At 31.0% G+C, this 72089-nt stretch overlaps 1 protein-coding gene across 1 annotated transcript; it reads left to right on the top strand.

Moving 5' to 3' along the window:
- The first annotated feature begins 38186 nt into the window (after positions 1-38186).
- LOC113558184 lies at positions 38187-69795 on the top strand. Its single transcript, XM_026963687.1, has 36 exons — positions 38187-38767; positions 41802-41957; positions 42212-42502; positions 42892-43072; positions 43158-43396; positions 43480-43657; positions 43726-43921; positions 44017-44294; positions 44502-44689; positions 44795-44962; positions 45156-45384; positions 46183-46541; positions 50278-50820; positions 50900-51055; positions 54131-54433; positions 54496-54676; positions 54765-55003; positions 55137-55314; positions 55513-55711; positions 55776-56053; positions 56174-56361; positions 56434-56604; positions 56847-57066; positions 57571-57945; positions 61316-61845; positions 62475-62630; positions 64859-65158; positions 65278-65458; positions 65537-65775; positions 65866-66043; positions 66121-66310; positions 66377-66654; positions 67697-67884; positions 67992-68162; positions 68496-68727; positions 69059-69795. The coding sequence occupies exons 1-36, from the start codon at positions 38202-38204 to the stop codon at positions 69647-69649; spliced, it is 9294 nt and encodes a 3097-aa protein (XP_026819488.1). The 5' UTR covers positions 38187-38201; the 3' UTR covers positions 69650-69795.
- The last annotated feature ends 2294 nt before the right edge of the window (positions 69796-72089 follow it).

The raw sequence follows: 72089 nt of genomic DNA, 5'->3' as shown, positions 1-72089 counted from the left end.
AATCGACGGACGTATGATTTTGTATCGAATTATTGCACGCACGACTCGTCTATAAATATTTAATATACACTGTCGCGACTATTAATTAAAGTATATAATATGACTATAATATAAAATATACGCGCGTATTAGGTAGTTATTATTATTTTTGTATATGATAACATATTATACGACCAAACGTGAGATTAACGAACCGAGTAAAATTAAATAAACTCGATTTTAAAAATTACCATTTTGTAGCTAATATTATATACCTATACATTTAAGTATTATTATATTATATTGTTTTTTATCACCTAGTCGTCAATATAATACGTATAAGCAATAGCCGTAGGAATAATGGCCTGGCTTTAAGCATTTTTCATTTTTACGAGAAATTATGTTTATACAAACCGTGGGGTGCAATAATGCATGTAGGTAGACATATTACGCATTTACACGGCCGCCGCCATTCAATTTCGGTTCGAATCGAAACGAAATTGTAATAAAATTTAAGAATTACAACGGCCATGTGATTTGTGTGAACGTGTGTGATAATTACGCACACATTCTCTGTGTACAGTTATCTATATAATATAATATAATATTATTATTATGTTTACACGTTTGTAGGTAATTTACAGAAACATATTTGGTAGAACTCGGGAAGGTCAATAGTATTGTACAACTAATGTTCACACATGTGTATAGTGTGATATTGTAATCTCTCGAATGAAAATACGAAACTCGAGTTTTTGTTTTACACAATGTTAAATATGATTAGGTACAGCGCGCGGAGGACGAAAAATCGTTTATAAAGAATTGTGTACACACTCGTATAATAATAATCGGCAACACAGAATCGTCAGTATATACAGGTATACGGTCAAATCGCATAAGGCTGCGTAAAATACACGTGCACCTATATATGTATATATGCGATGGTGGTAATGTGAAAATCCGTTTGCACGCGCGAGGAACGTCCGATAAAAAATACATTGGATAAGGAGCACTTAATGTGATTTTGATAAAACGATAAAACGATTTAATATGATCGTCTTCCGCTGCTGTGCTGAAAAAACGCCGATTTTGTGTAAGACGCGGTAACACTCTATACATTATGTTATATTATATATACGTCGTAGGCGAGCGAATGCGCGCGCGTACCATATTATTATGTACACAATACGATATTGCCATGACGTTAAAGTGTATGATTGTGTGTTATGCAACGCGCGGATCCGGCCGGACACGAAAAGCTCTCAGAAAACAATATCCCCGAAACGACCGCAACAGGGGATGGCGTATTACTGCTATTATTGTTGCGTTGTAGTGTATTTTTTCGCGGTATTGAAATATATCGTATACTGATCGATAAAATGCAATATATTATGTGTGTGTGTGTGTGGAGATATTAACGAGCGACCAGCGGAAATCGCAATCCGTGTATTATATACTATAATAATAATAATAATAATATATAACATGACGACGTCCCGTTGCGTTCGTCAATTCGCGACTTTCTCAACAGCGCCGCCGATAAATCGCTGTGATATTATATTATACGTCTATATAGTTAAAAACCGTAGTCAGCGTCGCGTTACAATTCTGTTCGGTAAATCGTATTCATTTAATTTTTTTTTTTTTTTATATTATTTTCACGATCTTCTTCCGCTTTTTAACATCATCTATTTATTTTAATAATATATTAGTCTACGGCGAACGCGTATATGGAGAAGGAGAATCGCACGATCGAGAAAAAAAATCTACAAAATCGTTTTCTAGAAATCTCGAACTGTTATAATGTAATAATTATATAAATAATATTTAATAATATACGCTATCGCGTCCATTACGCCCGAAGCGTTCGGTGTTCACGATCGCCACTTATCACGCGTTGTAATAATACGTCTAGAAGTGCACTCGCTATCCAGAGTTCACGGTGTATAGTCATTAATATTTCATTATAATATTAAAAACGGAAAAATATTACGGCGACGACACAAATGAGATGGCTGAGCACTCGCGACTTTAAAAAAAAATTTATTTAGGTATTCTAGTCTATTGTTAAAAGAGTAATAGAATATATTTATATTTTGTCAAATTAAAATATGAAATTTTGTAATAGATACATTTTAAACATAATTATAGGTACAGTACCTATGAGCAAACATACATTTCCATAATAAATTACTTATTAATATGTACGTTTTAATGAATTTACATTTTTGTGTGTACCCAAGACCCAACACGATTTTATGACATCAAAGGTTTTTAAGATTAGACATTTTTGATGTTTCGTAACAATTATTATTGTATCTCTAGAGTTTTTACTGTTGTAAAAAGTGTTATCGTATTTAGTTTAGAAAAGAAAAAAACTATTCAATCTATACAAAAATTATTTACAATAAGTATAATATTATGTTTTTGAACAAACAAATAATGTTAAAACAAAAATAGTAATACGGAGATTACAGTACATTGATCAAACTACAGGTATATTATATCCAATAATGATAATCACATTTTGAATTCGTTTTTGTATAATATAAATTATATTATTATAATTTAAAAAATAAAAAAAATTGTTATTATAAATATTATTATTACTATACGTATTGTATTATCATATTGTATAATATATTTGTCCACTGCAAACTATGACATCTGAACCGCACTCGTTCGTATGTGGTGTTCGGTTCACGATTTTAAAAAGGCTGCACGTCACACGTGTGTGTATCCTTCGTCACTTCTTTATATAATTGTCAAACAGTTGTCATACATCGATACATTTACATACAACGTAATTATAATTATATTTATAGTATGTTTTATATATTTTTATATTATTGTAAACTTATTATTTTGTTATAAATTATAATAATAATAGTGTCAACGTTATACCTACTTGACGTTGGTATTTTCAATTTTCTCGGCGGTAAACGCAGTGTTGTAGGAAAAGGAAAAATCGATGATTGAGTCACCTCGGACTTGTTACGTATGTTCCAATAATATTAGTTTTTGATTTTTCAGGTATTTATTACTAACTAAGTTGTTTAAAACAACTTGTTTTGGGCTTTGTTTCACAGCGAGCGTATATAAGCACGTAGTTGGCCATGGAAGAACCGAAAACGATATCGTACACATAAAATGTACGAATTTTACACAAATAAAGTGTATTCAATAATATTCAATTTGTATTTTGTATTATATATTTATTATACTTCGACAGAATTTGAATTGAAACACCATAATAATATTAAAATACCTATTAACGTACACAATATAATACGTGTATAATAATAGTGTATCATAATGCTCATCAACGAAATCCGGAAACAAAGAAATTACGAAATTCTAAGTATAAATTTACTAATTTAGTGTATTACAAATTACAATACACGATTACATGAATATCTAACCTATTGTATTATATTATAAGAGCAATCATTAATACAACACGTGTTTGTGAAAAGTATTTCGTCGATTGTACAAGTATACGTCAAGTATTCGTAATATACATATATATATACAAGGTAATCCTATTAAGTGTCTATAATTATTATTTCAAAAAGTTTTAATTTATTTCAAAATATATTTGATTAATTTATTGTCATTGCAAAAACATATTTTTTACTATTATAATTGTTATCGTTATAATTTTATAAGTTTTTATCTTTTTAAAAGATAATCAATTACTTCAATACATAAAAATCGAATCTCGATTTTTTATTAGTACGTATGTTTTAAATATTCTAATCATTTTATTTTTAAGATGTAACTATTAATTAAAGTTTATGCAAATAATAGTTAACGAATAAAAATGCTTATCTATATTTTAAATACTAATGATTACTTATTTTACTATTAGTTATAACTAATTATATTAATTACACGTTTGAAATTAAATTTTTATGTATTAAAAAGTACTCAAAAAATATTGAAAATGTAAGATATCTTTTAAAAAAGTAAAACTCGAGCAATTATTACAATAAAATAATGTAAAATGCGTATGCCTATATATTTTTTTTAAATGTTGTTTTGCAATGACAGTAAAATATGTAAAAAAACATTATTTCGAAAAAATTAAAATTTGTATTTACATTTAAATGGATCACCTTGTATATAATATCATTATAACTTAAAAGTAAATTTAATAATATCGCGAGTTTGTTCTACTATCAAATATCACATTATTATGTGGCCGGAAGTGCGAAATCATCATATTATTATGTGTTATATAATTTAAGTACTGGCAGTACGTCCTCTTTTAATTAAATTACTTACTAAAAATGTATACGGTTAATTGATATTTTATTATTACACACAAGACTGATTTTACAATAAGAACAATGAACATTCTTCGTGCAATTTGCATAAAAGTTTTATATTAATTGTATCCGGATTTTTTTTATCATATTGAAATAAATTTAAACATTATTTGATATTATGTATATTGTACCTATATTGTATTGATGATGATAATTTATCTATATAATTATTTGACTCTTTTTGTCTCTTTGCTTGTAAGCAGTCCATATTGTCATTCATATTAATCACAATACTTAACGTCATATTTTATAATAAAAAATATTTTATCATAGTTACGCCTAACCTAGTACAGCTATGATGAGTAGCATGCCTATTAAGCATTATAGATTACATTATTATAATTATTTTAATCATTAATCACTTTATTAGTTCAATTTTACTGAAAATTGTAATAAGTACTTATACTATTTAATTTAAGGTAATTATCTGAAATGACTAACGTTGGTAATGAAATTTTAAAATAAATAGTAGTACGATTAACGTAATTTAAATATTTTTTGTTTAAATTAATTTATTTAAGAGAGTAATATTTTTGGTGTCTACTATGAAATAGTATGTAATTACTATGTAATTTATTTTATACACTCTACATATGAACAAAGAACATATGTATTCATGTAATAGTAACTCTAAATAATGTTTTGAACATTTAAAAAAAGTTCAATATTATAATAAAGTTTTATAACTTGGTTAACTGCAGTATTTTAGTAAGATAGTTTTGATAAAACTATTTTTTTCCATAAAAATGTCCATTCTCATTTTGTATAGCTATCATATATAAAATGTGTTGTATAATTTGCGTGTGTGTGTGTGTGTGTGTGTGTGTACTGTGTATGTGAAACGACCATATGATGAAACACATTGTATTATACTTATATATCATACATATTTTTATAAATTTAACACTAAGTATTTTTTTTCCAACATTATAATATGATTCACACCATTTGATATTAGAAATGTGGAAAATAACAAATTGCGTCATAGAATTTACGATGCTTTTTAATAGTCAGTGTAAATATTATATCGTTTACATAAATTTAATTAATGAGTAACGACACATTGATAAATATAAAATTGGACGAACGTATGGATTAATTATGTCCAATGTGTAATAATTAAACAGAGATATTTTTACCTTCGCATAGTAGATTAATAAAGCAATATTATATTTTTAAAATCAGAATTTTCCCTACGTCACGCATCTATACAATTGTTGAATACGGATTAAGTTTTAAAGACATCGTGTAGCTATAAATTGTAATTCAAATATTATCAAATAAAATATTATAATTTTTTTTTTATTGAATAGTTTTCGGATTTTCAATTTTAAAATAATTTTTTTTTATTATATGGACATTGTGGATGGCCTTAGAACCGGAAGTTTTAGTTGTGTATACAGGAATTATAAACAAACAGTATTGCGCAATAATTAAACTGTAATAATATACACTATGCTCTTAAAATTGGTTATAAGTTATTATTTTCTTTCTCTCTTCTTGATTGAATATAAATTAATAAAATAGGTATATAATATTATTCCTAACTGTTTCAAGTTCAAAAGTCTAATTGAATATTTTAGTCTGGACTCTGTTTAAAATTAATATATCTATTATGACTTAGGTATAAAGGTAAGACGTTTATTTGGTCTTTATTTCTTTTTATTTGCGATTTCCGTGAGGTTTCGGAAGAAAACAATTTTGTATTACAAGTCAGAATCAAACACATCAAAATAAAAATGCTCAAGTTATGAAAAACGAACGTGACAGCTTTTTATCCCGATAATGATGGAGCGATAAGTATGTAATATTATATTATAAGACTATTGTATAACAGGATGTCCAATAATGTAATTTCTGTTTGTTTTCTCACATATGTACATTTTGTGAAATAAACCGGTCGTTGCGATCCTCTTCTACAGACTTTTTGGGACAACCATTACGGCAAGAAATCACGGACCTATTATTGCTATAAACATACATATACGTAATGTATATTATAATATATTACGACAATAATGATGATGACGTTAATACTGTGTGTGTACACTGTGGCGGAGGAGGAAAGCTGCGGTGGATATAAATTGAGATCGTCACAACGCTCCGCGGGTAAGTCCGCGCGGCTCACGGTGTAAAATGTATGTAATACGTACTATACCTATGATATTATACACACACACACACACACACACACACGATGGCGAATTATTATAATGGGTTCGGTAGTAATAATGTGGCGCATTCCCACGGAATCCACGGTGCCCAGTAAGTCATTGACGGACAGGTTCGATTCCCGACGACGCGCGATCAATGGGTTTTTGAGTGGAATGGGTTCGAGTGCTCGGGACATTCCGTTTTTTTTTTTTTTTTTAATGCGCCGTTACTGCACACACTCGCATAATAATAATAATAATAATAATAATAATAATATAATAAAATATAACGTATATCCGTCTCGTTTTAAATGTTTGCGTTTCTCTGTCTCTGGTACATGCATATATATATATATATATATACGTATACGAAACCTCTTGAACCGACACGATTTACTAGTGGAGCGTGGAGAGAATAAAATTATCCCACCGAAATAAAAACAATAAAATGGTAAATCCAATGAGCAATATATATATATATATACATATATACTGTTGTAGCGACCGTAAGAGGCGCATCGAACATATAATAATATAATATACGGCCGCCAGTAGTTGTATATACCTACCTACGTGTATCTATATAACATACTACAATATATAGTCTATAGTACGCGTCGTACTCAACTTGAGACTGTATAGAGACTTTAGAATAAATATATTTTTATTATTATATACTTACTTTAGTAACATAAATGTATTTTTGAACATTAAATAATTAATAAATTGGTAATAAATTTGTCCTTACACGCCCCTAGCGTACACAGGCTACGACACTAGCTTGTACAATAACTAATATGTGGATAAATATTATTTGTCCAATTACGAAAATCCATATTGTTTAGTATGCATAAAATCATATTTAGTGTATGTGTAGTGTTTTGAAAGTATATGTTTTGATTATTTTTGGATTATAAAACATTCGTTTGACAGATGTGTATAATAAATCAATGACAATATTTAAATGTTTTTGTTATTGAATTAACAAAATTACGACATATTGTGATAAATAAAAAATATCACATAAAAAAAAAATATGATAATTTAGCTTGCCATATAATTTTTTGAGATTTTTCCTAAATTAAACGTCATTTTTTTAATAATGTATATTTTAATTTTCTACTGAGTTTTGATGGTTTTCTCGATGACTATATTGAGAAATTTTTCCCCGTAGTAAAAAAAAAAAACGATTAGGCACATTTTCCGGTGATTTTATTTGGTAGTAAAATAAAATCACCAAAAATTGACAAAGAATTAACCATCACATATCACTATCGCAATCGAACTAAACCGCAGTTCATTCACCTATAACAAGTACATAATATTTCATAAAAGGTCACTAGTGAGACGGAGGGACACCGTATAATATTATTGTCACCACTCCTTTAATTATTGCGTAGTATAACGACATTCATCGGTTTTACACTGATAGGTACTAAGACAAAAATGCCGCGTTCCCAATACGTCGGCTGTAATGCTGATTAATTGTTATAATATTACTATTATATAGGTGTATACAACGATATATTTTGATTTATGTGCAACTTTGGTCGTCACCGTACATAACATATTTTTTTCGTCATTTATTATTTAACTATTTTTTTTTTTTAAGTCGTACCTACCAACCTATGTAATAAATAATAATAGTGTGAACGAGAGTGTTGTGAACGAATCGAATGTTTTTATTTCTTTTTTTTTTTTAAACAATCGCAATGATATTCACGATATTTCCTGCAAACCCAAAAGTCTAAACCGAAATCATAATATTATGGTTGTTTTGTTAAACGTTTTATAGACGAGTATTTTTTAGTAAATTCAATCGCACATAATATAATATATTTGTATAAAATAAGCGTATACCTCACGAGATGTGAGATTTGGAAAAAAATTTCAACCATAAGTTAGCGGGTTTTAGTCATGTCTTTATTAGTTTTACACTAATAATTATATTTTATTGTACATTTTTTACCTATCATATCATTATTATCGATTTTTATAAAAATACATGAAAAAATTGTAGGCCAAAGAACTTTCGATAATCACTTGAGAGTATATTGTCTGCAACCTCATGATTATCGGACGAGTTGGCAATATGTTAAATGAAAGAAAAAACTGTATACTTGCATCGGTAAAGCAAATCAATGTCAGTCACGTAATCCCGCTGAAAAGACGCACACGTGTGTCTTTTTTTTCTTCAAAAATACCCGTCACATATTATGCAGTAATAATATTATTGACGCGACCATTCGTTCTAATTATAACAGCTTAACATTTTATGAGAATAAAATATAAAATAATATATTATGTTGTCGTGCAATACGCGAGTCGGTTATCGTTTTACCGAGTTGCTCTAGCGTATGAGAACGACAAGTAGACCGTAAATGATGTTATATAATATGATATTATAATATTATAACGAAAATAGTATGAAATTTGCTACAGTATCATTATTGTATTCGGAATAAATGTATAGGTAGTATCCACACGGTAAAATAATATATGCATAAAGGCCCAACTTATACAGATTTGGTGAATAATGAGGATTGGTAGAAGGGATGGTTCAGAAGAGTTATACCACTCCGAAAATAAAAATACACGGTATTGTTTAACTATTCTTATTCGTTTGTCTTTGATATTCTTCAAAACTTTGATTTCATATTTTTGAGATGTAATAATATTGATTAAAAAGGTTATAGGTTTAAAATATTTTTGAAGTAGAAATAATATTTATAAATACTTTTGTATTTTAATCTAAGTAAAAATCAAAGAAAAAATATAAAATATAACATAATCAAGTAAATTATATCATTTGTTAATATTATATTATTTTTTTTAGTTATTTAACTAGTTTTAAATAGTACGGTAGAAGTCTGTAAGCTTTTACTTCTATAATCGCATATTTTAATATACATAATGTACATGGTAATTATTGTATTGCGTTCGATAATTAAAACTATTGATTGATTAAATGTTTTAATATGTCACAGATTATATTTAAATTACAAATATTGCATACAATTTTCAATTTTATATATATATATAACTATACATTGTTCAAAAGTCGAATTTATTATGATATATATTTTAATTTGTTTATTTTTTTGGAATTTTAATTTTAGTCGATATAACGTAGAATTTATCTTTTTCTCGTAATTCTTTTTAATGAAATGCCATACATTATAATCTAATCTAATTACAATAAAATGAAAACGTTGTACAAGAACACAATAATTACAATCATTACTAACTAAATTCTAAGAAATATTTTTATTTTTTTTTAAATGTAAAAATCGCTATAACTGTCGAGAATAATTAAATATTAATAGGCACTACTATATTATAGTTATGATAATTCGTATATTTGTAAATATTTTTTATAATCATAATGTGATTAAAAGAAAATTTTTTTAATAATTTGATCATGCTGTCTTTGCATTTTATTATGAAAACAATGTTGGTAAGAATGTTTAATAATTATAGATATATACTTATTATTTACCAATTCTTGAGTACTGATGTTTGGCGTTATACTTTACAATTTATACGCATCCACTTACGATAAAACACGACGTGTACGGACCCAAATTAATTAAAGAAAATGGCTGTATAATAACTGATTCTGAAATCAAAAACATTTGAATGAATTAAACATATGAATATACACACCAATGATATGATGTTGTTTCACGTGTTTGGTTCATCATATTTTAATATTCAATTTTTTATTAGTTTATTAGTTGATCGTTGCAGCTTATAATATTTAGAAATATTTATATAACTATAATACTCCATGTATACGTTTATTATAACACATAGATAGACAAATTCTATATAATGTTATATTCTATGATCTGTTTTTATATACTTTGTAGGAATCTGTAATTTTTTTTTATCGATTTTAAATGTGTTTTCTAAATTGGATTTTCGCTCTTTTCATTTAAAGATCATAGTTTATTGCTTCGAACCAGACGTTTAAAGCTTCATCTAAGGAAATGAGATTCAATAACATTCATTTGCTATTATAGTCTGTAAATATTTATTTTACACTTAAAACGTTCAATTATGTTTCCGCCATACGTATGCTTTATAGAGATGGTTATATTTTATCGCTAGCTCTCAAGTGCCAATTTTTGCACACATCGAAGCCAAATATACATTTTTGTCGAACTTATTGCCATTTTCGTGAACAACGAAACAAACAGCTGATACATTTAATGTATGTTTTATATTATACATATATTATAATGACATATCATTCACATCACATTCCACACGTGTGCGAATGACGCGTTTCTTTTCTCTCACATATTATAATAATATATAATTATACACAATTATTATATATTGTACATTATATAATATAATACAATTTGTTTACGATTTGATTTTCCCGTCAAACGAATTTCGTAATAACCAATATTATGATTATCAACGACGACGTTACTCACACATTTTCAAACTCGAATTTCAACTGCAACGCCGACTGTCACTGCGGCGGTGGTATATTATTATAGCCACAGTAGATATATATGCGCACATACAGCGTGAAGTAATTGATTTTTACGGTTTTGGGCGTATGCTTTTTGTACTTCTGCAGGTTTTTGTCCTGACGGATATCGGACATGTGCACTGTGTTTAATGGGCATTCTTCCATGTTTCGAATAGTCGTGTGTAATTGTTCTTTCTTTATCATATCCCGAAAAACTCATTCTGAAATACCAATCGTTTGATTGTGTACATTTAATAATAATTCGTTGGTGAAAATGTTAAAAAAAAAATTGCAAGTTATATTATTCAAAGATAATGTTTGAAAATGTCGAGTCCAGACATGGTTAAAACACAAAAAAAAAAATATAATAATAATAAACGTAAGAATTTTAGTTCATTGCAGGACGTATGTATATACATGTATAGCGTCAAAACAGTAACGAGTTTTTTTTCGGATATTTTCGTGTAGAGGCAAAATTTTTGTCGGTTTACCGACATCCGAGACGCGAACTGTCTGCGAGGGGGAAAAAAACCGCACAAACTGCGTAAGAAAACCTCCGAACGAGACAAAAGACAAGAAATATTTTTTGGGAATCGAAAACCGAGAAGAAAAAAAAACTCGAAACTGGTCTGATATTTTTTGGGTCTTTTTTGTATGTCTGCATCTAACTTTTCGGGTGTATATTTATTGTCCGAAAAACCGGATTATTACGTACGACGCGCGCTGCATATAATATATACCTATATATGAATGAATTGCAGTCACTACACGTCAAATATTATCGCGGGACTCGCCAGGACTCGTATAGGTACACGTGTTTTTTTCCCTTTAAAAATCGGTTTTTGACTGGAACAAACCTGTATAATATATACATAGTGGTGAGTTGTGGCATCTGATGCGTGGGTTGACTTTTTCGTTAATAATATTAACATTTATATATTATATATTAATACATAACCGCTGAATTACCCGTTTACTATAGGTAATCAACTACAGTCCAGAAATTAAATAATACACTAGGAATTAATAACTTACAATTTAATAATTTGTACATTTTGACGACTGCGTTAAGTGTAGAAAAATTTCGCTCAAATAGTTTAAAATAAAATAAAATAATTTTATTATAACAATATTTTATAAGGTTTTTTACTCGTTCCCAAGTTAATTATATTATCTAGGTAAACCTATTGTAGTTTCTTTTTCTATCATAACTTAGGTATTACAATTTATAAGAGTTTATAACAATGTTTAGTAAAAGTTCACCGAAACTTTGTATGTATCATATATTGACTATAAATAAATCGGAAAAAAAATGTTTTAATTTATTGCCATATTACTAAAATTTAACGTAGGTGGTAGGTAGGTACTAAATTAACCAATTTATATAATTTATTAGGTAGTATGTATTATAATTAATAACCAGTAAATTACGACTGGTTTGGTAACGGAAAATAATTAAAACAGTTCTCTGATAAAATGATATGTTTTATAAGTAGTCGAGAATTACTACTTTTAGAGTACATAAGCCATCGATACGTACATAATTGTTCTGTTGCTTACCTAAGCTTATTTTCGATCTTGAATAACACATTTTTAATTCCAAGTCTATCAGCTAACACATTTCTATAGCAGGTTAAATGTAAAATTAAAATCGCCAAAATCAACATGTGTCGGAAATATTATGATGCCATCATTATATTGTATTATACTACATTATACACATGAGACTACGACGCCGTGAGATTGAATAATAATTATTATTAGGTATTAATTTTTTGCACATTTTGTTAAAAATAAACTTAAAAAGCAATTACAATTTTATGTGTACTTACCTAAATATATAAATTATACAACGGCAGCCTATATATATACATGTTTCTAGCATATATCCAAAAACGTCCTGTCTTTGTTTGCCGCCGCCGGGGCAAAATTTACGACGATCGTTAATCGGTTTGAATTATTATACGCACACGCCGCGAGACTGCTCCTGTAGCAGTCGAATTCCTCTATAAAAACGAATTCCCGCGGTAGACGTTCAAGGCCTTTGGGACGGCATTGCCGAAAACCACCGAAATTTTCGTACACTCTCGACACGATAATAGTAATAATATTAATATTAATATATTATATTTAGCAGATAAACAAAGACTGCAGACTCCTGTACCATCGCCGCCCTTGCCGAAATAATGTTTTGTTACAGCTTGTTTAATTATTGTTTAGGATTCTGAATTGGTGGGAGAGTTGGCGACGTCTTAAGTCCCGGAATGGTATTTTCGGTAATGTTTTGTTTAGATTTACCGGACCACAATATTAACATATTTGGAAAAGTATATCGTGTCGATTATCAAAAATATTTGATATTGTCATACAACTATAATACACGTGCAACGATAGAGGTACAAACGAATGACACAAATAAACATTTACTACGGTTATAATATTTTATGTACAGTCATAATAGTATTATATAATATTTTATATACTCGGGACATATGATAATACTATGTCGAGTTCAAAATGTCATCGTATAACAGCGTATCATACTATAATATATTGTCGGTTTTCAAACGCGTTTTACGTTGAGTTCCAGTTCAGTTTTGTGCAGATAAAGGCTCGACGAAAATGTTAAACGCAACGATAATATAGTTATTACTTTATCATTAGTCATTCGTTATCATATAATATTATTACGTTTTATAACGCTGGAAAATAAAATAAAACGAAATTCCAAAATCGTTTATTTAATAATGATAATATAGTTTTAGAATGGAAAAAAATGAACGCCAACCGATGGTCTACAATCAAAGAACAGTCGTTAAATAATTGTGATATTTTTATAATCTTTTCCAATAATATACGGACTTCGAGTAGACAAATTATTCAGAAGAGACCGCTCTTCTTCATCTTTATTTTTTTTTATTGTCCACATCAAACACTTGTTATCGGAACACATGGTTCTCGAAAAATTATAATTTTGGTTATAAATCATTAATAGTCCTTCAAATCGTTCTAATGGTTTTTTTATATATATAAGCCTATAAACCAGTTTTTATAGTTTTTTACCAGAAAATATAATATCCAAGAATTTTAATATTTTTGTGAAACATTCTTTCATAAATAAGGCGTTTGTTTTTAATTAAGTAGAAAGATTAAATAAAATCTTATTTGGTTTTAAATTATACTTCACCTCAGTCAACCCGAGATTATGAGATTTTTTCTGAAATCAATTCTAATTCAAAAACATATAGATAGCTGATAGCTCTATACTTAATTACTGACAATAGTTGAACGCATGTAATAATATATAAAACACGCTAGAGTTTGTGTCCTTAAAAGTTTTGATATCGAATCAAAATTTCGAAAACGAGTGTATATTTATAATGAATCTCGTATCTCAACTATATTTTTACTGTCAATTTTTAACCATAATTATTCGGTCAAGGGTCGAGGTGATTCGTCGTGTCAAACGATTATACGGTAAAAATGTCTCAGATAATAACAATAATAATATAGTTTAATTGTTTGACGCTACTTTTTTTTTTTATGTATATACATTTTTCAGATAATTTTAATTTATGCCCTTGTTATACATACACACATACATATTATATTAATACACAATATACTTTATTTAAATTATTATATTTATTATTATTAATATTTATGAATTAATAATCTGAGAGATATCAGTATACGCTGTTTTTTTTATATTTAATTTATGTATATTGTAATATATTAAAGTGAATAATGATATTTGTAGTAGGTACTACACAAAGACGAATAAACGTGTGAGAATAACTTGAAAAAAATATAAAAATATATGGATATAAAGTTGATACTTGTGGTGTTTTATTATAACTATTAGTTTATAAAGCGTGGATTTTCGTGTAATAAAAACCAGTTATATAATATTATACATTAAAAAGTTTTAATATGTACAAAATATAAAATTATGCACTCGAAAATGATCTAAAAACAAAATTAATTATTATTTGTTTATAAATCAAAATCATAAACATTCAATAAATAAATTATATCAATGATCCGAGATCTGAATTGATATTATTTTCTTATCTCAGTATGTAGTACCGATAGCTAAATACTATTAAAGATATCGTAACTGCGAGCCATATTCGGAAAATACGTATACACTCGTATACATTTATTTTAATGTATTTTTCGAAAAACCTTAGATTGAATATAATTTATGGCTATAGACAATTTTTAAATTTGCACTCAAATATTACGTATGCAATTAAATTTTAAAATAAGTCTTTAAGACATTGAAAGGACAAATTATGTGCAAATATATGTCATAAAAAGGTTCATGTATTTTTCATCTTCATGTTACGAAATAAATGTTGTGCTTATTTAGCATATTATCGTACGATCAGCTAGAATAAATATTCAATTGCATTTAAATCTATGCTTTGATATTGTAACCATCTATTCATATATTATTATGTGCGTATCATAAGAGTTAATATAATAAATTATAATATAATGATCATGTTATTTAAAATATTTAAAAAAATGAAATATTTATTTAATTTTAATTTACGTGTTATCAACGCAGATGTAGATGACTAATATTGATTACACAAAACTACTATTTAATCTATTCTGTGCATTAATAACAATGATAAAAAAAATGATTTACATCTATCTTGATGGTTGTTTAGGATGATGTTATTATTTAAATCAATCATTGCACGTCCGATAAAATGTATCTTATTTTACTAAAAATTTATTGGTAAATAGATAATAAATATTAAGCATAAAATTTGAAATTATAAAATACTAGATTAGTTTTAAAATGTTGCATTTAAAAATTATTATTATGAGTCAGTAATATGAGTAAGCAAAATATAGAAATCATATAACTGCATGTTTACGAGATTTCTTCTTGTTGCACATAAAAATCGTTATTAATATATTATATTTTAAAGTAAACATCCACTACAGGTATCTAATTTATGAGAAAGCTATTTATTTTATTTTAGGTATATTTAAGATTCATTCTTGTGTTTTACATTTATACAATTTAAAAAAAAATTTTAAAATCTCAATTAAATAGACCGATCTAAGTCAACCTAGTAATGTTACATACTGATCAGACGTTCGATTCAAAAACACGTTATCGAGATTTTTGTATTGTACCAAATGCAATACAACTACAGTAATATATATATATTATATTATTTTAACGTCTGTTTCTGCACGTACGGCCGACGTGTTCAACATTTATCGGATTGTCGGTGTATAATATTTTGCGTTTTTGCGATAATTGCTTTCGAAAACTGGAGAGCAGAGTTCAAAGTCTAAGGGCACTCGCCACGTTGAGTTAACGACCATCGACCCGGATGAGATATTGTTTTATTGCGGTGAAGTATCGGTCGAGACGTTTCGATCGGTATCGCGTAGTTCTTTTGACGGTTCTGTTTTCGTCCTGGACCTTCGTGAAATCCATAAAATCACTGTACTCTGGGCCACCGCTATATATAATATAATGTATGCACTAAGCGTCATATAACTTATAAGTAAGCAGCAAACACTAATGTATGTGATGTACTATATATATATGTAATATATAGTTGCACCTCTACCAGTATAGGATTTAAGAGATCACTGGTATTCCAAACTTCGCCCTTGGTTAAATATTTTTCAAAGGTAAAAATTACAATATATTTATGCATGTTTTTTTGGTTGATCTGAAAATCAGAATTAATTTTTGAGAATTTATTGATTATTATTTTAAAATTCAAAATAAGAATACTGGAATAGAAGATAATATTGAGCTACTTATTATATTTTTATGTTTTTGTCTTTTACAATTTTTTTGGTGTTTTGTAACATTTTTATGATGTTTTGTTTTTTACAGGCTAACCGTTGTTCAATGTATAATAAATAATTCATCTGGAAAAAATACAAATACACAATACCGACGTAAGATATTTGTAACTGGATACTTATATTAGGTTTAAATGTATTTTTTAAAATATGGTTTTATAATTTATTTTAAAATGTTAAAAAACAATTCAACACTTCACGATACAAAAGTCCCACGCGTTATTTCGTTTAAGACCCATTTCGTTTTTAATAAAACATTAACATGCTATTTAAGTAGGTAATAAATAATAACTATATAAAACACAGTTTTATATAGTATTATGTTGGTGAAACGCTCACACAACACTAATGAGTAATGACGTTGAAATTAAAACTATATTAATTATTACTGGTTAAAGGTTACGTTTTTCTTGACCCACCAAAGTCTATTCGTGAGTTTGAACTGTTTGGAGCATTGCGGAAAAAAACATAACTTATTGACTTATCTTCTTATTTCATTCAACTGAATTTTTTCAGCTTTAATCGGTTTTTTGCATTTTGTTTACCTTTTTATTATATGTGTATTATTCACATTATATTATACATGTATCGCCGATTATTGCTTATAATTTTCGCGTTCACGTTTTCCATATATACATAATAAACACAGTCTATTTTATTTAAACATTTATCCGATTAAACACAACAATATATTATGAACACGTTTCCGATAATAATAATTGTATCGAGCCGTCGCGATCTCTCGGTGCCCCAGTGCAGAATCGGACGACACGCTTGCGTGGTGAGCGTACACATGCGGGTATAGGGTATATCAACTTAAAGAAAAGAAGTCACGTCTGCCAGATCTGTATAAATATGTAAGTTATATAAACAAGCGCTTTAGAATAATAATGCAGCATCGGCAATATATATCGTAACCGACCGAGTTTTAATTCGAATCGTGTGTTTTACAACGGAAATTTAAACCGCTTCGATTGAATACGGGATAATTATTTTGTTGATTTTCAATCTGGCGTTGATGCGTTTTCTACAGTCAATAATATATAATATATAAATATCATAATTTCGTTATTATTATTTTAATGTTTGAGTAACTATCTACAACAGATAGTTTGTATTTATAATTTATTTCACCACAATATTATAATATCAATCGATAAGTTTAGTCACTAAGGACGGAATGTAAAAGCTATTATTTGAGCTTTAAAAGCTTTTATTTATAATTATACCATGTTATTTATAATAATATAAACTACACCTCGGGTAACACCCACAGTGCGCAGGGGTGTAGCATTTATGGCATTGGGAAACAGATCTTCACGTTGCCTGTCAAAAAACCTTAGATGTATGTTTATAATATATCGTCTTTACACGTTTTTGAAGCAAATCACAAAATTGGTAATCACGAAAAATAATGCATACATACCGTTTAAACTTTAAACTTTAAAAATCACGAATCCATGATAAAAATATAAATATCATAATGTGGGATGGCTAAAACTCGACATTTATATTTTGTACACTAAAGGAACTTATTATATTTTCAAGGTCCCCCAACCTCTTTTAAAAAAAAAAAAAAATCGAAAACGATGTGTACTCCGTTGCAAGAACCCTGCCTAACCCTAACTTATATGGTGTATTGAACCTACGGCTGGACGAAGCGGTATCATCGCGTTCACAATTCTAAAATGTAATACAATAAATTGCACATTATAATGGGTACGAGATACCTGCCTCTATGTCGTTGTACAAACCGTGTGTGTGTGTGTAGTGTTCCCGTCGATCGTATTGCGCAATGCGATAGAAGGTTAAAACACATTTCTCGCGATCTTTTTAAATATGACTGGATGAGGGGGTGGGGCGAATGCAACGGACGGGATAATGCACACACATACACGCAAATACGTACGGACCGATTGAACAACCCCTTCGCGCCGATATCTTTCGCAGCAGTAGCAGCTGATTTACGCGCAACACATTAGTCTCAGGCGCCGCTCGTCACAAAAAAAAAAAAACACACAACGGGGCTAACGTGTCATTGTACACTCACAACAGTCTCACGTACCAATACATACATACATACATACACATTGTATAAACACACTAGGAGAGGTATACTATTATTATTTATTATGTATATATATAAATGTATTATACGAGTAGGAATGGGTTTGCGCGTGCGCCCGGAGCATAATATATTATTATATTATACCGTATATTATTATGTATGACGTACGAATAATATCGACGGGTAAAGGTCCTAAGATTTTCGATGGGAATACGGATAACGGTTTCTGGCGGCGGAACACCGGTTCGCAGCAATATCGCCGCTCTCGTCCGAGCGCGGGCACCGAATCACCTATACCTATAATATCTATATGATACCTGTATAATCCGCGTGTAAATTTATCAGAAAACTCGGTGACACGCGGCCCATACCGCGCGATGGCTGTATAATGCAGTATACGTACCTGCGTTATACAGTCGTACATAAATTATTATTTATTATTTCGAACAGTCACGGCTTTAAATTAATCTCGGACCGCTGCACGTCAGTCAATCACGTGCATTTTTTTCTTCTCACCCGACCGTGCATCAGACGTAGGCGGTATTTTTTTCTTCCCGATTTCGTGTGTATACCTTACCCACAGTAAACTATAAACAGGTACACGCACAATAAAAACGGCCGGGCGCTTGCAGGAAAGGCGCTGCACGCGAGTCGACTTACAATATACACTATATTATATCAAACGTTATTATAACATATATATATATCTATACATTATTATATCGGCATGTAAATTATTACTCACTAGAGATAGAATACAAGGATGAACTACAAAGCGGCCGAAAATTTCCTGAAAACTTTAAAATATACAAGCCAAAATAATCAATTTAACTTTTTATAGCTATTGTTTAACAAATCTGGTGAAAATTGGATTGATAAATAACTTTAATTAATTGTTGATTATCAAAACTTAGGTAAATATATAATTTTCAATTTGGGTGTATACGTTTTGAAAAATATTTAAATAATATGGGTAGACTATAATGGAATACCATTAAAAAAAAAAAGTTTAATTGTATAAAATTGATATTAAATTATGGATTGAAGTTGAAACGTTCAAAAAAAAAAAAAAAAATGAAAAAAGACCTTGAACAATTCGTAGAAATACGAAAAATGCAAAGTAAAAATTATATTTTGAATTTTTTTATAATGGAGCAAATTCGTATTTTAATTAACATTTTGTACATGTACTTTTAGAAAAAAAATATGCAACATTTATTAAAATCCTATCTATACAATTAAATATTATTTTATTAATTTTATTAAACACGAAGACAGGATTACATATGATGGTGATTTGTCGATTCTGATGAAACATAATTTCTTGATAAAATGTGTATATATCGACTCCGCCAGCTATTATTCATATGATACTGGTCGATTCCGTCTAGTATTAAATTTATAAAAATTGTAAAGACCAGCTATAAGTCTTAGATTGTATTAATATTATTTTGAATTGCTAAAGTACCTATTTAAATAATACATTTATATTTTAAGTTATAATATTACATTTATTAATGTAAGTTATCATAATATAATTATTATGTCTTAATATATAAAATGTATAATTTACTTAAAATACCTATGTCATAATTTATATGGTTTTTATTATACAACAAATTAAAAATTTAATTTAATTAAAACAATATTTTTATCTGACTTTTTTTAGCAAATTCAAATATTTTAAATAGATACTATTGTCAACATAATTTAATCAGTCTTTCATCATCAAAAAACGAAAATAATATTTTTAGTTTGTTTAAGATTAGACAATGCTCCTTCTGTAGAACTGGAATAGACGTAACCACCTTAAAAATATTTCCATATGGAGCAGATTATTTTTTAAAGTTAAATATCTAATATTCAACTGAGTGTAATGGAATACTTTTGTTATTGACATTTATTTTTATTTCATTTACTATCATTATTTTTCTAATTATTAACATTGGAATGTAATAATTTGTTTTGTAGCTCATTGAATTTATTTAAATCGTAATTTGAGTTAAACAGTATCAGTTGTGAGAATATTTTAACTTTTCAAGAATAGTTATGCGTACAAATTGTGCTTTGATTGATAGTTGAAATTCCAGATGCCGGATATATATATATACCTGTCTTGTAAGGTTAATTTTTTGTCAATGAATTATATATTTTTTTATCAATCGTTTAAAATGTTATAAAAACAATTGGCTATAGTCATAAATTGTGGTTATTGGTACATTGGCCATATTGTGAACGGCCCGTTAAATATTATCAGCAGTTCGAGATTGAATGTCATTTTTTTTTTTTTGTACCTAAAGTAAATCATTTCAGTGAGTTCAGTATGTTGGACCGTTTCCAAACATTTTGAATAGGACAATATTTTTAAAGTGCATAATATATACAATGTTTGAAAGTCTGAATAGGTAATAAATATTAAATGGAAAATACAGAACATCGTTTTTGTCATGGATGTTGAAAAATAAATTACAATTTACTATTGAAAAAATAAAACACAAATAATTGAATACGAGCAATTATTATTTATTCATTTTATTTTTCATTTGTTTTCTAAAATCCAATTTAAAAATGTTCACTCAAAAGTCAAAACTAAATACATTAGAATAGGAACTCAGTAGTATGAACTTGGAACCAAAACAAAAACCAGAAGCCAACGATTCCGTCTGCCACAGGACGTACTCTATGTTGGAAAACTTCAAAAACTCCCATGACGATGAATAATTATTTCACACAAAAACTATTATTTATTTTATATTTATTAAACTTAAATATATATAATATACATATTATATATATATATAATTATATAATATTATAGTGTAAACATTTTATCAAACTTATAATAACAATATGTAATATATTACTGAATTATTTGAAACAATTATTAAACATTATAAATTGGGAACCCTTATGTATTTTGAATTTTGAGCAAAGCTAGATGAATTTTCAACTATGTTTTATTTTTCATCCTGTAATAATCACTAAATTATCGTTTGATCAACTTATCGAAGGATTAATGAGTAAATAGATTTTAATTTAAGATAATTCAAATTTTGAAAGGGTAAGCGGTATAAATAGGTACATTACGTACAGAGATCTTACTGTATACCTACCAATGCCCACTGCAACCACTTTATTCTTTATTTTTTCGTATTTAAAATGTATTAATTATTATAAATCATAACATGTTGGTTAATTATAAATAATAACTTGATATATTTTTTGATTCAAAGTTTTCAGAAAAATATTTCACTATTGATTATTAAATTATAATAAATAAATAAACATAGATTATCACATTAAGATCACTTTACTATACTATTATTATTACTTAAATACTGACATAATATAAGTAAGAAAATCTTAAAAAGCCAGAAGTTAAAATTACGCTCACTCATCTGAATAATATAATACCTTTAATTTCGACGATGAATAGGGGAGCCAAACTGCAGGGTTTTTGAAGTTTTCGTAACCCTTTTTCAGCTGTATTGATAGAACGCCACTATATTATATAGTACACCATATAACGGTCATCGTAGTGTCTACATTTATTCATTTTTTCTTTGCGCTTTCATAATTCGATAAATACCATAGGACGCACCCAACGTATTTAGTTAGTCAATGGGTTCATTTGACGATCTTTTATGTTTTTATCGGTGTTGTAAGACACGATTTATTAATAGTAACGATCTCGACTGTTTTGTGAACATCGTAATGCTGTATATTCGACACACGCTTAAATTATATTAACATAATTTCATATGTGTGTGTATATGGCTATTCGAACGCTATAATATAATAATGATATATATGGTATTTGTGGGTCACGTTTTACACGAATGCGGAGAATCCACTTCAGCGACATTTTTAGACATCTTAGGATTCCGACTGGCGATTATTTATTCTTATACATTTATCAAGTTGATCTATATTATGGTCGACTAAATAATGAGTTGTATAACGCTATAAAATACATTTTTTTGTTAAAAACAAAAACACGTTAAAAAAGAATTGTTACCAAATGAATGTGGTGCAATGAGTTGATTTTGTTGTTATTTGTATAATATAATAAATTATTGTATACATTAAACTATAATACTAAAACACTATAACTAAAAGAAATTAAAAGGTGCATGTCCACTCTTAGCCTAATAATACTCTTACTAGAAAAGAAGAATTGGTCAAAAATCGTCTCAGGATAGGCCAGACTAGATTAACCCAAAGGCCAAGACTACCTGTTGAAGAAAAAATCACCCTCTGACTGTTAAACACATCTTAACCAAATGCAGGTATTATGAGAAGTATAAAGTAACACATCATCTGAGCACCAGTGACCCTACTATATGCACTAAAATTCCTAAAAGAGACTGAACTTCAAATACAAATTTAGAATTGTATTTATATATCTGTTTGTTTTCTTTTTATATTTTGTCTCTCTAAGTTAACATCGCAAACCGATCCTTAAATTGTAAATAAAGTTAAATTAAGATTCTTGTAGCAATAGGCTCAATCGCCAAAGCAGTTATTATTAAAAAAAAATATTTTATATATTATTTGCTAAAACCTTGATAATTTGTATACAATATTACAATACTAGGTAAGGTATGCCGTCTGTGAGATAACAATTTGCCAACTAAATAACAATAAAAAAAAACTAAATGGTAAAATATGTTTTAAGGACATTTTTGTTTTGTCCAATGGCTTTAAATTTCAGTACGTATAAAATTTCATTATTTATTCTGGAAATACGTATAAATAATGTTCATATTTATTAGATATTTTGCTAACGTATGTTATTTTAACACAACTGTATCTACAGGAAATTTAATTTTTATAATGACATATTATATTTTCTGTTCAAGCAAAAAGGATCAGGTTCTGTGAACATTATATTAACGCAAGATGCTTTGTTTTAGACAGATGGTTTTATTTTCCCTTCAAGAAAAAATAAATAAAAAAAAAATTTAATTAATATTAATTGGTTTTTTGGTTTTTTTTTTTTTTTATGTATAGAAATAATTAAAAACTGGCGAATCAATAAAAAAACATTATTTTTAAAATGTGAAGAAAATTGTGTTATTATTTTAAATTATTTGTGAATATGTTCAAAGACTTATCATATTAAATTAATTAAAAAAAAAAATTATTGCACAATCTTTTATAATTTGAAAATTTTTATTCAGACACATATTATTATAACAATATAATAATATTATGTAAAAGTCGTTATAAATTCACTGTGTTATCTAAGACTTATTATACATATTATTATAATAATTGGTAGGCTTAACTAACAACGCTGCAGTTTATGAGTAATCCGTTATTTTAACATATTATTATACCTCTATCTATATTTATATGTATATATGTATATTATACGTATTGATTAAAATTAGGCTAAAATTCTAAATTATAACTTATAATATATGCTAAAAATATTGAGAACATTTTCGAGTAAAATCAATAAATCTTTATACTTTCTGTGATCATATTATATTCTTCTCTTGCGCTGTGTTTACGTTATCAGTCCGAATGGTTAAAACATTTGTACTGTTCTGTTTATAAAACGCATTATAAAAATGTTCTTAAAAGAAAAAAATAGTAATTATAATAAAATAAAATTGAGAATGCACATTATTATTATATTATCAGAATAATACATAATTTCAGGTGACCTCTAGATCTCGTGCAACAGTATTATAATATGGTGTTAGTGTACAATTCATAATACGCGTTATTACATATAATATTATATTTATTCCGTTATCGGTATTATTTTCTCGCAAAAATATTACGAAATCGAAACTAATCGCTTAACATGTATTTTATTATCATAGTGGTCGAACATCGATATAACACATTTTTAAATCATATTTGCGCGTCCTGTATATATATATATATATATATATATATATTAAATATACATGGAATCATATGACTATGTGGAAGGGGAGCCGGAAATCGACTATATAAGATCCGCGCGGAAACCGTTGAAAATGATGTGCAACCGCCGTATAGTGTATAATAATAATAATAATAATAATAATATATTATATGAACAAATGTTATGATCCCCGCGGGGGTAGCAGACGTGTTCGGACTACGCGTATGTATGCGTGTGTTACGTGGGGTGATTTTTTTTTTTGAATTTATAAGAAAATATTCTTATACATTTTTAACTCCTTTGTGGGTCGCGTTATGCTAGCACAAGAGGTTTGTCACCGACAATTTGAAGAAAAAAATGATGATCAAATTAATGTCATTAGTTTTTCTGTTATCAATTTTTTACTTTGTCTGGTGACAGAATATACGTAATATAAGAAGTATATTAAATAATCCCGTATGATTTAGAAAAGTATAATAATATTACAAATAATTAAAATGTTTTTTAAAAAGCTATTGATTGCCGATATACGCATGCAATGAATGCGTCTGGTGTTTATTTGGATGAGTAAAATTGTAATGGAAAAAAGATCACGGAACACCACTGTTTAAATATTGAGCAGTGTTTTCTATTGAAATATCTTTACATACATAGGTAAGTAGTTTAAAATAATAAATGTATTGATAATTATATTGTTATAGCTGCAGAACGCATGTTGCGTGCACCACGGTGTACAATATAATATTAAATGTAATATAGTTAATATATCGACCGCGAGTAAAAATGTGGTGCTTTGATATTTCGCACGGTTTCTGAAATGATATAAAGACGACAAATCGATAAATCGTCCTTTATGATGACATTAAGTCAATCTTTTTGAGATGCATACAATTTTAAAGAAATAAAAGTAATAATAACTATTTTTCTCATTAATCAGTATTAATTAAAGTATAACAAAATTCAAAATAAGTAAAAAAATAAGAAGCTATTAAGATAAATAAATAAATACTAAGCATTTTCTAAATACTCGGAGAAAAATTTCCAAAAAACTGAAAAAACCAACATTATTATGTTATAATGCTATTTATAAGGTATTACGTATCTATTTTATCTATTAGCCGTTGGGTTCATGAATGGTGTTGTTAGCGAAAATATTATTACAAATAATTATTTTTAAATTTTAAAAATCGTTACCCAAAATTATTTTATCAATACGATGTATAATATTATTATACCTATTACGATTATTGTGCAAAAATACTGCGCATCCTGACCTGTCCTATAAAGCATTGAATCGACTAACGATTATTTCACATTACGTAAAATATACTCGGTAACATAACATCATAAGTACATAATTATGTTCCTCGACATACAGTAGGTGCCCGTATAATAGGTACAACACGTATTTGCAATTTTATACTTCTAATACATATTTTTTAACCCAAAAAGATTAAAACGTGATTTTTTTCGTCATCGTATAGTTCAGTTATCGGCCCCCGTCCCCGCATATAATATTAAATCAATAGAATACCGTACGTTGGGGGTTTCGATGCTCAATGTCGTCGTCCGCTATTGGAAAACGGAAAAAGTAAATAAATACGATCGGCAACACGACGCGTGTGTAACAATAATAATATATATGCGCACCGACATTATTATTATTATTACTACTACTACTACTACTACTCCGATCATCGTCGCTCGGCACTCGGCAGCCGGGGAACGTCGTCGTGAACGCTGCCGCTGCCGCCGCACTCGGGTACGCTGCTGCAGCGTATACGACTACTACTACTACTACGGGGGTGGTCTGATGTCTATCGTCGCGGCCGAACCCGGAGCCGCCGCCGCCGCCGCCGCCGCCGTACGTGCCGATCCGAATAAATCATTTCGCGAGATTTTAATTATTGCGTAAGAAGTCATGGCGGCGTTTTGCGTGTGGCCGCGTGTGCAGCGCCGCGCGTTCATTATGATAATACAGCGAATAGACCTCGCTCGGGCTGTATACGACAATATAACAATAATATATACGCGTAATCCACGATACACATATATACGCATATATCATCACTGTGTGCGTGCAAGTATACCTACGTATATATATATATATATATAGGCATGCGCGGTTATAGGACGCGTACTCTACAATAACACTCATACGGTCCGCTATTTAATAAATTGTTATTTAACGTACATAATATAATAATATACTGCACACGCAGCGCGCGCAGAGGTACACTCTCTGTCTACATAATATATTATATTGTACGGTCGCTCGTCGCTCGTGTTTCGTCGGCACCCCCCGCCGACGGTGCTGCGCGTGTACCAGGCGTATTATGACAATATCACTCGCATTCATTAGAATATTATTACCATCAAACGAGGTATTTATTTTTATAAATGTATTCCTGCAATATCGCAGCAGCCTTCGAATGTACCGTTTGCGCATCACAACCGATCGATCGCGCAGAGTGCAGTGCGACGGACACCGTAGCGGTCCGGTCCTGTACAGTTGTACCGGTATAAAATATCGTAAAAAAATATATTAAATGCAGTAGAGATGAGCGATCGCTGGTCGTTGCTCGACGAGGAACACCGGCGGACGTTCTGGGCGGCGGTTACTTTTTTTTTCCGTTTGTTAATCGACCGAAATCGAAACTATCTGTCCTACACATTTTATAGGTGACATTCCCGACGAAAGCATATGTACCTATATTCGTTTTGGACGGTTCGCTCTAACATCTGTTGGTTGGTTTCGGATGGGTTAAGGGATACTGAGCGTTTGGTAATACAACTTGCGCCCTGTATTATACATTTATAAAACATGTCATTTTTTGTATAAAGTATTGTGTTTATCATTATATTTTTACACGCAACATATAAATAAATCTATACAGGGTTGTTCGAGAAAGTGATATGAATAATAATAATAATAATACAGAATCAGACAGCGTTATTAAATTCAATTAAACCACACGTTTGTTTAGCATAATTAATATTAAAATCAAACATATAAAGATACCTATAAATCAAAAGAATAATCTATAGAATAACCCAAAAACATTTGCTGGTAAATTAATTAAATAATTGGAATAATATCTTGTAAGAAAAATATATATTATTTATATGGTATTTTTTAGATCGGTTTCTTTAAAATTCTTCTTTGTATTATTATTTTTATTATTGTCATGCGCATATTATGTACATATATCACTGATATTCGCCCCGAACAAATAATATAACGATATACGATCCTTTCAATTTCAGACATAAAATATCCATCGAGAAACGAAACGCGTAAGAAATGGGCGGTAACCCGATAAATACTATGCGAGTATTATCAAATCGCGGTATGTTGCGGGGGAAATGTCGTCATTTATACCTAAGCGACCGTACATAATATAGAAGTTTCGAATTTATTGACGGGTGATGAGTCGTAAAATGATTAAATGAACAATTTTTTTAGTTTTCTTTAGAGGTATCTTAACCATATTATACACAGCCCGATTTTCGTGAACTCACGAGGTCGACCGTACATAATTATCAAGTCTTGCATGTTATTATATTATTATTATACACGCCGTTGTTGCTTAGTAATATATTTGGTGTATTGTACAGTCGATAATCGGGTGAACTAATGGTTTATGGCGAATTATAGGGACCTCTCAACAGTTCATAATGTCAATATCCAATTAAACATTTTTCACTTTCGTAGTATTCGATTCAAGAACTTATATTAATGACTTCAAGTTCGGCATTTCGTTCAACTTCGTTTTTTTAAAACTCCGATAAAAACTAATAATAAAGTTAAAAATTAAATATTAGTATAGAAATCCGTTTTTCTTAAGTCAAAAATCAATTTATAAAAATAACGGTTTTGTATATTTACGACTTAACGAATAATATAAATAATTTAAAAACATTATAATAATATACCTATTATTATATGGCGATACATAATAATATGCGTAGGTAATAATTTACGAAAACCGTCGAGTCGATAAGCCAACTTTTTTAACCTAATACCTACTGATGCGATGTTATGTTAATGTGTGTATATAGCCGTATGTGAATAAGCTGTAAGTAAATTTTTCACGGTGCAATGGTTACAAATATTTAATTCACAGTCCTTGTGTTTAATTAAGCCCTAATACTAAAACGATACTAAAGTTTGCAAATCGTGAAATTAAATGATAATAATATATTGATATATCTCCATGTGTGTATTGCAATGTTTGTAAAATTAATTTGACCAACGACTTACTTCACGTGCGTTTATTTACCGATTGGTACATAACATTATACTTAGATGATGAGAATCGCCGTGACAAAATTGAGGTGCATTCAAACTTTAACCTGATCCGTATGGTTATTGATTTATTTCATTTTTTGTTGTTTTCTGACGAAAATGTTTTAAAAATAATAAAACATAAAAAATGAACCGTCCATTAAATATTCTATAAGCTTTGAATAGTATTTTTATCCCGTGGTAGGACTCGCCCACGCCATAAGCCGCCATAAATATTACGGAGATATTACGTAGTATTTGATGTAGTTTTATTTTTGTGACGGATTTTAGTTTTGTATTTTTTTTTTTTTTTTACGTCATATTTCATCTTTCAAACTATAAAACACTATGTCGATCAAGATCAACGGGAATGCGTAGCTGCGGTAGTCGCATGCACCTATACGATCCGGAAACGTTTCGGCAAAGGACCCATATTATTATTATTATACGCCATAATATTATGTAATCGGAATTTTTTTTTCGTAAACCCATGTTGCTTTTAAATAAAATATCTATAGGTACTCATTATAAATTTAAAGCCATTTTCATAACTGTACACGCCATGTCAATTATTATTTTTTTCACATTCCAATAATTATTGGCAACTGTAGCTATACGGACCGAATCGTCATAATAATATATTCTTGTACGTCTGTCGGGTAACTGTTTTAAGTGTATATACCTATACGATATGGCATATCAGTTACAAAATAAACGTTATTTTATCCCATTTCAGTCGTTATTCCGAAATTAAATCCATAGAAAACCGTTGAGCACATACGTCACGATGGCAGAATTGTGCCGTCGGAATACTCACTCTCACACACAACCTCGAGCGCGCGAGTATTATATTGTTCCCGTGATTATGAAGAACGATGTCGAATAACTCACAGTCGTAATATATTATATTAGACGCGCGCGTGCGCATTATTATTATTTATGCGCAGTCACGTGTAATGAAGCATAGTATGTTCGATGTGTCGTATAAATCGGAAGTCGGATAACGCGGAGACTTCGCGGTGATTCCGGTAATCTATGGACGATTATTATTTTGAAAAATAGGTTGTGCGCTGTAGTGTGCCGCCCGAGCACTGTTGCAGTTCACCGGCAGAAGACATTAAAGGTTTTTCGCAAACCGGACGACGACGACGACGATCCACGTTGTTCTCGTTGTGAGATCGCATTGGAATGGAAAACCATTTAAAGCTCAGTGGAAAATAATTCTTAACAAGCAAGAATGTACTGTAAAACGTGTGTTTGTTTATCGTGTAAATTTTAATTTTAAACAATGTTACGCTGGACAGGAAATTGTACTAAAAAAAATTATATATATTAGCGCATATTTATTAATAAATTTATTTACATAAACGAAATGTAGGTATTTACGCGTATTTTTTAATATTTTTTATTTCATTATAATTCCGAGTAATTTATCTAAAAATAGCAAAAAAACCAAGTATATTGTTTAATCATTGATTAAATAATCAATAATAATATAATGGTGTAATAATGAAAACAGCCAGTCTTATATTATATTCAGTATAGGTATTACCATTGGTCTTTATACTTTATATAAGCACACTATACCTGCATAGAATGCATATAATATAAAATTATGGTTATGTCGAACTCAAGCCAGGAAATAAATCGATTTAATATTATACAGCTATAGTGTTATTGTTGTATACGGGGCATTCCATAAGGCTTCTTCAAACTGTAATAATAACGTGTAGACGTACGGTCAACTGCGGCTGTATATATATATATATATATATAAAAATAATAAAAAATTTAGTATTAAAAGTCTAAGTTCATTTAGGTCATTTATCGCATTTTTTTCTTCGAAATAGAAATAAATAAAAACGTAGTTTAATATTATTCTGAGTCATAATAAATATATAATACTGTTATAATAGTCATAACTAACACGGTGAAATTTCCGTGTAACAAAGTCACACCGGGAACAAAAAAAAATATTAATAGGTATAGTGGAATTCGTTAAATGGAATTACATATTTTTTTTTACATTTTTTATTATTATCATATTCTATATTTTATTGAAAACATTTTTAAAAATTATCAAAAAATAAATACAAAATACATATCATATTATAAATCTTATTATCTTATTACATATTTATCTATTTAATTTATTATTGAGAAATAATTAATAAGTTTCGTTTATTTATTATTTTCATAAATTGTATTTTTTTCGTAAAATGTTTCGATTTTGGTTACAAAAACAGGTTAGTTATCGAATAATGTATTCGTTATGTAGAAACATCAAATTCTTTATACAGAAATCAATTTACGCATGATTAACAATGAAGATCATGGTTCTCGATAATAATTCGTTAAACAGAAAATTTCGTAAAACGGAAGCTCGTTAAATGGAAGTTTTACTGTAATTTATACTTGTAGCTGTAATAATATTTTATTAAAAACAATTTTAATGTTCAACATAGCATTATGGCCAATCCCAACGTTGCGATGATACTTTCTAATTTAATATTGACTAATGTCAACGATAAATTTCTCATACTCTGTTGTTTGTAACTTATAAAATTTAATACCATGGCAATACTATGTATTCAGTCGTTCGACGTCGATCGCAGTCTGCAGAGGTCAGACTTACAGATAAATCATTCTGTAACTAATAGACACATTTGAAATCCCAACAGAGCTTTTACATCAATAAAAATATTACAATATATAATCTGAGATGACACTTATTTTGATTAGACAATTATTAACTTAGTAAGAAAATAACAATTTCAATTTAATATAATATTTTTAAATTGTATAGCTTTTGTTGTTACTGATGTACGATATTTGTATCATTAAAATTATGTAACACGGTGTTGTCGATAGGCAATTTGGCTACACCATTGTTGTGGGTTCATTTAACAGTATCAATACGACGTGCATGGTTTGTATTACCGCATAAATTAATTGAGTTTAAGTGTTATTAAATTATCGGCATATCTTTAAACACTAACATGCAGTTTTAAATTTAATTGGAAAATGAAATAAATTAAAAACGGTTTTAATTTTTTTTTGTGGTAAAATCAAAAATTAATTTTGAATATTGTTTAAATAAATAATTAGTTATAATATTATAGTTTTATTTTAATTATAAGAAGTATCTACAATTCGTTTACTGAATTCGATTATCAAATCTTGTTTATAACAGCAGCTTATACATCGACGCAAAGTTAAAATTATAAAAATCACAATTTAAAATATTATAGTAGGGCTGCTGTAAATAGAGTTAAGCGTTCTGGATTGTACTTTTAATTTTACAGGGCATTTTTTTTCACGTGAATAAATTTATAGCTATTGTATCAAAACAATAAAAACATATTTGACATTATGTAAAAGCTCAAAATATAATTTCAATATTTAAAAAAATTACATTACGTCCATAAAGCAGGTACCCTATACCTACTGAAATAAATAAATAATTGACGAAAATCGCGTGTCTAGAAATTATTAAAAAGTTATTAAATAATGGGAAAAGTTTCTCGGATCTGGTCTCACGTGTGCTGTCGTTAGGTCAGTAAATTTTTGGTAGTTTTTGTAATTTTTTGGAAAATTGCAAAATTCATCCGTCACCAAACTTTGATCTACTGTACAGACAAAAACCTGATGTATAAGACTTTCAAAGCGCTCTTTCTCTACGAAAATACATCGATTGGGAAAGAGGACAGGGGAATACGAGTTCAATAGCTACTGGAGACTTGCAGCAACTGTTCCGCGAATGTAATGATTGAATAATTTTATGGAGTTCTACGAATTTAAATTAAATATATAAATACTTCATGGAAAATGATTGGATGTCAGTTTTTTTCTCGTGAAAACAACCCTTTTACTACAACAGTAATATGAGAGATGGCGTAAATAAAAAATAAACAAAACTAATTCGAAATTTCTATAAGTAAACGTTCCGATTCCGATTTCTGACGAATTCGAGTTCAACCTTTTGCGCACCAGGGTTAATTGCGTCAGCGATTGCAACCTACAAAATCTCGAAATAGGTTTTTGCGTGGTATTATATTATTATCAAGATTATTTCCAGTAGTGTTTGGTAAGAAAAATAAAATAAAATATTAATGATGTTTAAAGTTTATAAAAATTATATCAATGTATGGGGATTTAGAATTCATGGGATTTTTTCATTCGTATATTAGTTATTTTAAGATGATAATAATTTAAAATTTTCATGGTTCATAACAATTTTACAAAAAATAAATTAATTGAGAATAATGGTTGCATTTTTAATTCAGGAGTACGATTATTATTTTATTATAGATTCAAGAATTAAACAAATGTTATCAAATTTACAATTTAAAATTATAAGTATAATATAGTTTTACATTTATAATACACGTTTTAATTATAATTTTATATTGTTCAACAATTTTTTTGAATACGTGAATTCATTTGTATAGTAAAACCACTAAGACATATACAAGATACTATAGTATGGTTGTAGTGCAGCGAGGAACATTACATTTTTTTTTGATTTTGGTCAGCTGTATTGAATCGTACAATTCCTGTTGTGTTTTATTTATATTATGTATATTTATTTTACAATCATAAATCTATCGTCGTATTAGGTTTGCGAGTAGAACACTTTATCGTGTAATTATTTTTTTATTATCATTATAATTATAGCATTTTACATCATTTTTTGTTTTTGTGTTTTCGGGCACTTTTAGCGGTGAAAAAAGAGTGCTCCAAAAGTTTTTATTTCGGCACTGCCTATCGATTGAAATTCGGACACAGATGGTACATATCATTAGAGAGGTCTGCATTCACAGCAGTTTCCAGGAAAATAACGAAAAAACTATGAAACAGCATTGCGATTTATGGCAAAACGGTTTGAAACTAAAACGTATAGGTAAGCGGCCGGTACAATAACAATAATAGAAAAAACGACCTAAAGACTTTAAATTCGATATGTTCGTAGTCGTCAAAGCGACTTAAAGATCACTATTCATTTCGGTATTGATGTCACATCGGACAAATACGATATATTTCTTCTGTACACCTTCACACGTTCGAAGTTTGACGAGAAACTTTTCGTTCATTCATTTTCACGCATATTAGATGCCGAGAACATGATTTATTTCGTATTGTATACCAATATAAATACGTATATTATTATTTTACGAGATAATTTTAATTACCTAGAATTTTATATTTTATTTAATCACTAAATCGTTATTTTTCAGGTGAATTAATATATTTTTTTTTAACATAATTTTAAATAATTTGAACACTAAATTCTGTAAGTTTTTTTTTATCGTTAGACTCTTTATTTTAAATGAAATTAATTTTTTATACATATCATAGTCCTATACAGATTTATCACGATTGAATTTTGAATCGAAATTTTGTTACGCCACTCATACATTCGGTTTTAAAATGCTTATAACTAGTATTAACTACCAACTAGTTTGATATTTAATTTTAGATCGTTTCAAAAAATTATAACGCTAAATTAAAGTAAAAAAAAAAAAAACAAAACAATACAAATATATTAAAAAATGAAGTCTGGTAATAATCGATATTTTCAAATCATTGAAACGTAAACATTTTCAAAAACGAATGAATTTATCAACAAAACGGGCGCTTATTGGTAAGACAATTATTCTGCAATGTATTAAATACGTTATCTACTGAGTAACATTTTGTATGATATACATACTTATTATATACATTGTATATTGCGAGTACAATATGATCGTACATATTATACAATCGATCGTCCACCACCATACATCATATTGCATTGTACTGCGCTGTCACAAGTGCACGTATATTATTGTCTCGCACGCGATTTTACGGGTTCGCCGTTTTAATTATCATTATTCATTATTAACCAGTAAATCATGTTATTTTACCATTCTTGCCGTTATTTAACATTTTAGACGGCCGTCGCCCGCAAGACTTAAACATTACACGCGCGACTTGCAGTACATATTATTATACATAATAGTATACGTTAGTTCATTTACCACCGTTGCATAACTATAACGCAGTATGCCTGCCTACACCACTGCGGTATATTGTTACGGAACAGCTAAAATCGTGTAATTGGATTTTTCGTTTGCGTGCGAACCGTTGTCTCGGAGGAAAAGAAACTCCAAAAGAGCGTACGTACAGTAATAATATTACAGTGATACATAACGTAATATAATCGGACGATCGATTAAACGGTTCGCCGTTTCGTTTTATTTTATCTTACGACGATAAGCAGCCTTGAGCGGAAGACGTTAAAATTTCGTTTTACTTATTATGTATATATTTTTATTTCGTCGAAAATAATAGGAAATAGCATTTGATGTAACGGCAGAAAAAAAAAAGGGGGAAGAAGGTAAATGTGCGTATACACGATGTATACTTTCTAAGGTCACGCCCAAACCAGGAAGCGTTTTACACAATACGAATGAAAGAGTTGGGCGTCCAAAAATGTGTTCGCATAGTGCCTTGTTTATGTTAGAAATATCATTTTAGCGAGGGCGAACATTGCTGTCAGGAACGTCATATTCGACGAAGAGTATTTTTTACAGTTCCCTCCGCCACCTGGTCACCACCGCCGCACACCGTGTCCCGTCATTCTTTTTCTTTTACTTATATTTTCCGATGGTTTTCGAAACGAAACACCTGGGCGTTTTTAAGTGCTAAAGCGAAAGTACTAGCAACGCGTTTTCTTGGTTTTAAAAACGAGCCGTCATTTAATTTTTTGACGAACGTTTTGAGGAGAAAATAAATTAAAGGCTGTTGTTAAAAATAACACACAAAAACCAGCGAGTCTGATGCTAACCGTATAATAGGTTTATATGCGCTTTAATGATGAATATCGTCTTTTTTTTTTTTTTGTTTAGCTATCGGGTAAAAGCTATATTTAGGTAAGCCGTTACGGTGCTTAAATATTATATAGGCATATTATTATGCGTTAATACTTCAGTATCACGAACAAATCCTCGGTATGGGCATGTGTAAGTATATAAAAAATAATTACGAGTGGAGATTTAATTAATTTCGAGATTACCTACTAATAATTTTTTTCAAGTTTTCGATATGCGTTAACATATACATTACCCACTATTTTACTAAACGTAATCCCGACGATGAGCCACTGACTATAATACCTATATTTATCATTCGGATTAAGTATTATCATAGCGATGTGACGGTTTTTTCACGAGTGTTGCGAAATCTATCCTATCTCAACACTCCCGTTATCACGAGTGCGCATAGCTACGGACAGATTAATTCTGAAAACGTATTACTTTATTATGTCGTTGGCGTATTTTATTCCGATCTGAGTTGTGAAAAACTAAGCGAACATTGCGGCGGTGTATCGGAATGTCCGCCGATCGAAAAGTGACAATAAATTCGGCGCAAAAGATAATATAAAATGGCCCAGTGAACTGTAAATGTTACGACATCGAGGCATAACAATTGAATCGATAATATCTTTTGTATCAACCTGTTGTAGATTTTGCGCTACACGTTATTTTGTCGCTATATGCGGTATTATGTCAAGGCGGTCGATTCGCGACAAAATAGTGAAAAAAATATCATCCGTCTGATCAACGTGGCATGTCGAGAATCGACTTAAAGTTGCTAACTTATTTTCAATAAGCCCGTTATTATATTTCATATTAAAAATCGATTTCACAAGGGTTTTTTAATTGATATTTAAGACCGTAGAATTAAAAATTAAGTGCCCAATTACTACCCACATTACATAAATCTACAAGTGAATATCGTACGATGATAATCGTTTATATAACTCAATCGATTTCGTTTATAGATTTCATTGGTTTTGGGTTCTAAAATACGCGGAATAATTTAATATCTAATTCGGATGGTGTAACGTACACATGATACGACAAGCGATTGTGGTTTATAATACAGTATAATTTAAGTGCTATAAAACTATAAAATGTTATATTTTTGAGGAGCAACAAGTTAAAACGCATTATCTTTGAGTGTGTACGTAGAGTTTGTTGTTCTATTTTCATTGACACAAATACTGCCAATAGTTTTTGTCAGATTAGTTTTTAATTTTTTATGTACCGAGTGTTTTATTTTTTTTTCATCTTTGTCAATGACATTTTTTTCGAATGATATCTGAAAATTGTTATTATAGTTTTTAAATTGCTAGAATATAATAATGACAATAAATGTCGGTATTTTTCTATATAATTTAATTTAATTTTTTTATGTCGCAATGGGAAAGTTTTCCGAAAACGCCGTGTGTCGTGCCACGAACGATAATATTATAATACTATATTAGCTCGTCGTAATTGTTATTATTAATAATGGTTGCGGAGAATATATTTTACTGTAACATTATTCGCGTGTCTGTGAATTTAATGCGATTTTATTTTTGATATTTCACAGAAGGTACGGGGTGCGATCAAATAAAAACAATATTGTTTTATATTGTCATGTTATACGCAGTGCGCTCGCGTTATACGGAATTATAGTTTGGATTTGTCTGTAAACGTTATGGGGATTTTTGCGGGCGTCGTGTGTATTTTCGAATTTCAATACCGAATGCACAACACCGTTAAGACGCAACTCGTACTTTTTTATTAATTAAATATCGCGGGTACGTATAGGTGTGCTTCGAATATTTTTTTACGGCTGTTAATAAAAAAAAAATACGCTCCGTTTATTTTGACATTTTTTATTTTCAAAACCCGTTCACGTGCTGTGGCTTCCTCGGAACTCGCACTCGATGTGCACCCTCGATTGCAGTTTCGACAACGCACGCACCAGTGCGCGCGGTAATTATTATCGACACGATATCGTCAAATTCGCAGCGACCTCTCTCTCCCCTCCCCCCCCTCGAGTCGAGATTTCGGTACTCGGTAGCATCACGCCAACAGACGGCAAAGGCACGTAATATTGCGAAATGCGCAACACGACATACCGCGTCGACACATCGTCGGCGTAGTGGTCGCGGACCAATAACAATAATTTATGTCGTGATAATGCGCGACACGACGAACGGCGATGTCGTTAAACCCGTACACGGTATTCATTACGGCGATATCGTAATCTGCAAACGGCGCGCGGATTAACGTTATCGCGCGGACCGCGGCGGCGTCGCCGGCGATCAGTCGGGACTCGACGATGGTCCGTTACGCGTTCGTTACGCTCGTGCTGTTCTTCGCCGCGGCGGTGCCGCGGCACCGACGCGACGCGGCCGGCCAGTCGAACGACTGGTCCGCGTCGTACCACTCGAGCGTGGCCAACGGGTTCAAAGCCGCGGCCGCGGCCGGGCACCAGACGGTGGCCGCGGCGAGCGACAGTTCGACGGCCGCGCACAGGTTGCCGGCCGGCGTGACGCCCGTGTCGTACGAGCTGCGCGTGGACACCGACCTGGACAGGCTGTCGTACTCGGGCAGCGTGCAGATCGCTATCGTCTCGACGGTGGCGCCCAAGCTGTGCCGGTTCGTGCTCAACGCCAAAGACGTCCGGGTGACGGCCGTCCGGGTGACCGACGTCGTCACCGGCGCACCGCTGACCGTCGGCGACTGGCGACTGGACGACGGCGACGAGCGGCTGACCGTCGTGGTAGACGGCCGGTGTCTGATACCCGCCCGGCGCTACGCGGTCGCCGTCGACTTCCAAGCGCCGCTCCGGGACGACATGTCCGGCTACTACAGGAGTTCGTACCTCGAGGGCAACGTCACCAAGTACATAACAATTATGCACGCGCAAGCGTTATCGTGTGGGATCGGTTTTTGGGCGTGCGTCCTCCTCGGCCGTGCTCCCCTAAACCCAGTCGTTGCCCCTCCTAAAAAATATATTTTTTCGATATTGTTTTTATACATAATGTCACCCTCCCCCCCCCCCCAAAAATTTGCTTCGCCCCTGGACGTAGGGATTTCGACGACCGCCGCGGTATTTGGAGGGATACGAGTAATTACGATGTTTTTTATTTTTTTTTTTTTTTTAATCATACGGTTCTTAGCAAACCCGATGAATCTCGTAAAGTCTTGTGATCTCCGTAGTGCAACGCAATAAAACGCGAACCGTTATTTGTCGTACGTGCAGATATGCAGAATGTGACTCGATTACTGGCCTCCTCCGATATGGGTGTTGGGCGTATTCGGAGACCGTACACAACGTTTTGTTGGTCGTGTACCTCTACCTACTCTGATATTTACGGCAACGGTCGTATACGATTCCGAACTCGACTTCTACCGCATTGCGATTGCGAGATCTGTTTATCTGAATTTTTTCGTGCGACATTGCCGGATTGTTTTCTAAGTTGCGGTGGGCGACAACACGCGATGATCTACGGTGTATAGCCGCATAGGTATGCTGACATTGTATTGTTCCGACCATTACATAATATTCATGCGCAGTCGTCTTTAACGTTTTCTCTACGTCTACGGTAATACGATAGAAAACAGTTTCGATTCGCGTAGTTGCGTATACGGAATTAGTGTACCAGCAGTGTTTATGATTCGTCCGCGTGTCGTTCTTACCGTTTCGTTTTACTTCACTTTAGTGTTTTCTAAAAATATTGCGCTATCGTTGCAAAGCGTAAACATGGGTTTGTTGAATGGGCGTGTTACAAACGAAAATCGCAGTTCAAGTGTCATAACGACGTACTCGTACAAATTCACTCGCTAGTCGTCACCATGGCCGTCATGTACACAGTGGTGGTTTTCGAATAGGAAGATCTGTCTTTCACCCGTTTCACACACAGTGGGATCCGCTCATTCGGGACACCACTCCGGTTGATCGGGACGGTCGGATTATGGGCACAAATAGGTCACCGTCCAATGGGTCCCAACTGCTTCACATACAATTTCATCTATTGTACATTTTAATTATCATGCAGTATATATATATATACATATACAAGGTGTAACACACACGTTCGCCGCTCGTGTACGCGTATGTAGACATTCGGACGACGATTCGTTTCATCCAAACGCGACGATATTCGGTGCAGCAGACTGTTTTTTTGTAAATACTCAACTATACTTAAGACATACCATCAACTGCTTGTGATACGTTAAAACGGAAATCGATGAAAACCGACCGACATATCATTATACCGTTGTTGTTATATTTATAGCTATTACTATTGATTATAAACTGTATAATTTGTATTATAATAAAGAACACGTACCGTATACGTATTAAAATTAAGCAACATATCTTAGGAAGGGCTTAAAATAGTTTAGCGACTGTTAAGCCCTCCTGATCTTCCCAATCCCCCTTATTACGCCCATGATTAAAACTCATATTATTATATTTATCCAAAGACTTTATGGGTAATAATAGACAAGTCATAAACTGTGCAGTTCACGTGATCTTGTACATGAAGTCACTTGAAAAATAAACGATTAATGATTACGATCGTTCGTCTTACGGCTCGAAAAAAAGCTTCATTGATCAGTCGTCACTTGTACGCAATTGTGTTACAAAAAAAAAAAAAAAAGTAAAACTATCAAAACGGGGCTCACTCCTATTTAGTTATTCGAACATTTCTTAAAACATCATTTCATCTCATAAAATGTTACAATACTATAAGACTTAAACCTACTAGTATTGTTATCATTATAAAAAAATGTCGAAATGTCCAGTTAAATACTTATAGAGACCAAAAACGGTATAGTTGGCTCGAATGTTAAATATTTTCTGTATGCCTGTCAATAATAGATATTGTGTACTTGTATACTTAGCTAAAACGACACATTACATACAATTTTTATAACAGAAAAGATATACTAGATTTATAAGTTTTTGCGTTCCGCAGGGTCGATATGTATCATGATATATTTACAAAATACATAAACATATTAGTTGGCTTAAAAATATTTGTTTCAATTTGTTATGCTTTTCTTGTCACATGTTACTCAAGATTTTTTAAAAAAATTTTAAATTCGGTTTTTTCAGTTTTGGATTTCCATATTTTGCAAACCATGATTTAGAGTTAGAAAATTATCTCGAAACATTTTATAGAATTAATCGATATAGAAATGTCAATGTTATATTTAAAAAAAATGCTTTAAAATTATTAATATCCGAGCGCACATATCCTTGCCAAACACGAAACAGACTATAAAAATGTATGTAACTCCACTCGTACAGACAATAGACAATACATCACGCTTATTTTTCCCGTGTGTAATATTCCAAACTAAGATGCGCATGATATATTATATTTTTAAAAAGATCGAAGAGTGTTATTGTGTCATCGATTTATCAACTACATATTTTAAATAAGCCGTTTATTACCGTTTCTCCGAGTATGCTTACACAAATTTCACGAATAGTTTCTAGATTTCAATTTTAATTTTTGTATTTACTCGATTTAATAACATAAATATTTATGTGTAATAGATTGTTTTAGTACTTCCTAACTTTACACCTAGTGTACTCGCTTATATCGGTTTCTACGCCGAGGAAACTATTACCATATTACGCGGTATATAATAAATTTGTTCACACGTCGCCGTCCGTATAGAGTGTAGGTATAATAATATATACATAACAAATTACAGTATGTTTATACTAATCGAATTGATAAAAAGCGTATTATTATTATAATGGTTTGAAGTGGTGTAGTATACCAATAATAATGATAATATATCGTTTAACGGGCGGTGTGAAATTTCAAAGCACGACTCGTCCACTCGTGTGATGAGGCGATTATTTATTGTTTTTAATCTTACGAATATTATGAATTATTATATTGTGTGGTTTTAGGTGGTTGGCCGTGACAAAATTTGAACCCACGCACGCGAGAAAAGCATTTCCCTGTTTCGACGAACCCGCGCTAAAAGCACCGTTCACGGTGTTCATCAAAAGGCGGTCACATCAGATATCACTGTCCAATATGCCGTTGATTAATTCCACTAAAATGTAAGCATGTATATATATATTTTTATTTTCGTGTTTTCGATTGTGTTGTGCGCGTCGAGCAGCTTAAGCTCTTTCTGAACATTTTAACCATGATATTCAAGTAAAAAACAGTTCTCATACGTCTATCCTATGTAATATGGTGTATATACTATATACTACTTAATATGCACATACTACATATAGGACGAAATGCATATCTCTGTCGTAGTACACCGCTCGTAATAATCTAAGTGTTTTTCTCGGTTCGTGTACAGACAAAATACGGACATGTACTGGGATCACTACACGGAGACTCCGCCGATATCCACGTACTTGGTGGCGTTTTTCGTGGGCGAGTTTTACGCCATGAAAACGCGTAACATCGGAATATACACGCACAAGCATTACGTGAAGCAGGCCGAATACATTGCGGACAAATCGCCTAAACTACTCGAAGCGATGGAGAAATTCACTGGAATAGATTACACGTTGCCCAAATTGGATTTGCTGGCGATACCGGATTTCGCGGCCGGTGCGATGGAAAATTGGGGTTTGAACACATACAGGTAATGGATATAATATTAAAACCACGGATAATAGCCATAATTTTCACTATTATAAACTATATTTTTTACGGTACTATCGCAATATAAATAATAACACAATTTATATGATTTTGTGTATTATATTAGTAATAAGAAAACGTTTAAAATGAACACAAGGGATACAGAGAATGACGGTTTTTGTAACACAAGAAGTGTATATCTATAAATTGTATAATACTTAATATTTATTTTGTTAAGAATAGAAATACATTTAGTGTTTAAGATTTTGACTTTGAATAAACACAGTATAGGTAGTTAAAACTAAAAAAAATAATTTTCTGCAAAGTCGTCTAAATGAATATTGTTAAAAAAATAAATTTTAAAATAAGAAATTCTCGGCGTCTTGACAGGGAACGGCTGTTATTGTTGTCAGAAGACTCGAAAACCAAAATCAAAGAGTTTGTGACGACAGTCGTGCAACATGAACTCTCTCATCAGTGGTTTGGAGACCTGGTGACGTGCGCGTGGTGGGACTATTTGTGGCTGAACGAAGGTTTTGCAACGTTTTTCGAATATTTGGCAACTAAAACGGTATAATATGAAATCCATACTTGGCTGGTGTGATATAACAATACGCACAATAACAATAATAGTATAATATCATTTTTTTGCGCAGGTTGAACCGGATTGGCGGCTAGAGGACGTGTTTGTGTACGAAGTCCATCAAGTGGCCTTGGACGCAGACCAAATCCCGATGCACCCAATTTCCGGTTCCGTCGAGACCCCGGCACAGATTCGGAGCATGTTCGACGAAATATCTTATGACAAAGCAGGGGCGGTGCTCCGGATGTTACAGTACGCGGTGACCGAAGACAATTTCAAAAAGGCGTTGAACCTGTATCTGAGAGAGAACGAGTGAGTGTGGACGATTCTCCGAGTGTTTTAGACTAGACTAAAAGTTTTGAAAATAATTTGAATTTTCGTATAATTGCGTGTAGGTTTAAAGCGGCTACTCCTGAAAATCTGTGGGATGCGTTCGAAAACGTTCTCTACGACGAGCAATTTGATTTGGGGACAAATGTGACCGTCACCGAATACATGAGGTCTTGGACGGAACAACCCGGTTACCCGTTGGTCGAAATCACTAGAGACAACGGCACGTTCGTCATAACTCAGGTAGTTGCGGATGATATCGACAATGCGCGTAATAATATTGAAAAAATAAACGGCTCGTGATTTTTTAGCAACGATTTTTGGTATATGGCTCTAATGATAATACCGATAATAATGTGACGGAATGGATTATCGGTCTGACTTATACGACGCAAAATAGGAAGGATTTCAACGGCGTTTTGCCCAAGATTTGGCTAAAGGGAAACAAGACTGTTTTGACAGATCCAGACGGAACCGGATGGTATATTTTCAATTTACAGTCGATCGGTAAATTCGTGTTTAAGCAATGATTGTTATCAGTTTTAATTTTAGTTTATGTACGTACGATTTAAACACCTATTAAAAAAAAATGAAAAATATAGGATTTTTTAGAGTTAATTACGAGGAAGAAAATTGGAACGCGTTAATTAGTCAGCTGCATAACGACTGCAATGAAGTACACGTGTTGAATAGGGCTCAGCTGATAGACGACGCGTTTAATTTGGCCAAAGCGAGTCGAATGGATTATGCGATGGTTTTGAATTTGTCGGAATATCTGAAAAATGAAAACGACCCAATTCCGTGGTATTCAGCTCAAAACGGATTCGCGTATTTGTTGAACCGCATGAGACGTTGTCCGAACGGTTACAAGCAACTGAAGGTAAATATCACTATCGAGTGTCGGTCGAGGGACACTGGTTCGACACGACCGCAATATTTTATTGTTTTATTTATTTATTTGTTTTCCGCGCGTTGTTCATCGGGGTTACGAGATATATTGGGTTAAACAATAATATTAATCATAATTTTAAATAATATGTACCCGCATAATATTGATTACGTGTCATTGGATCGCTAACACTTGTAGACTTACGTGGGGCACTTGGCCGGATTGATTTACGCGAAAACCGAAGATCTCGTCGTGAACCGCAACTGCACGGACCACACCGTCAACACGGGCTGGAACTCGTTCTCGAGTTGGGCGTGCAAACTGGACAACGCGCAGTGCACAAAATCGGCCTCGTCTTACTTCCAGAAATGGCGTCGGGGTGAAAAGTAACGGGATCTGACCTACCTATTATATGCCGTTTATCGAGACCATACGAAGGCGACGGTCCGCGTGCAGTCCGCGAGTCTTAACGTTTGTCCATTTGTTTTCAGCATACCAGCCGATATCAGGGACGCGGCGTTTTGCGTCGGTGTGAAACACGGCGATCCGGAAGTGTGGAATAGCGTGCTGAACGTGTACGTCCGTTCCGAATCGGCATCCGATCGTCAGTCCGCTCAGTTGGCGTTGGCTTGTTCCAAAGATCGCGTTCAACTGTCAAAGTAAATATACGAAACTGCGAAATAGCGACACAGCAATAATACACGAAAATATCGGTTTTGATTATTATTATTATTATTTTTTTTTTTTAATTGTATAGCGTTCCGACGACGCACTTTTATAGCTATCGACATATTATCACCTACTTTATATTTATAATGATAACGACGAAGCGTACCTGTTTTATCCTCACAGGTATTTAGACTTCATGTTTGAAGGGTACAACGGCCCGATTCTGCCACAAGACTTTAGAGTCATATACCGCACGTTGGCGTCGACGCCGCAGGGCATCAGGGCGTTGATCGATTTCTTGACCAACAAACTCGATCGGATCGTAAACGAAATAATCAACGGGGAACAAGTTGCCATGTCTATATATGCGTTATTGGCTTCTGAGGTGGCTCGCGACGAAGAAATACGCAAGGTATTCAAATCTATTCACACGGAGTAGCATCGAGATGGTGGCGTGATTTTCCGCAAATGACGTGTGTGTGGGGGTGGCAAAATATTTCGGTCAAAATATCTCTGAAAAAATATACCATGACGAAATATCCCGCGTAAATATCAATTCAAATTTAAACCTTTTTATAAAAGTTACTTATATGTTAATACAGTACAATTATTATTAACATTCATATAGAATACAAAAAAATGTTTAAAAAAATATTAAAATTATATTGCTATATATTATATATAAAGTTATTATCAAAATTGTTAATTAAATTATTTAATTTAAGACTGTTAGCTCACGACACGTGTTGTAGGTAATGATACGTATAAAATGACACGATATATCGTTATCAAAATAACGAATAACGCTTATTAACTTTAGATAAAGTTCGATTATCGCAACTTTTATAATAAAGGTTTCCATTTTAAGTTATTATTTACGCGTCATATTTTGGTTTGAGGATATTTTTGATGGGAATTTTGACGGGTCACCATATGTGGGTGTGGGTGTGTGTGTGTGTGTGTGCGCGCGCGATGGTAGTAAAATATTGAGTTCCGCAGTCACTTTTCAAATTTAATTTCAGTGAGCATTCGGAATGTTTAAAAAATCACTATTTATGTGAAAATAATAAGCCCACACCTTAATAGTCGCTGTTCATATCATATAATATAATAATTATTATGATATTCGATAATAATTTTTTTTTACAATAATTCACACGTAGTAAACCGATATAATATATTATCTAACTACTTTAAAATGTTTGGAAAGATTGACAGTCTGAGGAAAAACGCTTCGGTACCGGAACGTCTTCGGAAGGTATTCGACGCGTCGTACCGGAACCAGGTGGACGACAACCTGGCATGGTTCGACTTGCACCATTCGGCCATCGGCGAATGGTCCACGGCCACGGTGCTCAGGCTCGGATTGTCGGACGACCCGACGCCAGGCGGCCCCCGTCCCACCGGCAACTCCACCGACGACGACCCGCCCGAAACGTGGACCAGCGAAACGCCCAGCGGCGCTGTCGGCCGGTCGCTCGATGCGCCCGCCACCGTTTGGCGCGTCTTGTTCGCGTCGGCGGCGCTGTGGCTGTGCTCATCGCGACGTCACCTGCTGTCGCCGCCGTAGCCGTCACCGCGGACGCGCGTCGACGTACCTGCAACAGCGGCAGTTACGTCCCGATGAGACGGTGTCGACCTTCGCCGGTTTTTTCGCGGACACTGTAAACATAAAATATTAGACTACGGCACGCGCAAGTGTCACGTAGACCGACGGTAGAATATAATACACTTTAGGTGTTGCGAGAGTAGTGAATATCGTTAAGAAAATTGTATTTTATATGGTAAAATGTCATTTGTTTTATACTTAACCACGAAATGCTGTGCGATTTGTTCACTGTTGTCCACAGTGATAATGCGTTGTGTTTGTTTTAGATAATCACGTTTTATTGTTTGTGTAAAAAGTTGAGTTAAAATATACTTATATTTTTCTAATAAATAATTATATACATAATAGTATGCGTATAATGTGGTCTATATGGTCTTGTGTTTACACACGGTCTATAGGTATTACATCGACAATAAATTTGACAAAAAAAAAAAAAAAATGTGAACATATGTGGTGTACTTACTTACTACTTGTAGGGTACCTACCTATACCATGTTGGTATTTTTTCAGTTTATAATATAACATCGATTATATGGAAATTATTTGCTGTGTTTATATACAGTAAATAGTTTGAAGTTTTTCAATTTGTAAAAACAGAAAATGTTTTGCTGAATCTGCACGGTAGACGAAGTTGATACAGAGTTCTGGTTTCGTAGTGTTGAGCAAATTAATCGACGTCTGTGGACAAGAAACCGTAATTAGTCTGACGATGACAATAATTATTGCGTACAGGGAGAACACGGGCAGAAGAGCTTAGCCCTTGCTGAGCCATCTTAAGCCCTTCCTAAGATTTTTAATATTATATAGATTATATTTATTATAATTAATTATAATCAATATTTATAACCAATGGTAATATAGCTATAAATATAACAACAACAGTAATAATACGTCAGTAGGTTTTCATCGATTTCCGTTTTAACGTATCATAAACTGTTGATGGTATGTTATAACTTATGAGTAGTAGATAGTTAAAGTAGTTATAAAAACGGTCTGCAGCACCGTGCACAACTGCGTTTAGATGAAACGCATCGTCGTCCGAATATCTTCATTCTACATACATATGTAGGTACGAACAGTGAAAGTGTGTGTGTGTGTGTGAATAAAATTACAACACACCTAATATGAATATCGCTGATAATTAAAATATATAATAAATACAATCGCGAGTACAAAGTGGAAGTATGTATCAAAATATTGTGTATTACGCAAGTAGGGTTGATTTAATCAACTTGTTTATTTGTTTTATTACTATTGCGAAGATAAATTCAATAATATTGTGAAATTGTGTCCCTAAACATCTTTTAAATAAAGCGAACATAAAATATAGTCTATTTCCTATTAATTCACTTATTAGTGTAATAGAATTACGCGAATATCTATTATTAATTATTTAGCTTTGTATAATGTTTCTCTTATGCCATATTGACGTTTTGCATTTTGCACGATGCAGATCTCACCGGTCTCGATAGTGAACGGCTGAAAACGACAAAATATAAATAAATAAATTATTGAAAATTGAATTACTAATTCTCTCTGTTTAATGGAATATACTAAGACACAGGTTAAACATGGACACACTAATACGTTAAACAGAGAAGAGGAAACTTATGTACATGGTGTGTACACAGAATGTAAATTATGTGTTATATGTAGAATAATATTCAACTTATTATTCGGCGAAACGAACGATGAGAACCAAACAACTTTGGACAGGTAGTCGTAGATAATGTATGTCGGTTGGTAAACGTTGGATAAAAATTACTGTTATCCACCACCGTATATATCTGTTCGTATATTATATCTGTTAAAATATATTTGATTACGTTTTTAAATAGGAAATGTGAAAAATGATAATGTGGTCTTCGACCTACCTTATAATCGTCGTTTAATAACATGTTCAAAAATGTTGAACTCAACTTGGTTCGGTAGTTGTCTTGCCAATGGACGTTTAAGTACAAATATAAAAAAAAAAGTGACGTAAACATCTACACTAAATCCCATAACTTTAAAATCCACGTCCTAGTTGATAGTTCAACGTGGTAACATCCACACAAATGTCCACGACGATCACTTCAACTACTATCTACTCCAGGTACTACTGTTTCTCCTGTAATGAGCCAACAACCGTTTATGTCCATCACTCCAAAAATCGTCCGGTGCAACTCCGAATACGTCCAACAGTCTTGTGATTTTACAACTAATGGTCTTATCAGTATTGATTAACACGTACGTTTTTAAAATCGAACAATAAAATCCTATTTTATTTTTGAACTGTATTTATTTGCTACCACGAATAATGTTTTTGAATTATAACGAAATAACTAACATCGCCTATGCATTTTTAATATTTTTAAATAGTCATAATTTTTAACGAACCATGTTTAAATATTTAAGGTTTTTGTCAAAGTGAAAACTTTTTTATCAACAATCATTGGAAAAAAACTAAAAAAATATCAAATATCAAATGTTTATAAATAGCTAAAAAAGAATCAACATTTTTCAAAAATATTATTATCTATATAATATACAAATATGATAATAAAAATATTTGGTGATAATTTTAAGTATCTACAGTTAACTTTTTGAGTTACATAAAAAAAATGCTGTTGAAAAGTGGTTTTGTATTTTTTAATTTATTGTTTGTTTTTCTCCATAGTTTTTAAAAATATCGGAAATATTTAATGTTGACATCTCAAACTAGTTCAAAGCATTTTAAATTATTTACCATATTGTACACAGACAAAAAATATACACACATCTTTGTAGAATCTATACACTCATCGTTCTTAGAATCTAAAAAAGTCTACTTTTATTTTCTTAAATATATAGCTTATACCTACTTAACTAAAAAGGTAAACACTTGAAATTTGAACATTTAAACTAACTTGCTTTTCGTAAAAAAAATAACTAACTCATTGTATTTATGATATTTATAACGACGATTTAAGTACCTACGATTTTGATAAAAAAAAATCTTGTTGGTGTATTACATATGAAATGAAAATATCAAAAATACTAGGATTAACGAACAGAGGTGCAGCTAAGCAATACAAAAAACAGTTCAGTAACCTACTGGTTTTATTGTATCGCGATGATAAAAAATATTGTATGAACATTGAACGTAAAAACAGCCAAGTTCGAATTCAAAATACGTTTAATATTAAACAGACACGATTAAGTTGTTGAATGTCATCGACTCACTCATATTTAATGCTTACGAAGAAGTTTAATACTGATGGGCAAAACGAAAAAAAAAACATAATAAATATGTTGGCGAAGATTGGAACTAGGTACAATATCAGATCAGGTCACAGATCAGTTAGTCGGTCACATTTCGTTTGGAGCAAATGTCGTGGTACCTATACCAGAAATTAGATAATTGGATTAATTCACAATTAATCCTAATGTGCCTGGAAGTAGATAACGTTTAATGTACAATTATGACATTAGTTTCAAGTAGTGTGCTGTCGACGGATTACCTGTTGCGATTAGAGGGTCGTAATATTATATTGTCCCAAAATTAAATAATTTCGATACCGATTTCATTGGCAGGTGAATGGCCTCACAAAAATATGTAGAACGACTGGGCATTGGTGCTAGATAAGATAAAACTAATACGGATTCGTTGGGTTTACACGAAGATTTTGTAACTTCGTATATCATACGCTGGCGAGTGGTGATGTGACACTGCAGTTTTAGCTCACGAGTCTGCAGGAGCTGTATTTGTTGCGAGTGTTCGTCGTGCACTGCAGCTGCAATCATGTGGAGATATTTTTTGGTCTGCGTATTTTGTTTGTCCACTCGAATCCGGCAGTCAAGCAGTCAGGCAGAACAGAAAGATGTAACCACGAACGACGTGTTCCGGTTGCCCGGCACGACGGTCCCGGACCAGTACGACTTGCGATTCGAGTTCCAGGACTTTAATGGTGTCGATAACTTGACGTTCAGTGGCGTCGCGAATATAAATGTCACTGTCGTCTCGTCCACCAGTGTCGTGACCCTGAATCTCAGGGACCTGAACGTGACCAACGTGACGGTCGCGGACACAACGTCCTACTCGACGAGGTATTTGCGTGTAAGCGAGTACCTGGTGAACGACGAACAGTTCGAAGTTCGTCTAGACAGGACCGTACCGTCAGGAAGACACTTGCAGGTGTCGATCACGTACGTCGGCAATATCAGAACTGATATGACTGGTTTGTATTTGAGTTCTTACGAGGAGCAAGACACGACCAAGTAAGTATACAATATTATTATTATGACAATTTGTGCGGGGAAATATACGCCATATTATGGTCCTGACAAAACGCGACAGGTGGTTTGCTGTGACACAGTTCGAACCAACTTATGCGAGGAGAGCGTTCCCGTGTTACGACGAACCCGCGTATAAAGCAACGTTCAACATATCAGTGGTCAAACAAAAGCATCAGATCGCGCTGTCCAACATGCCAATCCGGTATACCGAACCCGGGTAAGCGCAAAAAAAAAATCATTTACATTTTTTTTGATGAATATCAAAATATTGAGTTTATTTTAAAACTGTTTTAATAACCGTTAACTATTATGAAATAAAGGATTAAAATTATAAATTAGTCTAAGTTTTGTATCAGGTACTCTTGCGATCCATAGCTGGATTATAACATACAAGTAATTTTTTATTCACGTAAATCTTCATTAAATTATTAAGAAACGCAGCATATGTATAATGTACATCATTAACTTTACATATATTTTCTAATATGGGTTGGTTAATCATAATAATATTTTTAGAGTAGGTAACATAATCCACGTGCTCTCTTGTCGGCTTTATTTCATATGTTAATTATTTAAAACCAAGCAAAAAGTATTGTTAAATTATTATAATTTTTCTACTGATATAACTTAATTTAATAATGAAAATGTATTAAGACATATTCTAAACTACTAAAGAATATGGTTGATTTTATTGTCTTGAATATTTTAAACGGTTAGTATTAATAACAATAAATCCACATAGGAAATAGGAATTTAAATTAGGTATCTATAATAATACATCAGCGAAGCGTCATATTTATTTTTACGAAAATCATAAAAAAAAATTGGTATATTATTACTTTGAAATATAATGGTGTACAAAAAAAAATATATTGTATTAATATTACAATATATTTTTTAATTTTTACAAACTTAACTTGGCCAAAAAGGACCATTTTAGTCTTAAAGCTTATTTACAAGATACTATTAAATGCATTATACATATAATACGATATGCCTAACCCCGATACTTCTAGAGTTTCAATGGAATTAATATCGACTATTTTAAATAAATTCATCCAAAAGTTATACTTCTGTATTTTGTTAATATTTATATTTCACAACACACAGCAAAAAATAATATGTTATTTGTGGCTGATTCTTAGCCAGTTTATGTTGGTTCCATGATGTTTTGATTTTTTTTTCATAGTAATTACCAGGCTTGTTTATTATTTTGTTTAAATTTAAAAACCATTTGGTGGATTAATGAGTTAAATCTATAGTTATATTTAGTGATTTTTAAAAGCAATAAATTGTGACTGATATTTAAAATTCTTAATTTTTATGACATTTATGTAACTTTTTAGAACATTTTCAAACTTGACTTTATTATTATTTTTTTCATTCTTATAAAAATACTTTTTCAATTATTAATATATATAACTCAAATAGATCCACTCTATTTTAAAAATGTATTAATATTAAGAAAGTGCTAATTTCATATTTTTGGTAAACATATCAAGGAATAAAAAAATCGAATCTAATATTGTTGACAGCTGGTTTAAAGGAATTATTTCCGTACACTTCTATTTTTTTTTTTTAGCTTTTTCTGACTATTTTAAAAAGTACTGAAAATTTGGTAAGTTTGACTCTAGAAGTATCAATTATATTCAGTTATAAATTTTCTAACAGAAACTAATCATTGTAGCTGTAATGACAGGTAGGCTCCATATGATAGTAAAATATAAATCAAAAAAACTTATCATTATAATATACATGTATGCATAGCTATGCCCTCAAGTTAAATAGTTCTGTAAAAAATGAACTAAAAATACTTATCACGTGCATATTTAAAGTTTTAATTATTTATATTTATAATTAAATAGATGCATTGATCTTAAATTGTGAAAATTAATGATTTATTCGAAAAAGTGAGAAGAATTTAGTAATTAAACGAAATAAAGATACTTGTAGTTTTGTTTTAAGACTTGCATTCGAGTACCTGACAATAGTAATACGACTGTACTGAAACTATTCACTTTTTTCTGTATTATGGAAATAAAACGCCAAGACATATGAATAATAAAAAAAACTAATACAATGAAAATAACTTTTAAAATGTAAAAAATATAAAAAAAACATTTACAATTAGATAAACTAGTATTATATTATACTATGTTTTATGTATATTGTATTTATGGAGCATAGCACTATACATCAGTACATAACCTAATCATAATGCAATTATAAGTCATGTATAAAACATGTCGTTTTAAAGAATAAAATATTCGTATTATAGTATCTAATAATCATGTTTACTGGATTTAATAATGACTTTAAAATTTCCGATTTTCTGGAATACGACGAATACAGAATAGATAAAGTACAATAAAGTATTAACGAGTAAAATATATTGTGTCATAATATTAGAACAAAAAATTACATTTCCTGATTCACAACGAATCAATAATCTATATAATAGCGCGTAGAGAATGGTTCATAAATTAATGCATTGGGCGTAAATAGGTGTTATATGTTACATGTACTATAGTATTTAAATTGCACTATACGTAAAACAAGAGATTACATTTATATAAAAAAGGTTACGGATATATAATTGTTTAGATAATATATTATGATATTGATAAATTCAAAATGTTTTAAGAGGACGCCATACCCGCATGTGTTGTGTCTGTGTTACTGACGTACATCATGAAAAATTAGCGTTCAGCAGAACACATTTTGTAATGTTAGCTTTAATATTAGTGTAAATTTACCTATCATAAAATTTAAAGGTAAGACTATTATGTAGAATTTGACATATGTTTTTATTGATATTATCATTTTAAAGTTGTAATATTTTACATAGCTATAACCCATTTTAAAATGATAATATCAATAAAAGAATATATCCTTTTTTAGACAATATCCTTACCTTTACATTCGATAACGGGTAAATTTACTCTAAATTAAAGCTGACTTCACAGAATGTATTTTTCCGAACGTAAACTTGTTATGATCTACGTCAGTAAGACAGAGACAACACATGTGGGTATGGTGTCCTCATAAACATTAAATAAGTACCTAATGTATCTATTTATAACCTACACACACGGAAAATGTCTATTGAAGATCAACACCAAATTGTAGTTTAAGTATTCGAGTATTGCTAACATGATTAAACAAGAAAATAGATTATGCGATTTACCACGAGATTTAATATTTAAAAACTAGAACAATTATAAATTATTGTTCAATCAAAATATAAAATTTCGATTTGTACCAAGCGTCACTGATGAAATATCGATTTCAGTTTGAACCAAACGGAAACGGTTTATTTCGTCCAAACCCCACCGATGTCCAGTTACTTGGTTGCCATTTACGTGGGTGAATTCGTACCAAGCAACAATAATAAGAGCGATTCGTCAACGATAACGGTTTACACGCACCAAGAATTATCCAATCAAACAGAGTATATCTTAAACGAAGCTCCGAAACATCTACGTGTACTGGAAGAGTACACAGGCCTGTCGTATATGCTGCCAAAAATGGACTTGTTGGCAGTACCAGATTTGAGTTTTGGGGCGATGGAAAATTGGGGAATCAATAATTATCAGTAAGGCACGATAGACGAGTGGTTTTTGCTGTTCGGTTGTGTATTTGCATTTTTGCATACAGAGAAAGCTATCTGCTGCTGTCGGACGAATCGAAAACGAGAATGAAAATGCGCTCGTCTATTATTGTACAACACGAGTTCACTCATCAATGGTTCGGCAATCTGGTCACCTGTAAGTGGTGGGACTATTTATGGTTGAACGAAGGTGTCGCGCAGTATTTTCAATACTTTGCTACCGGAATGGTACAAAATAAATAATATTATTTCATTTAAATTACCTATACTTATTTTTTCGCTATCGAAACACATTCGTTTACTATTGTTGGAGTAGGTTAGGACCAACTGGTTGATGGAAGAACTGTTTGTGGTCGAAGCGTTTCAGGGTGCATTGGCGTATGACCAGAAGCCCAGACATCCCATAACCGCGTCGGTGAGTACTCCCGAAGAGATCAAAGACCTATTCGATACCATATCGTATAATAAGGCGGCATCAGTCCTGAGAATGTTGAAAAATTTGATGACCGAAAATCTGTTCAAGTTGTCCCTTCAACGCTATTTGTTTAATTTTAAGTAAATATTAGTTTTATATTGTTTAACTTCAGTATTCATCTTTTAGGTGAACTAAAGACTAAAGTTGCATTAATTTTATTGATAATTAACTGAATAATTTGTAGAAAAAATTAATTTTGAATTAAACTTATAGTCAAAATACTGCAGAACCTTCAGACCTGTTTACATCATTCGATGAGGTTCTATACGACTACGATTATAACATTGGAAATGGATTGGATGTAGTTGATTTCATGTCAAATTGGACGTTACAGTCGGGATATCCAGTTTTGAATATTATGAAGAATGGAAATATGTTTTTAGTGACTCAAGTAATCAAACATAAATTATTAATTGAATTATAAATAATATTAAGATTACTTTGAATGCATAGATTTTACTAATATTAATAATAATCTGTTTTACTCCGATAAAACTAAATATGAAATATAATTCACGACATAATAATATATTTTTACTTAGATACATTTTTATAATAATTGTATTTAATTTTCAAATGTTACGTATAGAGCCAATTTTACGTTAATAAAACCGATGGAATCATCAATGAAACAGCAGCATGGCACATTGGTCTCACGTACACAACCGATTTGAGCAAAAATTTCTTTGACGTTAAACCATCCGTTTGGACGAACAAAACATCGGCGTTAACCATTATACCAGTCCGCAGAGATATAGATTGGTACATATTCAACATACAATCAATCGGTAAGTGTTGACACTTTCAGAGCCGAACAATAACTGATATTAAAACGACCCATCCGTTGACCAGGCTTTTACAGGGTAAACTACGAAGTCGACAATTGGATGGCGCTGATAAGGCTGCTGACCGATACGCCCACCGATATCCACGTGCTCAATCGCGCTCAGCTAATAGACGACTCGTTCAACTTGGCGAGGTCTGGTCAATTAGACTATTCAGTTCCGTTGAATATGTCCAAATATCTGAACAATGAAAACGACACTACGCCGTGGTATTCGGCGATGAACGGGTTCGCGTACTTGTTAGAGCGCATGCCCCGCAGTGCCGAAGGATACGCAAATCTTAAGGTATGCACATATTTAATTGTTCACTCGATTTAGGTGGGTACTCGCGTATTATAGATTTTGCGCAACGATAATAAACAAACAGTATAAATTCAATAAGTATTTCGATGTTTTTGCGTTCAGTCTCACGTCAGCAGCTTAGCGGGGACCATATATAGTAAGCTGGAATACCTCGTGTCGAACAACAACACTGCAGAGTACAGAGTGTTGAGTGCTTGGGAAACGTTTTCCAAGTGGGCGTGTAGATTGGAGAACGAATACTGTTCGACCAAAGCACAGAAATACTTCGAAACATGGCAAAACGGAGAAAAGTCAGTAACTATGTATAATATACTATTATTGCTATAATCCAAATACGTATTTTAAATAACTGTTTCGTACAGAATACCTGCCGATATTAAAGACGCCGCGCTCTGCATCGGAGTGAAGAATAGTAACGGTTCATCAGTCTTTAATAACATGCTTGCGTTATACATCAACACCAAGTCATTGTCGGAAAAATCTTCCGCGGAGTTCGCCCTAGGCTGTTCTACTAACAGGACTCAGCTATCTGAGTATGTCGTTAAAGTTGAAAATATTACATTTTGTGGGTGGATAAAATAGTATTAAGTTGAATTTATTATACCTATCAACCTATGCACTGACAACTCAGTTATTTTCATAGTTATTGTTTTATTAAATTTAGCATACACGCTTTTCTCAAAAATTAGAATCCTTTTATTTTTGATAACCTTCTTCAAAACATAAATTGAATAAATAAATAAATAAATTGTGACTGCATAATATTTTATTTTAGGTACATTAATCATATATTAGACGGGCGAATTGAGAAAAGATACTTCAAATCTGTTATATCCGCAATATCTGCGACACCGTTAGGTCTCAATGTGTTATACGAATTCCTTTCAACTAATTTGAACATAATTTTGAACGAGCTACCTGACGGCGAAGGCGTCGCATCATATATTTACTCAACCCTAGCTACCAAGATGACAAACGACGATGAATTTGAAAAAGTTAGTACCGGATTTATAGTTCTATTTCCATTGACATTATACACAAACAATGGTTACATCACTTTATTATTTTTTTAACATAAACTATTTTAACCTAGAACATTTTAAATCCTTATTTTATAATATTTACAATTTTTTATTTATAGTAAAAAACCTAAACCCCATTATGTCTAGGTACTATTAAGTTAGCTATTTAAATGATCATGATTTGTTGAATTGAAATTAAAAATCAAACAATTAAATCAATCATTAATTAATATTACTTGTGTTGTAGTTCTTTAAAATTATTAGTTATTCTTTTAAAACGTAGGTATCTAAACATATATTTTAAATACTAGAACAATATTTTTTTGGAAGCTCATAATATAACCACAAATTAATTTTCCTTTATTTTGTTCAGTACCGTAGTAGTTATAATAATAAATTTAATCGTTTACTTTAAATTGTATATTTAATTTAATTGACTTCGATTTCAATGAATAATTATTTTGAAAATGATCTTAGCTACACAATTTGAAAAACAATTCCACCGTCCCCGGCTCTTTGAAATCGTCGTTTGAAAAATCCTATGCAATTATCAATGATAACCTGGCGTGGTTCGATAAGTATGCTGATGGAATTAACACATGGACATTAGAAAATCGAGAACCAGATCCACAAACTACAACAACTGAGACCACGTTTACTACAGTCATCTCTACTACTACATCACCTATGGCGGTTAATCAAACGTCTATTGCAACTTCAATAGGTACGACAGAAATGTCTACCGCACCTCCCGTACCCGTTACTGAACATGTAACAACGACCACATATAGACCATCCAGTGCAGCGGCGCATGCACATACAAGTTGTATTATAATATTATCACTTTTGACAATTTTATAAGCATATAATTTTATTTCGTAAAATATAATCTCGTAAATACTTAATTCCATTGTACATGACTATAGTTCTCTGTTTTCTTTTTGGAGTATTAACAAAATATGTATTATGAAAATTGAAAAGATGTAAAAATAGTAGCAGGTAGCCGGTCAACGCTAGAACCGATTAAATGGCATACATGGCTATAGTAAACCATAGTAGTTAGTACCGTTCTTATCACGAGGACCAGCGCAACATTTGCGTACGGTGACATGAGTAACATTGATAATAATAATAATTTTACTATGCACTGGATTCGAGTTATTACCAGGCGTGATTTGAAGCCGACGTGTCTTTTAATATAAAAACTCGCCTCGCAAAAAATCTCACGACTCGTGAAATAATAAAATTTTGAAAGTTATCTATTTATTTTAAAGATAATAATTGTAAAGAAATTATACACATCGTATTGGACGATTTAACATTTTTATTTTAAGAAGAAGTAGGTTAGTTGTAATAAACGTTTAATAAATCACAAATGTTTATATTATTATAAATATAATATTTTTCCATTGTACTATTAAAACATAAATCAGAAATTGGAATTTAATGCGATTAAAATAATTTGTCTCTTTTGAAAAAAAAAAATTGATTTAAATCTGAGTACTTGACGGAACATGATTGTTTTTCGTATAAAGTTACACTTAAGATAAAACACTGTAAGTAAATGATTTCGGCAACATTAGTAACCTCTTGAATGGTTTGATATAATATTATATTATTCAGATAATTTCGTTGGAAAATAACATAGACCACAACAATATTATACATTTAAATTTCACATTATGATATATTAAAATATAATTCTGATAAAGTGTTCATTTTTGTATTATAAATTAAAACGTAACTACATAATGTGTGATGTGGAAATATTTAAATAAATAACAATTATTCGATTTATGAGCTGAGATATTACTGAAAAATTATCGTATTAAATGTTAAGCAAACACAATGAATAAAATAAAAAAGTAACCCATTTTCCATTTTAATCATGACGTTCTGCGAAAGTTCTTTATTGTAAAGTTATTTTATAACTATAAAAAAATGTATACTAAAATCAAGAATTGTAAGTGTTTCGAATTATGTATTTTTAAATAAAATAATTATCATCAAGAAATTATTAAAAAACAATTTTAAAAGTAATGGTATTTTTAACGATTTAAGCTTAATATTTTTATTTAATTATCATTGTTTCAAATTTTTGGAAATGTATTAATTTAATTGTAAATATGTTTATAATATCAATTGAATAAAATGTACTTATATACATAAAATAATATGCTAGGTATGTAAAACTATTATTAAATTCTAGTTCTCGCTAAAAAATAGTGTGTGGACAGAAAAAATAATATAATAATAAACATAATATTTCCATTAAATTATATACATTATCACCGTGATAAAATACATAAAAACAATTCATTCACTATCCTTCATAAGTATATTATTATTGGTACATGATTGTAAAATGAATTACTTCATAATATCTTGTAGAAAAATTGCAATATTATTTTTGGTCAATACGTTTTTTTAATGACTTTAAAAATAGCAATAATTGTAGTATTATAGTTAAGACAGAAAACTTGTAACTTTTGCATATTTGAAAAAATTGCAGATCAACAAATAACAATGTTTTATTTTTGGGCAAAGTTAGGTTTTTTTTGCTTTTAGGACATACTTCATCAATTTTATTATTTTTGATACATAATTTAATTCATTAATAATTGTATACATATTTAATTTATCGACATTTTTATTTCATTAACTATATAACCAAAATTATTTTTAATTTATTTTAAATTTTTATTATTACACGGTTGTTGATCAAACGCAACGTTTTCCTAGAAGCAATTGTTGTCGATTAAATTAATTTCCCGTTTATTAATTTTATTTATAGATAGATATTACTACACAAAATATGACCAATAATCGATACTTGGCCGTTATAACATAACTAAATAAAATATATTTATTACCATAATACGAAAATATCGTGTAAATAATTTGAAAATATGTTTTTATTTTAAATTTCATATTATGGGTGTTAAAATGTATATATGGTGACTATTTTAATAATGTATGTCTCATTGTCTGGAATATAGTTATATCAATAGTATTGACATTTCACGATTTGAATATTTGATACAATATTGAATTACTCGAAATAAGAGTTATAAGTACTACTGTTCAAAATGGATTAGCGTCTATAGACTTTATTAAATTTAATCTAACAATTCAAAATTTAATAACAAAAGTAAATATATTAAAATACTTCGGCTTAAAATTTAAAATTATGTTGTTGAGAATATAATTATTATTTTAAACAATAACTGTTAGAGAATTTGAATTTAGTTCTTGAGCAACTGCTCGTATGAGGAATAATGATTTAGTTTTATAAACAAATAGGCGTTGAAAAATTAAAAATACCATATTATCAGATTTGCTAGTTTTGATTAATTCATTTATTTCAATGTATTTATAGCAAATAATGTAACAATTCAAAATAGAAAAATGCGTCGTATTTTTGACATGGGTACCCACAACAGTCATTATTGAAATATAATTATTTTAGAATGCCAAGTACAATGATTTGTACGACAATATATAACATTGTTTTTTTCATTGGTCGGATTCGAATAGCGCGAAATCTAAAAGGAAAACACTAGGACATACTTAATAAATACATTTCATGTATTATGTTAAAATAGTAAGAGATAACTTTTTGCTTTTCTATGAGAATCATTCGACCAAGATGCCACTCGACGCGATCAAGAGTGTTTTTTTTTTGATTATTGTTATTTTTAATATAGAAATGTGTTTCGTAATCGTTACTCATTGTGTGCAAACGACGAGTACTTTACTTTGTAAGTTGTTTATTATGTGATAATAATTCTATCCAATATATTTGTATACTATATTATTTAAAATATTTAAAAATTATTCGAGCTAGTTTATGAATAGTTCTTAGTTAGCATTTTAATATAGTTTAACGTGTCAAATAATTAAAGGCGAATTTTTAAAATATGAAAAGTGATTCTATCGCGGTGGTGGTCGGTTGTTGTGACCGCTATTTAACGGGCAAGACGTTGTTTTTAATCACTTATTAATATTACGAAAGCATGACGTATGTTTTGTTGTATGTTTGTATATGTTAAAAATAATCAGTGTATATAATGTGAAATAAACTATCGATTCGGCAAAGTTTCCTAGTGGAGTGGGAACGTCGAATGTGTGTTGACATAATGGTACCACAGCTTGAATGCGCGTCCAGATAAGACACCTTAGTTGCGATCGGACTTCGAGTGTCAGCCGCAGAAAACGGTAACAATTCGCCGTTGTCTGTTTGACGGAATCGTCAGACGCGTCAACAACAAACGCCATGTGTTCTAAAACGGTAGCAACAATCGTCGCACTCGTTTCCGCAGTAATCGCAGTCCATCCGATTGCTGTTTCGGCGGACCAAGCCGAATCGTCGTCGTACCGGTTGCCGCGCGATACGCAGCCGTTAGCGTACGGTTTGCGGCTAGTGCCGAAGTATGACGCGGGCTCAGACATGTACACGTTTGGTGGCCAGGTGGAGATCCTCATTTACGTGAACAGCATCACACCAAACGTGACGCTCAATGCCAAGGACATGCAAATCAAGAGCCTGGCTATTACCGAGTTTAAGACCCAGACGGACGTGGCGGTGGACTCGTACGAATTGGACAACGACGCGGAGATTTTGAAAATCTATGCGGATAACAACCTGTTGGTCGGCCGACGGTACCAGGTGAAGATAGTTTTCCAGGGACTGCTGAGGACCGACATGACCGGCTTCTACAGGAGCGTATACAACGAGGATGGTGTAACCAAGTAAGTCGAAAATATATGTATTTTACTTGATCTGGTTAGGCGGTGTGAGGAGGTGAGGAGAGAGTGGGATTCAAAAAATGTAGCTTCATACTTAAAGTATTTTTTTTAACTTTAGGGTGAGGATCGAGGAACAATTCATAAATTTTAAATGAATTATGCAATAGTGTGCTAGAACTTGTTTAATTTGTGTTTTATTTAATAAATGAATGTATATATATATATGTTATTTCATTAAGTAAAGGTTTTCATTGATTAATTTTAATTAATAATATTTACTAATTTATTTAATTCAACATAATTGTCCCGCATAAGATAAATGAACACGATTGACAGTCACAATTCATAAATTATTTTTATAGTTTCATGTTATTTAGATATACGAGTATAATAAATTATGATGATAATATATTTATATAAGTATTTACATGCATACATATGTTTTATAACAGCTCAAATGTACAGCCATACATCACTTCAATATAGATATAGTTCGATTTCAGTGACTTTAATTTAAATTTTCCACCATTCTGTAAAATACAAATAAAACGCCTCTGTGCCTTTTTATTTTATTTTATTTATTTTTTTTAAGTTTTCTATGATTTAATATTGTTTTATTGTCGCGTTTGCAGATGGATGGCTGTGACACAATTCAAGCCGACGTACGCAAGGAGAGCGTTTCCTTGTTACGACGAGCCAGCGTATAAGACTCCGTTCAATGTAACATTGGGCAGACAAGAGCACCAGATGACATTATCCAACATGCCTCAATACTTAACTCAAAGACTGTGAGTCATAAAGTTTACTTAGAAACAAGCAATGATTGTCGTCCTCTTAACGCGTCGATTCGAAGAAATTTTGTTTCCTTTATTTTTTCCTCAATTTTATCATTTATAGAGATAGCAGTGCTTATGAAAGAGTATCATTTGATTTGCTATTATTGCACACATTTAGTTTTATTGGCTACGATCATAAATATTATTTCACTACGAGACTACTTAACATTGTTACTATCTATAACATTATTTGTTGATTAGATTTGTTTAAATCATATTGCAAGAGTAAGATATAATTATGTTCTAATGATTTTGGTTTTGTAGGGTTATAGGGAAACGCTAAATTACTTATTATTTACGAAAATAGAAACTTGATGAGCTTAAAGTATTACACTATATTCAGACAAAAATTGAAATAAGCTTCAAAATACAATTTGTATAATAAAATAAATATTAGGTGTGAATTCAAAAATTAAAAAATTATTTACAAAACACAATAATTTCATAAAAATCTGAAGATGGGATTTTATGTTTTTTTATTGTTACGTCCACGCGTTATCGCAGGAACGAAAACGTGACGTATAAAGTATAATATTATTGTATTTATTTAACATTTATTTAAAATACAAAATTACAATTGTACGCTATAGGGTGGTGAGCGATGTTATGACCTACCTCTAGACGTCTCAGATATTCCTAACCATCTGCCGAGCTCTTGCGACGGACTCCTTTTTTCATTATCTTATCGAGTGATGGTCGTGGTGGTGCTGAAATTTCTGTATAGGTAAATTTTGGGATCTGTTAATATAATCTAGTATTTGGATTTTGGATCAATTCATATTCTTATCCGTGGACATCGCTTTTTGACTTTTCCGAAAAGAGACGTATGACGATCATAACCATGCTTATGTTATTAATTACTTTATTTTCGCCATACCGTATGAAGTCAGTGTTATAGTGCTCGATTATATATTATATGATTCATAATATATACGTACAAATTTTATCTGATACTTGGATCGTGGTCAATCGATTAATAGAAAAAATCCATCGAATTTAACTGTGGTGTTAAGATAAAATGATAATGTGTATTTCGTATATTTAAAAAATAATAATAATATTTATTTAGCAAATCAGTAAACAACATAAACATAATATAATAAATACAAATAATAAAATGTGTACAACCTTCCTATAGGCATAGATTGTGTTGGGGAGTTAAAATTGAGTTGTGATATATCTAAATAGATTTACAGTTAATTCATATATATGATTAAAATCAACATTATTTAAGAATTACTCGAGTGAAATTACATCGAAATTATTTAAATTAATTTTTAGAATTCTACACAGTTTAACTGCAATTGTTTAAGAAGATAGAAATATTAATATTAATATTTCCTTTGTAACGTACTAACGTGTACTATAATTGTGAGTGAAATGATTAATATTATTATTAAATTTATAAATGGTAATTTGAACATTATTATTATATAGGTACATTTTTAATACTAAGTAAATTTAAACAAAATTATTACTTATAATCTTAGAAAATAAAAAATCTTTTTATCTTAAAAATAAATTTAATCACACGTGTTAGAGTACTTCTTAAAAAATAACATGATAATTATATGATTGTCGCCAAAAAAACAATACCATAAATTAATAATTGATTTGACTAAAGATAAATATAATATTAATTGTTTCACGTTAACGTTAAATATATTCCACACAATGAAAAATATGAAAAAAACGTACGTAAAATATTTGTTTAATTATCAATACGGTAATTCCATTTTAAATTAAAATCTAAGGTGAAGTCTAGGTGTTTAATACAATTTGAATTTTATAAAATGACACAATTATTTTAACAATAAAATGGATAAACACGTATTTCAAATCAGAATTAATATTAAAGTGAATATATTTTGATTTGATTAGGTTTACTTCTAAATAATTATTATCAAACCGATGTTTAATTTATTTTACAAAATTGTTAGCGTTTTTATATTAATCATTTACTGTTTTATCACGAAATAAAATCGCAGTATCATCAGCATAGCAAATTATTTCTGCATTAATATTTAGGTTTAAATAATATTCGTTTTTTTTTTTTATAAATAACTCAAACTAAGTTGGATCGTTCGTCGAAGTAGAAAAATTTTTGCGAAGAAATAATACATTCACACGATGGCATATAAAAATATAATTAATTGAATATCATATTTTTTTTTACGTAGCGAATACTACGGCTGGTGGGCCGATCATTATGAAACGACACCGCCGATACCCACATACTTAGTGGCAGCACTTGTCGGAAATTTGAAAAAATCAAGTACAATAGAAGGAAGCATCGTCGATGTTTACACGTACAATGATTATTTGGAGCAAGTCATGTACGTTACGACAGAAACGCCGATGTTGTTTAGTGCCATGGAGAACTACACGGATAGTGAAAACCAATTGAAAAAAATGGATTTCATATCGATACCCGACTTTGACGGGGATGGAATGGAAAACTGGGGAATAAACGCTTACCGGTATGTAAACAAGTTATCGAGTTTGGTTTTAATGTTAAAATATTATTTGTTTTGCGTTTGTGTTTATGCGTGTACGGTGTATGCGTGCGTGTTGTGATTTTTCATCGTCGACCACACAGCGAGAAATACATGTTGTTCGACGACGATTCAAAATTGAAATTCAAAGAACGGTCGACAATGGTGATCCAAAAACTTTACAGCCACCAGTGGTTCGGAAATCTGGTGACCTGTGCGTGGTGGGATTACTTGTGGTTGAACGACGGATTCGCCCGATATTTTCAGTATTACGCGACGGAAATGGTGAGTCCGGTTGCAATTGGTTTTTAGAACAACGCTCGTACATCGTCTGTATTTATTGCTTTATTTTTTTTTTTTTAGGTGAACCCGAACTGGCGGTTGAATGAACTTTTTGTCGTAGAGCAGCATCAGACTGCCATGGAGTTCGACCAGACTCCGAGACACCCAATTACCACGTCCGTCAAGACTTCCGACGATATCCAAAATATATTTGAACGTGTGATTTCCAACAAAGCTGCGGCTATTTTGAGGATGTTACAATGCATAGTAACTGACTCCAATTTCCAAGAGCCCCTAAATTTGTATTTGAAAAACTTCAAGTACGTCATAGTTTACGGCTAGTTCAGTACCGTTAAGTAAATAATTATTAACATATTTTTATTTATAATTTTTCAAATCGTCCCGTTTAGATATGGCGCAGTAACCCCAAGTAATTTGTGGGCGGTCTATGAAAATTATTATTTTGACATTGGATTCAAGTTGTCGGAAAACGTGCCGTTCACCAATTTTATTGAATCGTGGATAAACCAGCCAGGTTATCCAGTGGTTAACGTCATTAGAAATCAAAACACATACACAATTACTTATGTAAATAATGGACTGGATAATGTCTATCAAATTATACCAAATACCACAAATAACTCATAAATTATTTTATTGTTTAGAAACCATTTTCGATTTGGCCGACTGAAAATAATACTTCCAGCTGGTACATTGGTATTACTTACACTAACAATTTGGCTCGAAATTTTGACGACTTAAGACCGGTTAGATGGATAAAACCTTACACGTCCGTAATGTACTTGCGTGATTCAAGCCTTTGCACTTGGGTGATTTTCAATTTGCAATGGACTGGTATTGTTCGGTTTAAATGTTTATGTGGGTTTCTGTTTATGGAGTAATATGTTTTTTCATCGATAGGATTCTATAGGGTTAACTACGACCTCAATAATTGGCAGCAGCTGATACAACAGTTGAACGAATCAAATACCAATATACACATTCTGAACCGAGTACAGCTGATCGATGACTCGTTCAATCTCGCGAGAGCGGGAATGTTGAATTATACGATACCTTTGAACTTGTCGACCTACCTGACGAAGGAAAACGACGAAATACCTTGGTACACAGCCATCGAGTGTTTGTCTTACGTGGTCGAACGAATGCGTCGTAGTGCTGAGGGTTATGATTACATTAAGGTATGTAAGGAAATTTACATAATATAGTGTTTCATAAAAAATAATACGACGTGTCCTTGAATAGGTGGTGGAGTAATGTTTATACACCATTAACAATAATTAATATTAAATCCGTGTGTATTTACACACAGTAAGCAGATATGACCGATGTAACGAAAACATGAGTTAGTGTCATAATATAAAATGGTAAAGATATGTACCAAATTCTAAGATAAAAAAATAGTGGTGAATTATTATTTTTGCCAATTAAATATATTATGTTTCACAATATAGTGTTATTTGATAATATTACGACGTGTTTAATCATCTATATATATACAACGTTTGATCAAAACAATACACATCGTGTTTGACTGTACGTTGTGCTATAAACATAGTTTTGATTTGGAAGGTATTGATTTTTTTTCTATTTATCTGATACGAAACTGTATCAGCTATAAATTCGATACACAGGGAGTACGTGGAATAGAATACAAAACATTTTATTTAGTATTTTTATTCTTAAAAATTTGTTTTACTAAATGTATTCTATATATATATATAAACGCAAATTTGAAATATTTAATGTGTTTATGATGCACATATGATATGTATGATATTATAATATGTATCTAATCATAATGTTTGGAGTTTATTTATGTATTTATTTTCTCACGATTTAAAATAGTGCACTAACTGTGCACTTATATATACATTATACATGTATATATATTAAAGATAATTACATAAATTATAATATTAAAACGTTTTTCTTAAGTTTTTCTTAATAAATTATAGTGTATTTTTTAGGATATTTTTCTTTTTTTAAAAATTTGTTTAGAGTTTTTTCGATTAATTTAAGTGCTTTTATAACTTTACTACAATATAATCCCAACTCTAGTCATAATTAATAAAATCAACAAAGCATAAATGTGAAATTACGATGTTTCATTATATTTTCACTTGTTTTTATTAGATTAATAGTAAATACGCATTGTTGACGGTATATTGTATTATTATTAAATATTGTAGCCTGCGAGTAATATGTTTTTATATTTTACAGTCATATGTTCGAAAATTGGCCGAATTTATTTACAAAAAGACTGAAATTTTAGTTGTGCAATATAAAACTGATGACCACACGACAATAACAAGCTGGAATAAATTTTCTGTGTGGGCTTGCTACTTGGATGGTGAATATTGTACGAATAATGCAATAGTAAATTTCCAAAAATGGACAGAGAGAAAAAGGTAACGTTTAAATGTGCACATGGTATGAAAATATCATGTTTGCCAGTTATTAGCTTTAATTTCAAGTTATTTTTTATTATCTATTTTATTTTTATTTCTGCTATCAGAATATCGCCTGACATTAAAGACGCTGCATTGTGTACGGGAATAAAATTAAGTAACGACACTGAAACGTGGAAAGGTGTGCTCAAGGTTTACATGACCACCAAGTCGGCTTCAGAGAAAAACTCAGCTCAGTCAGCATTGGCTTGTTCAAAAGATACATTGATACTATATAAGTACGTGAATGAAATTTGTTTGAGAATGCCAAAAAAAAATAAATCTATTTACGATTTACCGTAAAAAAACAACATTAAAATGTACAACATTTTTTTGTATGTGAATATAAGTACAACAAAACATTCATTTAAAAACAGTATTTTTGAAAATATTTTATTGTTGATCAAAAAATACTTCCAAAAAGTAATCGAAATTGACTCTTCTGTTAGAATTTTTTTTTAAAACACCTGTTTTATAATTATATATTTTTAGTTTTTATCACCTATCTTGTATTATGTTTCTCGTTTAATCAAAACCAAAGCTATTATAATTTAATTTATTATTTATTTTAGATACCTGGAATTTTTATTCGACGTCAATACTGGTGGCCCAATACGTTTGCAAGATTTCAAGGACATATGTGATGCGATGTCTTTGACCCCACAAGGGATAGAAGCGCTAACAAACTTCTTATTGAACAACATAGAACGAATTCTAAGACAGATACCTACAGGAGAGAGTATCGTTACGTATATTTATAGGATTTTAGCTTCCAAAGTAGCTCTTGATATTGAAATAGCTAAGGTGAGGTTCAAATAAAATAATTAATTAATTCTCGATAATAATAAATAGATAAATATTGAGTTGTAAAACATATTTATTTTAAATAAAATATAATCACCGAGTTCCTCATTAACTTTATTATATTTTAATAAGCTAAAAGTTTTACAATACATAATTAATACATGGGTGTTAGGTACTTAGATGTATAATACTTATGTCATACATTTTTCGTATTATTAAAACTCATTCATCAGATAAAAATCTTAGTAAAACCGAAAACATTTTTAAATAAAATTGTTTGTAGAAACCGTATAGGGACAAATAATAATACTAAGATAATCGTGTTTTTCAGTTGACAAATCTGAAAAACGCAGCAGGATTGCCGCCGAAAATTAAAGCTTCATTCGAGGAATCGTACGTGCAAGTGCAACAAAATCTCTTGTGGTATAACAGTTACCATAGCACAATTAACCAATGGACAGGAGCACCAATGGAACCCCCAACAACGTCCACACCACCGACGGATATGACAGTATCTCCGACGAATACGACTGTATCTCCGACGAATACGACAGTATCTCCGACGAACACGACAGTATCTCCGACGAACACGACAGTATCTCCGACGAACACGACAGTATCTCCGACGAATACGACAGTATCTCCGATGGATACGACTGTGTCGTCGTCGAATACGACTGTGTCATGGGAGAATACGACCGTGTCGTGGGAGAATACGACCGTGTCGTCGTCGAATACGACTGTGTCGGAAGTGACTGAACCGACAAGACAATCACCGACTTATGCAACATTTGATTTCGATAACCCAACGCCGGGTGTCATCCACAGGTGTCCCAATAAATCTGGCCAACCGCCGCATCGGAGTAGTTTAGTTTTCGTCGTCATCGTTGTCAGCTTGGCGACAACTATTACCGTTTTGTAAATATTGAAATAATAAAAAAACAGTATCCGCTAATGTTTCCGGATTAAAAATTAAAAAAAAAAAAAGAAAAAGTAATAATATATTTATGTCTCACATTTGCAGGCATGGGGATGTCGCTGGGATAATAAAATATGCGTTTTTCTTAAGACAATATTTTTTTTTCCACATATGTTATAATAAACATTTTACCAACGTCCTATAATTTAATCATTCCAAAAATATTACCTAAAACTATTATTATAACTATATAATACTTGGGCATTGTGACTAACTGTGAGTTAAGATCAAGTAGAAAACACGGAATAACGATAACTTTCACAAGAACCCATTTTATAATCATGAAACGACATTTTAAATTTATATATTTTGTAAGTAATCGTTTTTACGTACTGAAAACGTCCTTAATAAATAACTGTAAATGCCTACAAATACATATTATATTAAATGGTTAATACGGAAACCATAGTGAAATCTTAATACAAATTACTCGTTTAATTCTACTTATAAATTATCCATGTTTATTTCAATTGTTGTTATTTTAAATTTGAATTCTAATTTAAATTGTTTTAATCTTATTCATTTTATTGATTATACTAATTTCAACATTTCCCTATAAGCACCACATAGCTAATCTCGATAATTCTCTAGTCAGAAATCAAACTCCATAATTCCATAAATACTTTCAACTCTGTCTGATTTGGTTCAGTAATTGTTATTAATAACTATTCGCTTACAAAAGGAAATTGTTATTGATGTACAATAACAATATGTTCTATATTGTATAGAAGTTTAGAATATGCTAACAATGACTGTTTATATTTTCACCTTCTACTGCACATAGGCATACGGTTTATTCGTCATACGCATAGGTAAGGTGCTAACTAATAATATTCCAAATTTGTATTTAGTAAATAAAGGTTTTATATTTTTTTTTTTTTTATCATGGGTATTTTGATCAAAATATGAACTTTGATTTATTGTACTTGAATAAATTTTAAATTATCGTAATAGTTTCTGATTTACGAACAAGTAGTGTACGCTGTATGTAGAACAAGTATACACAGTAGAAAAATTATAGTCTATAGGTATAGGTACACGTATTAATAACTATTTATACAGTTTTTAAACACACATTCAAAATAAACATTAGATTAGATAATAAAAAAAAAATGTAATTTAGAATATAAAGAATACGTAAATAGTTTTCATTAGAAAAAAAACTATAATTGTATAATCAAGTGCTTACTGATAAATAAAACGCATACGTTAAAAAAAATAATGAGCAAATTCGTCAAAATATTTTATAAAATAACTACAGTTTCGCTTATTATTTGACTTTTGTATACTTACTTGTATAATTATAAATGATATCAATTTACTTTTTGATAACATCATATGCGTTGCATATTATTATTTTGTTTTTGTATTAATTAATAGTAAGTACCGCTAAGTTAAAAATACTGTATTATTAGTATAAAAACTAAGCGCAAAATAGGTGTAGGTATGTAGTAATTCGATAAATAGGTACTAATTAAAAATAATGAATACAGAAATATTGAAATATCAGTTAATAATAATGAAAAAAAATTTGCTATCAATACGATAGCAAAAGTAATTTTAAATAAATTGCACTTATAAATTGTACACTGATGGAATACTTAAATAGTGGCATTATGTTATTGTTCGATATTGAATTATCTGTAGTTGTCACATAACTATCGACACAATAACCGTGTGCAAACGTATAGCAAAAAAAAACATTAAATGCACGTGTTATTAATTGTACATACAAATGTATTATATGTAGTTGTTGCAATAGTAATGTTGAGAATTAAAATACACTTTTTATTAGAAGTAATGTATTATACGACAAATATAAGGTACCTATCTACGTATTATTCGATGTGAAGTCCAAAAACAAGATACACAACTATATTTTTAAAAATCTATTTAAAATTCAAAGTGATTCAAAGTAATAGAAATATTTTGGAAACGCAGTAATTCACCGGTACCGATAATATTTTGTTCTTGTATATACATCATCATATCATTTCACTAGGTGCCCTTTTGACGGCGTACGATAAAGAAAATAATGAAATCGATGTGGAATTTGTTTTAGACTTGCAGACTTGAGCGTTAGTATAAGAACAGACCGTTTAAAATCTTTAAAATTTTCCCATCTCAATATCGGAATCTAAAACCATTTAAAAATGTAAATTGCTCACAACATATGTACCCATAAACGACGTATAAGGCCGGGTTATCGTATAGCACCTCAAGAATTGTATGCGATTTGCAAATCATTATTATACGGGCGGGGCGCATAAGACATTACTCGGAAAACTGTTCCAGTCGGATATCTACTTCTGAGAAACACGGCCAAATTGGGAACGCAAATATAACGGTGTCGTCAAATTCGAACACGCGTAAAAAAAAAAAA

Source organism: Rhopalosiphum maidis, chromosome 4 (assembly GCF_003676215.2).
Source record: "Rhopalosiphum maidis isolate BTI-1 chromosome 4, ASM367621v3, whole genome shotgun sequence".
NCBI classification, from domain to species: Eukaryota; Metazoa; Arthropoda; class Insecta; order Hemiptera; family Aphididae; genus Rhopalosiphum; species Rhopalosiphum maidis.
Note: the sequence above shows the minus strand (reverse complement) of the source record. Positions and strands in the feature narration are given on the sequence as shown.

Excerpts from the sequence above, each read along its gene's own strand:
- LOC113558184 (XM_026963687.1), top strand. The coding sequence starts at position 38,202 with ATGGTCCGTTACGCGTTCGTTACGCTCGTGCTGTTCTTCGCCGCGGCG. Across the intron at positions 61,846-62,474 it reads AACGAGGATGGTGTAACCAA|ATGGATGGCTGTGACACAAT; the intron begins GTAAGTCGAAAA and ends TCGCGTTTGCAG. Across the intron at positions 67,885-67,991 it reads AAATGGACAGAGAGAAAAAG|AATATCGCCTGACATTAAAG; the intron begins GTAACGTTTAAA and ends TTCTGCTATCAG.